The 62,628-nt window shown below is 40.0% G+C and overlaps 1 protein-coding gene across 2 annotated transcripts; it reads left to right on the forward strand.

Annotated features, from left to right (window-relative positions):
* Positions 1-46,458: 46,458 nt before the first annotated feature.
* On the forward strand, positions 46,459-59,210 carry Chi-h (chitinase). 2 transcript variants are annotated; one of them, XM_089728796.1, is made up of 2 exons: positions 46,459-46,617; positions 56,926-59,210. In XM_089728796.1, the coding sequence occupies exons 1-2, from the start codon at positions 46,512-46,514 to the stop codon at positions 58,599-58,601; spliced, it is 1,782 nt and encodes a 593-aa protein (XP_089584922.1). In that variant the 5' UTR covers positions 46,459-46,511; the 3' UTR covers positions 58,602-59,210. The 2 variants fall into 2 exon arrangements, with proteins under 2 accessions (XP_089584922.1, XP_089584923.1); XM_089728797.1 differs by lacking the exon at positions 46,459-46,617 and adding an exon at positions 55,233-55,337.
* Positions 59,211-62,628: the final 3,418 nt, after the last annotated feature.

Here is a 62,628-nt window from a genome sequence, read left to right on the forward strand (position 1 = left end):
CCGAAGGAGAGCGTTTGTCCAGCTCCGGCCCCTATGAGGAGGCAGTCTCTTCCCGGTGATGGTTACGGGGCGACCTAAGGGGGTTGAGGCTGCGCTGCATATTACCGTCACTCTAGCGCGCTGGCACCAGGAGAACGGGATGGCGCGTCGCCGGCTGCGGACTGCGATGCGGTCCGTATTTTCGTCGTCGCTGTTGTCGCCGAACATACTGTGGAAGAGCAACCCGGACGGCGGCCTGGTGGGGCCGCCGTACCGCGGAGACCGACGTCGTTGGTCGTCGACTATCGCCTCGACGACCCGTCGGTCGGGCGACCTCGGGGTGGCGCCGCGTGTCTGGTTGTAGTGTTGACCGCGGGAACCCCCCAACTCTGACCGGGTTCTAACCCCGGACGGAGATCGGACGTCGGGTGTAAGAGTGCAGGGGAGTAGTTTAGTGGGTGGGCCCTAAAATCCTTGGGTCCGCGATCTGCTCTCAACACCTTGCAGATCGTTGAGTCTCACATACTCCGCGTGCCCCTTATGCGCGGGGACATCGCAGGAGGTTCGGCCACCAGCCCGAAAAAAAAAAAAAAAAAACAAAAAAAAAGCTCTTTAGTCTACCAACGATTAGGTCGGAAAAACATATTGACTACCCCAAAGTTAACGGTCTTCTCTATAATTAAAAAAAATCGACGGTAGTCAGCACAATATTGAAGTCTCGACGAATAACACCTCAACTGGCCGTGACCACGAAACAATATGAACTGGAAATAAGGTATTGTCAATAAAAACGTGAGATTATGCTCACGTTCCCGTTCACGTTCTGTTCACGTTCCGGGAAATCCGAAAAAATATAATTCTCTCTCCTCTATTATAACCGGGTTACGAATTCACGTTAAATCTACATGTAAACACTTCTGGGAACATTCACACATGTTCGTACACACTGGGAACAAAATCACAGTATTCACTTAAATTCTTTACAGGGGTCTGACAGCGTCATTGCCATAGCCCATTATCAAACGCAGTACCGTTCGTCAAATATTATTCTACTTATTTTTATCTGTCTCATTCGAAAAGGTTCCGAACCAAATCAAATTCAAACATTTGAAAAGGCAAAAAAAAAAAAATTGAATAGAGCTCTCTCTAGAAAGCCCCGACGAAGTAGGACACCGTGCTTTAATTGCCGTTTGAGAAATTTACAGAATAAATGGGTTAATGGATGCGCTTGTTTGAGTTAGTCCGAAAGGGTTTCGGGCGCATTGCATTTTCAATTCCAGCGGTTTTACTACCTCAGATAAACTAATAATACAGTACTAATTTGGACCGAGACTCCTCCCCCTTCAGTCGATCGCTTATTGCTGAGCATCGTGAAGCGCCCGCCTGTGACCTTTTTTTTTGTAATTTGTAGCTACTTATGTCCTTATATTACAAGAACTCCAGATATAGACGAGGCTTTCTACCATCTGCCTACGTAGAGTTCTGGAATACTTTGGCCACATTGCAAGAAGGGATCACGGCAACTTGAAGAAGCTAATGGTGACTGGCAAGGTGAATGGAAGAAGACTACGAGGTAGAGGCCCGACACGTTGGACTGACCAGATCCGCACTACCCTCGACACCACAGTTCACGATGCTCTACACTCGGCGGCAGATAGAGGCAAATGGCGTGGAATGGTCCGTAATAAACTCTTGTTGCGAGGAGGTGGTCACGACCCTCAGTATTGAGGAAGCCGAAGCAAGGAGAAGAATGTCCTTATGTCGGTCAGTGGCACAGTGAAGTGCGTGGCTCAGTCTCATATCCAGATGCTCGGACACTTGGTCACTCCACCTTTTTCGGCTCCGACCTCTGGATCGTCTTCCATCCACTTTACCCGTCACTATGAGTCTCTCCAGGTTGTCAGAGGGTTTTCTTGCTATATGACCAAAGTATTGGAGCACTCTATAGGCATTTGGTGGATAGCCTCTGGACCGAGACACTTAAAGGATAAAAATTGCCATGCCGTGATAGTGAGCTGTCGCTGAACATCAGTGACGCCTGGGCACAGCTAAGCGGCTGTCGGCCTAGGATTTTCAAACGTTCGATGGATGCCAGGTCATAGCGACCGAAGAAAGAAGTTTATTCCCGAGCCGGATATTGCAAAAAACTTCCCTTGCAACCAAACCCGGTGGACGAAGTTGGACCAACTGGTATCCCCAGAGTTCAAGAGTTCTGTTCTTCTGTAAAAGGAGATAAGGGGATTATTTGAAAAAATCATAGAGTCTCACCTTTTTTTGGTCAACAATAGAGCATACTCTCCTCTCTCTCTCTCTCTCATATAAACATATAGACCAAAAAAAGTATAAACCATTAAATACAACATGTATGGCGGTCTTTTCGTTAAGAAGTTTCGTTAAGAGAGAGTGGACAAGAATCACTAGAAAATATATATACACACACACACACACACACACACAACATATATAATATGTATATTAAACTATATAAATATGATTAGTATAATAATAATGTTGCTTCTTTACACATAAAAAATGATAAGTAATTTACATACATAACTACATATAGTTAAAAATATAGAGAAAATCAAATTTCCCCGTGCAACCATAGATAAAGACAGAGTTTTCCCAGTTTCTCCGGTGTGACAGATTATATCGATGGTGTCTTCAAATAGAATTTATATGTACTTAACTTTTGGTAAGAGTAGTTAATTAATAATGTTACCACAAAAAAACATTTGAAAACGCAAATGTCATGCTCGATAAATGGTACAATGAATATATTACTTGAAAATACAATTGTAGTAAATTTGTCCAAAAGAACATCAAAGTGGTCCGAAAAGATAAGAGGTCAATTAACGATCCCAATCGACTTTCAATTATGATCCTCGGTTGAAAAGTTTTGGTCTGTTCTTTATCTCGAAGCTACTATCTCGGTAGTACGAATTGGCCCCTCGTAGTTGTAGGTCTGCAACGCACCGTATTACTAGGTATTTCTTTATACTCGATATTTGATTTCAGATTACCTATTATTTATTATGCTATTGATACAAAACTAGTATTTATACAGGAAAAACTGCTGCGCGGATGGACTATAATAATATGATGGATCTATATGAAAAAAGTGATGTTAGGAGCATCACTTGAGAACGGGAATACTCCCAATGGGACTATTGTGGATTTAAGCAAAGAAAAATTGCATAAATTTCCCCTTAATATTCGGTTCTTTTTTATTGCCCTTGTATGTAGACGAGCATATGGCCCAACTGATGGTGAGTGGTTACCGTCGCCCATGGACTTCAGTAATGCCAGGGGCAGAGCCAAGCCACTGCCTACCGAAAATACCGGTTATTTTATAAAAATTGCTATCTCCTTCTTGCGTCGTATTCCTCATTGCTGAGGGTCGTCACCACCCTTTTGTATCACCTTCGCACGCACGATCTTTCTCCCTCTATTCTTGTCTCTGGTGGTGTGGAGGGCGTTGTGAAACGTGAAATCAAGAGCGGTGCGGATCTGGTCGGACCAACGTATTGGGCTGCGCCCCCGAGGTCTTTTCCCATCTACCGTACCAGTCACGATGAGCCTCTCGAGATTGCTATAGGATAATATTATCCAGGTTAGCCGCTTATCCTGCTGGTAGGCTGTCATGTAAGCCCGCACGGGTGGGTACCATTATGAAGCAGTAATGCGTTTCGGTTTGAAGGGTGGGGCAGCCATTGTACTTTGAAAACAGAGACTTAAAAGTCATGTCTCAAGATGGGCGGTGGCATTGACGTGGTTGATGTCTATGGGCTTCGACAGCCACTTAAAACCGGCCACTTATCAAAAAATATGAAGCATCCGATCGAAATCAGACTTAGGTAATTTGTTACTTTGCGTAACTGGTGGAATGCCAGGAATAACAAAAGCGATTTAAATCTACGTCAAATAGTCTTAACGGATTTAAAATCGTTCGAAGATTAGAATAGTATTTCAGGCAAAACCAATTTCAGTAATAGGTATTCGCCACAGATATTTGGACTTAGTACCGAGGCTGTTATTCGAATATACTGCGATATTTCGACGGAGAGCGTTGTGTAAGCTGCGTCGTTGTGTAGAAGTTGGAACAGATAAAATTAAACTCTAGTCAAAGGCGAAGTTTCTAAGATAGAGCCCAACTCCGTATCAGGTTGAAGTTGGCCCCTATTGCAGGGTCGACTGGGAGCCAAATCGAGAAATATGCTCTGATCTTAGCTCTCGATTTATGTAGCGCCGCTATAGCATGTCTAACGTCTCTTGACACACTTTGATTGTCTTAATTTTCAGTGGACTTTTTGGCGGAAACGCGAGGATTGAAGTTGTGTGATTTAATTTGTCTCTTTGGTGTTTCTTCAGGTTTAAATTTGTAATAGCGGTGGCTTAATAACTGTTTAGTATCTGTGAAAGTGCACAAATGTGGGAAAACGAAACAAAGCCGCTGAACGTTACTTCTCGGGATCCTCCAAAAAGTTCACTGAAAAAGCTCAATAAATGACCACCATTTTACTGAGATTATATTTCACCCCATATCGTCTCATTTTATTTCATTTAATTTCATCCTAGTTGATTAATGTCTCAAATTAATCATCTTCATTTCATTTCACTCCATATTGTAATTTTTCATAAAAATAAGAATATAATAAATTAAATAATAAATTATAATAAATTAAATTAAAATAAAACATGACCTAAAGGTCTTAGTTACCGAGTCATAAAATTTAAATCTAACTTCTAAAGTTTCAGTGAGTCGCAGACGTAATCAACTATTAATTAATATTTCTACGGTTTTCTTGGTCACCACGTCCGTACGTCATTTGTTTTTGTTTACGACAGCTAATATATAATTAGAAACGCCGGAAATAATGTAAAGACAATAAAGAAAAAACGAGATTAACCCGTAAAAGTACCTTTAGTTGGCTTAACTTGTATTTAAGAATCTTAATAAGTTTCTCCATTTCCAGGACGTAACTTAAAAATTCACACACATATCAATGAACGATGACAAAATGATAATTTTATATCTCTGGCCTGATACATCCTAATTAGGATAAATATTAATTATTATAGTAATGTTTGCTCTTCGACTGTCTTCTTCTTTTCTTCACCTTATCCCACTAGGAGTGTTCGGCACAGCAAATTTTTCTCTTCCATTCTCTTCTATCAGCCGTCATTTCAACACTCACTCCTCTCTCTCTCCCATATCGTCATTCGCACACTCCATCCATGCTTTCTTCGGTCGACCTCTTTCCCCTCTGCTCTTCGAGTTTGGTTGTTTCTTGTGTTTTGGTTTAATTGGCTTGTTGTCACGCAATGGAAAGCATCATTTAATTAAGCGCGTTGCATTAGCCACATAAGAAGCGGGTATATTTGCCATCTGACTTCGATTAAGATTTGCTTCACTTACAATGAACTTACCAAATGGAGTTATTTATATACTTATGAGACATATTCATTGATATTGATGGTGGATTACTGGGGGTAGGACCACTTGTGAGTCCGCGCGGGTAGGTACCACCGCCCTGCCTATTTCTGCCGTGAAGCAGTAATGCGTTTCGGTTTGAAAGGTGGGGCAGCCGTTGTAACTATACTGAGACCTTAGAACTTGTATCTCAAGGTGGGTGGCGCGTCTATGTTATAGATGTCTATGGGCTTCAGTAACCACTTAACACCAGGTGGGCTGTGAGCTCGTCCACCCACCTAAGCAATAAAAAAAATTAAAAAAATTGAGGCTGGTTCTGTCAAGTAGAAAGACCGCTTGTGTCATCGAAATCCGCTCTGTCTCATTTATTATAATATTTATAACTAACTAACCAGAGGTGTAATGAAAAAGCGAAATATTTAGAATAAAATTTTCAAAGGGGCTGAATTTTCAAGGGGGCTAAATTTTCAACACTGGGGCTGTGTCACGCACGTACAAACAAGCTATTTTCAAACATAATTAAAGTCGGAGAAATTAGATAAATAAATAAAGAAGATGTTTTCTGATCGATAACTATAACGCTATTTGTACGACATGGTGTTTTGGGCAAGCTCCCTATCAATCTGATATTAAATAGTTCAAGAGTCAACAGATGGTGGTATGCGTTGCAAAGGGATGCGCGATATATCAGCCATCAGAGTCTTTCTCGAAGCGTGGCGGTAGGACCTCTTGTTAGTCCGCACGGGTCGGTACCACCACGTCGCCTATTTCTGCCGTGAAGCAGCGATGCGTTTCGGTTTGAAGAGTGGGGCGGCCGCTGTAACTATACTGAGACCTTAGAACTTGTATCTCATGGTGGGTGGCGCATTTACGTTGTAGATGTCTGTGGGCTTCAGTAACCACTTAACGCCAGGTGGGCTGTGAGCTCGTCCACCCATGTAAGCAATAAAAAATAAAAAAAGTGGTACGAGAGAAGCAATCAAAACTTGTGTATGAAGTGAAGGACTCTCCTCCACGGTGTATCCCGAGCGCTATGACGTGTCCTTCTTCAAACGAGGCTAGAGGAGAGTACTGAATTGTACGCAGTGACTTGACTGTGCCTCTGGCGTTGCTGACGTCCATGAGCGACGGTGACCACTTACCATCAGGTGGGTCGTACGCTCGACTGCCACAGAATAAAAAAATAAGCGATATACACCCGCTTTGAGATAGGAAACATAGAACTCAATTAACTATATATATTCCTTCGAAGGAGTAATCCTTCGAAGTCCTCACCGAACGCCTGTTGAACTGACATTAAACTTCCCGTATATTCGCCCGCGGCTCGACTTCACTTATCACACAGTTTGTTAGAAAGATTAATTCGCAAATGGAACGGATGCGGGCTGCCTCATTAGGGATACCATTGTTCAATCCATGAGTTTTCTTATCAAATACCGGATAGATAATAGTGTTCGTACTATTGTATAATTGGGGCAATCTATCTATACTAATATATAAATCTACAGTGGTTTTTACGGATGTTCCGTGCATCCGATTGACTTGAAACTCGGTATCCATGTAGAAAATACAATATGTACTGCTGTAACAGCTGCCCGAGTGTCTCCAAGGGTGACCTAACAATTTATTTTTTAATTTTTATTGCTTAGGCGGTTGGACGAGCTCACAGTCCACCTAGTATTAAGTGGTTACCAGAGTCCATACTTCCAGTTAATGTCGCCGCCCAACTTCAGATTTGAGGTTCCAAGTCTCAATGGTCTCAACTGTTTTCCAGAAGCTTCGGCAGTATAGTTTAACGAGAATCCCGACCCTTAAGGCGAAACGTATTACTGCTTCGTCCGAAAATAGGCAGGCCTTATGGTATCTAGCCGTGCGGACTGACAAGAGGTCCTACCACCAAAATTATCATTTTGCAGGTTTTGATTTTTATTACACGATGTTATTCCTTCACCGTAGAAGTCAATCGTGAACAAAATCGTGTCTTTTTTGTAATCAAAATCAAATCAACATTCTATTGATATTGTAAATGAAAAGCCTTTTTGGCGAGAACGCGAGGAGTGAATTTGTTTGATTTGTTTTGTTTTGTCTATTTAGTGTTTCTTCAAGTTTAAATGTGTAATAATGGTGGTTTATTAACTGTTCAGTATCTGTAAAAGTGCACAAATGTGGGCAAATCAAACAAATCCGCTTAAAAACGTCTCCTGTGTGTGTACGGAATGAGACAAGAGTGGAGAACTGCATCAAATACACGTCCAATATAATGCTTACCACGTCAGGGAATCAAGTTCGTTGTTGGTAAGGATTCCCCAGAGGCTGTGTTGCGACCAATGAAGTTTACTTCGAACAAAAGTAAACTACTGAAAAATTGTAAAATATCTTTGAGTTTTTCCGAGAAAGCCTACGCAGCTCCGTCTACTAAAAAAAATGTGTACATTACAATAATTCGTAATAAGCTTTCTGAGAACTTTTTCATGTTAACAAAAATTAATGTATAATTTAATTATTAAACTTTGTTATACAAACAATCTGGGAACTATTATGAGTTTTAATTTCGTTTCATTTTATGGAAGCACCTAGTCCGTTTCGGTTTGAAGGGCGGGGCAGCCGTTGTAACTATACTTGAGACCTTAGAACTTAGTCAAGGTGGGTGGCGCATTTACGTCGTAGATGTCTATGGGCTCCAGTAACTACTTAACACCACGTGGACTGTGAGCTCGTCCCCACAACTAAGCAATAGAAAAAAAATGATTTTATTTGAATAACAAAAATACTTTTAAAATAATCCGCCTTTTAAATACTAACTCACTTATCGTTCGCGTGGATTTCAGGACTGTATAAACTAATTTTCTGATAAGCTAGAGACTTTTGAAGTTGCCTCTACTACTTGAGAATTTATAATTCAATTAATAGTTAAATATACCTCAAGGTTTGCGGTGGCATTCACGTTCTGATGTCTATGGTCCGGTAGTCACTCAATGTCAAAAGCACTTTGAGGTGGTTCACGCAAATTAGCTAGTTTTTTTAATTTACACGAAACAGGTAACAGTTGAAGAAAAATAAGTTGTTTTGATACTTGAGACACTGAACAAGCTTACCGACGTTTTTCTTGGCTTTGGATTTCTTCCACAGAATTTGAAGTGGTAAATGGAGGATGGAATGGAGGAATAAATGGAGGGCAAGGGTAGCGCTCTTTTTTGTGTAAATTACGTCATCCGTATCTCGTAGAATGTTAGGTTGAAGATCGATGACGTCATGACAGTCTGTTCTCTAGGTCGGCGGGAACGCATCTAGCATGCGCTCTGAGAAATTGAACTCAGGAATGCTCAGCTTCAAGGAATTTAAAATAGCGCGAAGTTTAAGAAACGGTATGCAGCGGCTTAGCTCTGCCCCTGTCGTTGCTGAAGTCCATGGGCGACAGTAACCACTCACCATCAGGTGGGTCGTACGCTCGTCTGCCTACAAGGCAATAAAAAAGAAAAAAGAAATCGTTTTCTTCAAAAACCTTTTGGTGATGCCTTGCAAATTGCCACTGCGAAGCATTTAAAATTTAATTGACAATTTCAACCTTATTGCTCCAATAAACGCTTTATACCTCGAGGGGTTATTCTAGATTCGCCGAGCTAGTAGGTGAGCTCACGGGGCTCAAACCTGACGACGTTGCTAACACGAACCCTAGCAAGAGCCGTGCTTCGCAGAATCTATCACCGGATCGGAAACGCGACCCGCTGAGAAGATCCGGCGAGAAGCTCAGTGGGCTGTGTCTGAGGGTTAAATTACTCGTCGCATGCGACGGGTTCGACGAGAACGATGACCGGACAGAAAGCTACGAGTACCTCTGTGCGTCTCTTCCAAAAGCCTCAAAGAATGTCGTTTAAGTTACCAAAACTATGATTTAAAATTAGTGTTTTTTGTATTTTATTGCTAAGATCTCACGGCCCCCCTGGTGTTAAATGGTCACCGGAGCTTATAGACATCAACCACGTCAACGCCACCGCCATGAAGACATGAGTTCTAAGGCTTAGTTTTTACAGTACAACGGCGAGTCCAACTTTCAAACCGAAACGCATTGCTGCTTCACGGTGGTACCAACCCATGCAGGCTTATATGACGTTATGTAAGGCCTGTTAGCTACCACCAATTAGCTGAAGTTTACTTTCAAATGATTGTGTTTATCGCACCACAAGAATACTGGTGGTAGGACGTCTTGTGAGTCCGCACGGGTAGGTACCACCACCCTGCCTATTTCTGCCGTGAAGCAGTAACGCGTTTTGGTTTGAAGGGCGAGGCATCCGTTGTAACTATACTCAGACCTTAGATGTTATATCTCAAGATGGGTGGCGCATTAACATTGTAGATGTCTATGGGCTCTGATAACCAAACTACAACAAAATAATCTAACAATACCAGGTGGGCTGTGAGCTCGTCGACCTATCTACGCAATAAAAAGAAATCGATTCCCAGTTCGAGTAGCATTCCTGAATTTAGCATTCGACAGCTCTCGAACTTTTTGGTTTGTAGTCATTTCGTTCAATTGTCAATTACATCGATTGAATTTGTGATATGATCTCTCATTAGTTGATTTTGTAATGTTATTTCGTATCATCCGTGCCTTAGTGCGGGACCTATCACGATGGTCGCGATACAATTGTGTATTGAGAATACTGTAATAGTATTTTAAAAGGTCGGTATTTATTATGGGTTATTCATTTATAAATCTTCCATAGATTTTTTTCAAGGGAAAGAGACAAAGTTATTGTAAGAAGTCCATCGGTCAGCGGTTTTTTTAATTGTTTACATGGGTGGAAGACCTCCCGGCCCACCTGGTGTTAAGTGGTTACCGGACCCCATAGACATCTATAACGAAAATGCCACAACCCACCTTGAGATATGAATTCTAAAGTCTCAGTATAGTTACAACGGCTGCCCCGCCCTTCAAACCGAAACGCCTTACTGCTTCACGGCAGAAATTAACACAGCAATGGTACCTACCCGTGCGGACTCACAAGACGTCCCACCACCAGTTGTAGTTCAGTACTTGTATATATATGCGAAATATTAGCGCCAATTCGGTTTTTAATATGTGATAGTTAAAGCTACTTAAAGACATCGCCGACAAGAGGAGAGTAGGCTGAGATGGTATGGTCACGTGAAAGAGAAGCCGCCTGACTACGTCCCGGGTGGTCGACCCAAGACAGGGTGGAGGGCCGTAGTGCTGAATGACAAGAGAGAATGCAATGCTGCTGACGAGGATGTCGAAGATAGAGCGAAGTGGAGGAGTAAAGTCAGGAAAGCTGACCCCACCACCATGTGGGATAAATAAGTGGGAAGAGAGAGTTAAAGCCACTTTTGTTTATTGCAAGCTACACTTTTATCTCCTCTGACCAAAACGTACATTGACTGTGATTTTGTTTTTCATTTATTCTCCGGTAACCTGAGGGTCTACTCCAGCGACCAGCGGACGAGTGTCTGTGCAAAATCCTTCAAAAGACTTTAACTATTTTATTCTATCAATAAGAAAAGGTATGCCTAACATAAATAAAAATTACGACACTGTTTATGTAAAAAAAAAAACGGGTAATTGAATACCTGGATAATTGGATAAGCCGAAAATATCCGGGCTCCTGTGCACATCCCTACAGCGAAACGTCGTTATGACATCTTCAGTGAAAGAAAACATGTCCTTTTTATTAGGGTTCAGTGAAATAGTCGTTAAACCCGTAACAATAGAATTGATACATTAAACAACATTGTTGTTTGGGTTTAAATGCGTTTTCATTGAATTGTTTTAACGAACAAAATGTTTAACAGCTTGAAGGAAAACGAAATAAGTACGTATTTAGGATAATATCAAAATATAAAGATAGAGAGAGAGAGAGAGAGAGAGGGAGAGAAAGAATACACGTTATTGCATACCAAAACACAATTTACATTAAAAAAACAGTCAAAAAGCAGATACATTTGTACAATAGGCGGTCTTATCGCTAAAAATAAACAGATAGTTATATATTTCATATTATATGTAAACGGTTTAAATATGATTTGAAATATATAACTAACTGAATTATATACCAATATACTTACATACAACACATACCAATATACTTACATACACATAATAAATCTTTTCTAAAAAAATTTATTGCCCTTGTAGGCAGACGAGCATACGGCCCACCTGATGGTGAGTGGTTACCGTCGCCCATGGACTTCAGCAATGACAGGGGCAGAGCCAAGCCGCTGCGTACCGTGGTGGGCCGTATGCTCGTCTACCTAAAAGGGCAATAGAAAAAAAAAAAGTAGTTTGTAAATTATTTGTTACCATTACGTATATATCCGACTGGGATCAGAGGGGATCGTTCAGTCCATATCCACTCTCTGTGTTTTTAAGTTCTTAAATCTCCGGTCACCGTCATCGTCAAACTCTTCGATTACAACGAAGACGAAAATTGTAATAAAGTCGATTTACGACAGTATTATCTTCATCACCCGTGAGCCGTAGACAGCATTTCAAATATTTTTCTTTTCATTTATTTATTGCGTAGAAGGGTGGACGAGCCCACATCCCACCTGGTGTTAAGTGGTTACCGGAGTCCATAGACATTTACAACGTAAATGCCGCCACCCACCTTGAGATATAAGTTCTAAGGTCTCAGTATAGTTACAACGGCTGCCCCACCCTTAAAACCGAAACGCGTTACTGGTTCACGGCAGAAACAGGCGGGGTGGTGGTACCTACCCGCGCGGACTCACAAGAGGTCCTACCACCAGTAAAAAATATAGACGAATAAAACCTTAGTTTTCAGTGACCAGGGAAACCGTAAAGTACTCATCATCATCATCATCATCATTATCATCATCATCATCATCATTATCATCATCATCATCATTATCATCATCATCAGCCTATAGCATTCCACTGCTGGACATGGGCCTCTCCAATGGTACAACAAGATCCTTAGTTTCTCTAAAGGTATTCGAAAGATCGGAATTAATAAAAAGCAAGTCCTCCTCCTTGCATTGTTCTCCTTATTACCGAGGGTCGTGACTTCCCCACTGCACCAATCTCTCATGTATAATTGTTCTTCATCTGCTGCGAACCTTGGCCTCGTGGAGGGCATCGCGGAGCTTCACGTCCAGACAAGATCGAATTAGGTTCGACAACCTTGGGGGGGCTGCGTCCTCTGGAACGTTTGCCGTCTGTCTTGGCCATGAAAATGCAAGTAATAAACCGTAAATATATTTTTAATTATTGATGTGACGTAATAACCGGAACCCCAACGAAACATCCGGGTGCCAAATTTACCGGTTCTTTTGTTCTCCTTCGTTTATTTAATAATGTTTTTTTTTAGTTCAGACCCGTGTTATTTTTATGATAAATTTAATAAAATGTTGGGTCCATTAAGTCTTGGGACGTCCGTTCTGAAAATACGTTTTTTTTTCTTTCTCTAGAAATTCTAACGCGATTTATAAGTGCCTTCCGGTGTTAGTGAGAATACATTAATATATTCAAACTCGTATTTTTTGTTTGATAATTATCGTATAAGGGCAGGTTGTATTTTTGTTTAAGTTTCAATAATATGTATATATATGTTAACGGAAATGTATGTAATCCGTCATTGTATACAATTCCTAGGAAATGTATGTAATTCCTAAAATCGCACGGAAATGTGTGAAATAAATTATATTATACTTACACATTACACATTTCCTAGGAAATCTATACATTTCCTAAATAGCAATCGGAAATGTAAAACATTTAAGATATTGGTGGGTACGCGGGGACAGCGGGACGAGTCTTGCACTACGGTCAGTTGCCAACTTGCAATTCATTGGAACCGGCCAGGGATTTAAGAAGTGCCTTTGCAAGAAAAACTGTGCTACATCAAGATGTCTGTGTTTTAAAAATAAAGTATTATGAACTTCCAAATGCCATTAGAGCTTCATCATCATCATCATCATTTCAGCCTATCGCCGTCCACTGCTGAACATAGGCCTCTCCAATAGATTTCCAGTGCGACCGGTCCATTGCCACCTGCATCCAATTCGAGCTTACCCTGCAAAAATAAATAGCTATACGGACTGACTAAGTGTTATAATATAAAGATTTACTTCTATACTTTGACATTTATAATTACTTAATTATCAGACTGATTACCTGCCAAATGAAAATTTGATTTTATAAGAATAAATATAAGTTGATTTTGTGATACGTTAAAAGTTAATAGATAGTTGATTTTAGAAGTTTTAATTAGTAAGATAATATGAACATATTATTATTTTACGGTATGACTGTTACCCGATTGTCTCAATAAGTGTTATAATAAAAATATATTATTAACAACGTGTTTTATTACAGAAAGCATTTACTTTATACATTTCCTAATACGATATTGGAATTATATACAATTCCGAGGAACTTTATACATTTACTAGGATATCTATGCATTAAATAGTTTTTCAAACAATATTTTATACATTTCCTAAATAGTATCGGAATTGTACACATTTCCTAGGATTTGTATACAATTCCTTGATTTCATACATTTCCGGTAACATATATACCTATATTATATTACAAGTTTAAATAAATTTCCTTGTATTTGTAATCGAAGCAGTAAATATTTTTTAATAATTTATAATCAACAGTGTGCGTTAGATTACTCAGTGTAATCTATTTATAAAATAATCACTTTATTAATTATATTTTTACAACTTAGTGTGTGTAATGTGTTAATATTTTGTGGGTAATTAGTTGTTAAAAAGTAACTTTACCTGTCACGTATGCAGAGAATGTAATTATTTTCTTATACTGGGTGTTAGGACACCGCTTCCGATAACGAAGACAGACGATAGTACTAATGACACCTTTGATGATGGAGCTATTTAGACAAATGGCTATCGCACAAGTCTGCGTCGCGCCGCGCCCTTGGGTTCGTTGATCCGAGCATCAGCTGTTTTTGATTTTGTGTTTAATTGCTGGTTTTTTTTTAGTAAATTAATGTATTTGTTTTATGAAACTATCGTTTCATTTAGCTGTACAACACGATGGAGCGTAAATAATGCTAATAAAGCGTTTTAAAAATATGTTTTTTTTTTAAATCAGGATCGATTTTTTTTCCGTACCATCATCAAAGGTGTTATTAGTAGTATCGTTTGTCTTCGTTTTTGGAAGCGGTCTCATAACACCCAGTAAACTGTCATCTAAACGATTGCATAAACAAGTTTGACTGGTCACCGTCCTCGTCAAACTCGTCGATTACGACGAAGAGTTCGACGAGCGAACTAACTCATAGGCACGGCTCACTGAGTTTCTCGCCGGATCTTCTACAAAGCCCTGCTTTTGCTAGGGATAGTGTTATCAAATTCTCTCTCTCTTTAGCTCGTGAGCTGGCCCGTCTGGACGTAGCTAAAATAGTCCTTTAGGCTACCAGTGAATAGGTAGAGAAAAAACTAGTTTAATTAATAACAGATCAACATTGATGACTGAATGGTCGATTAGTTCTTTAGTCGTCTATTTTATGTACATATGAGAACGGTTAATTCGTTCCTTGTCGTCTGGTTCGTGTCCGTCTTCTAGGAAGGCATTGAAAGTACTGCCTGCCGCTAGTCACCTCCGCCCTCGTTCCATTTCTCTTTATTTTTGAATTCTTGTCAAGTCTCTGTCTTAGTCTATGTCTAGTCGTTGTAGTTCTTATGTCCTGTCAAAGAGGTTGCACGCCACGACAATGACATACAAAACACTTTGTATAATTAATTTGTCAGCAGCAAAGTTAAAATCACAGTATCAATAAAATTGAGGTAACGATTTTTAAATGTCTATAGATGAACTACAAGAAGGTGATTGCCAAGGCAAAGTCGGAGCACGTCGCTAGAGTTGGCGAGCGATTGAAGAGCTATCCCTCCGGGAGCCGTGCTTTTTGGTCGCTCGCCAAAGCTGCAGAAGGAAACTTTTGCAGGTCAAGTCTCCCACCACTGCGCAAGTCCGATGACAATCTGGCCCACAGCGCGAAAGAAAAGGCTGACCTTCTGGTCAAACTCTTCGCCTCGAACTCGACTGTGGACGACGGGGGTGCCACACCACCGAACATCCCCCGGTGTGATAGCTCCCTGCCGGATATCTGCTTCACACAGTGTGCAGTCAGGCGGGAGCTCCGACTCCTGGACGTCCATAAGTCGAGTGGGCCAGACGGCATCCCCGCAGTGGTTTTGAAAACGTGCGCCCCTGAGCTGACACCTGCGCTAACGCGTTTGTATCGCCTCTCTTATTGCACTAACAGGGTTCCGTCTTCATGGAAGACCGCCCACGTCCACCCTATCCCCAAGAAGGGTGACCGGTCGGACCCATCGAGCTACAGGCCTATCGCGATAACTTCCTTGCTTTCCAAGGTGATGGAGCGAATAATAAATACACAACTCCTGAAGTATCTTGAGGATCGCCAGCTGATCAGTGACCGACAGTACGGTTTCCGTCACGGTCGCTCAGCTGGTGATCTTCTTGTATACCTTACTCACAGGTGGGCTGAAGCCTTGGAGAGCAAGGGTGAGGCTCTTGCTGTGAGCCTTGATATCGCGAAGGCCTTCGACAGGGTCTGGCATAGGGCACTTCTATCGAAGCTACCATCTTACGGAATCCCAGAGGGTCTCTGCAAGTGGATCGCTAGCTTTTTGGATGGGCGGAGCATCACGGTCGTTGTAGACGGTGACTGTTCTGATACCATGACCATTAACGCTGGCGTTCCACAGGGTTCGGTGCTCTCCCCCACTCTTTTCATCCTGTATATCAATGACATGCTGTCTATTGATGGCATGCATTGCTATGCGGATGACAGCACGGGGGATGCGCGATATATCGGCCATCAGAGTCTTTCTCGGAGCGCGGTGCAAGAGAGACGATCAAAACTTGTGTCTGAAGTGGAGAACTCTCTGGGGCGAGTCTCCGAATGGGGTGAATTGAACTTGGTTCAATTCAACCCGATAAAGACACAAGTTTGCGCGTTCACTGCGAAGAAGGACCCCTTTGTCATGGCGCCGCAATTCCAAGGAGTATCCCTGCAACCTTCCGAGAGTATCGGGATACTTGGGGTCGACATTTCGAGCGATGTCCAGTTTCGGAGTCATTTGGAAGGCAAAGCCAAGTTGGCGTCCAAAATGCTGGGAGTCCTCAACAGAGCGAAGCGGTACTTCACGCCTGGACAAAGACTTTTGCTTTATAAAGCACAAGTCCGGCCTCGCATGGAGTACTGCTCCCATCTCTGGGCCGGGGCTCCCAAATACCAGCTTCTTCCATTTGACTCCATACAGAGGAGGGCCGTTCGGATTGTCGATAATCCCATTCTCTCGGATCGTTTGGAGCCTCTGGGTCTGCGGAGGGACTTCGGTTCCCTCTGTATTTTATACCGTATGTTCCATGGGGAGTGCTCTGAGGAATTGTTCGAGATGATACCAGCATCTCGTTTTTACCATCGCACCGCCCGCCACCGGAGTAGAGTTCATCCATACTACCTGGAGCCGCTGCGGTCATCCACAGTGCGTTTCCAGAGATCTTTTTTGCCACGTACCATCCGGCTATGGAATGAGCTCCCCTCCACGGTGTTTCCCGAGCGCTATGACATGTCCTTCTTCAAACGAGGCTTGTGGAGAGTATTAAGCGGTAGGCAGCGGCTTGGCTCTGCCCCTGGCATTGCTGAAGTCCATGGGCGACGGTAACCACTCACCATCAGGTGGGCCGTATGCCCGTCTGCCTACAAAGGCAATAAAAAAAAAAAAAAAAAAAGATGATTTTATAGGAGGGCGATTCGACTGAGCCGTCCTGAGTGGGTTTAATCCTTATTACCTTTTAGCGAGCGCGAAATTGCTAATGAGCGGAACGCCTATTCTATTAAGGAGTGGACTAAAATGCTGCTGAATTTTTTTTTGAGACTTTAAAGCACTTACTGAGCTTTCCATAAGCCAGATACATACTTTTGAAATAAACTTACTTGAAACATACTTTTGAGTTTAATTACAGTGGTTATGGGTGATATCGACCGCGGTATGTCAAGGCTGACTATGATAAGTGTAAGTATCACCAAAATGGATTAACTGGATAGAATAACTGGAATATTGTACGCTTTTACAGGGTTGAGTGGTCAGGATGTGCACAAATTGATGTAACAAAGTCTTGCAAAGCTTTTGTCGTCTTCACTGTCTATTTGTGCAATGACGTTCTGCTGTATCGCCTATATGCTTGTTCGAGCCCATTTGTTGTTAACTAGATAGATAGAGAGATGAATTTTGATCTCAATTCTATAGTGTAGCGACTACTCCACCTGCGGCGTTAGAAATGGGCAATAGTTGGTACCAATGTGTGCGGGCTCACAAGACGTCCTACCCCTATTATTTAAAAAAGTATCAGTTCAGCGAGACGGCTCGTTTGCAAAATACAGAACTACAGATAGCTTATCTTTTTTGCCTTTTTTATTACTTAGTACCTAGTAACTCGCCTATCACTAAGGAGTAGCCTATCACTTCGCTAACATCTGCACCAGCAAGAGCAGTGCTTCGTTGAATCTACCACTGGAGTCCGGATCGATTGAAATTGTAACCCACTGATACACATATTTACCAATATACATTTTCCAACCTGTAGCTAAATCTGCAGCATTTTAGCTTTCCACCAAGAGGCATTTCTACGGACAAAGCTTCATTGTACTGTGGTACATAGCGAGATCTTATTATAGATTGTCGTCATCGATCTCGCGGCTTAATATCTGAATGGACTCGACTCTCTTAGCTGTACGAGCGAGATAACGCGAAAAAAAGGCGGCACGAACAATGGCCTCTATTTGAATGGCTGCTGTAATTGCCAGTAATCTGTTTATAATCGACTTCGCAAAGGGAAATAAATCCGTATTATTCAAAAGTCTTTGGTATATTTCGTTATGATTTCGAACACTTATGTGGGTTTTTTTTTTCAATAATTAACTCATCGTATTCAGAATTTGGGAGATAATCGTATTACGATTTAAACTTGAATGTTTAACGTTAGAACATGATGGTTAAGATGAAACTGGACGTTGATATTTGGAAGCTCTCAAGCCCGAATACAATAAAAAGGCCCGAAACGAAGGAACCTTTACAGCTTTGCAAGCTTTTCCACTTAAACAAAAAGACATCAACTTCCCAAAACCGTGTACAGGCAGTCTGGGAGTGAGACGCGGAATTCGAAGTACTGATGCCCTTTTAACAACCCTTGAAATCTGGTATTTGTTTAGGACCCCTTTTTGGGTATTCTTTGACCGGAAATCCCGTTTAGTGGTTAGTCAATGGTTTTTTTTTGGTTCGATGTAGGGTTTAGGATGTAACAAGTTTGTCTTGTTCGGAAATCGTTCATTTGGATATCGGTCTTGACGTTTGTAAGATTTTCTCTAATTGATAACGTAAATACCTAGTCAGGTCATAAATTCTGTCACATGTTTAATGTAAAATAATTGAAACAAGTTTATTCATTATGTAACCATTCATATACCAAAATGAACTTAACAAAACATAGATTCTTATGACACTAAAGTTTATTCAAAATGACCTCCGTGATTTTGAATACAGGCCTTCAACCTGTGCGGCCAGTCGTCGATCGCATCACGAACGAGGTCCATGTCAATATCGGCGGCTGCCTTAATCAAGGAGGTCTTGAGTGACTCCAAATTGGGATGAGGCTTTGAGCACGCCTTTTCCTCCAAGTGTTGCCATATCTTGTAATCTAACGGATTCAAATCTGGACTGGAGGAGGGCCAGTCTTCGTGCCGGATGAAGTCGATTTCACACGCCGCCAGCCAGTCTTGTGTGCTCTTCGCTCTATGAGCTGGCGCCGAATCTTGTTGGAATACCCAGTGCCTGTTATTGAACATGGTATGAGAAACAGGTTCCACAAGGTTCGTCAGGACTGTATTTTGATACACAACTGCATTCGTTTTTACACCTTTCTCACAAAAATGTACCTCTGTTAAGCCCCAATAAGAAACTCCCAACCATACCATGAGCGAGGATGGAAAATGACTTCGTTGGACACGCGGAATACGGTTGCTCGCTTCTTCACTACTGTGTGCGTACACCTTATCATTTTGTTTGTTGTAGCTCTCTTCTACGGTAAAAATTTTTTCATCCGAAAAAAGAATTTCCCGATATTTTTTTCCCGCGTACCGCTTCAACAAAGCGCGGCATCTCTTCAGTCTCAGGTCCATTAGACGAGGATTCAAACAATGCCCTGTTTTTCTTCGATATGCCCGAAGCCCTAAGTCTTCATTTAACACCCTTTTCACCGTGGTTCTGTTTAACCCCATCTGAAGGGCCAACAGTTTCTGCTTACGTTTGGGATTTCTTTGAATTCGCGCCTTCACAGCTTTTATCACTGCTGGAGTCGTAACAGACCGAGGGCGACCACTTCTTGACCTATCATCTACACTAGAGTCTTCATTGTATCGTTTGATGGTACGATAAACGAATCTTTTGGTTATATTCAAATTTTTCAGTATGTTAAAAATTTGAATTGGCGCGTAACCGCAACGATGCAACGCAATAACTGCAACACGGTCTTCTTTAAGCGTCCACTCCATATTTAAAAATGAGTAAAATTCTAAAAGTATACATTTTTATTTTCATGAACAATTCGAAATTCGAATTCAATAAACTTTTTTGTGGCCAGCATTCTAAAAGAAAAGTTTTTACTGTGTGACAATACTTATGACCTGACTAGTTATATACGCAATAAGTTTTATTTTTGTGAAGCTGTCCAGTTTGAAATTTAGGATGCACTTTGTTTCAAAACAATTGATAACTCTATGTGCATGTTCTGACCATAATTTGAAGTATTAAACCGAATTAACAAATTATCTAAGTTTCCGTCTGTTGTTTTTCCTTATGATTTAAAAATCGCGATATTACAACTGTTTGTTAATAGTCTTGTTGGTCTTGACCACTTACTACCTTTTTATTGACCTTGTAGGTAGACGGCACGCGGCCCACCTGATGGTGAGTGGTTACCGTCACTCTGCCAGGCAGAGCCAAGTCGCTGCCTACCATTTAATACTCTCCAAAAAGCTCGTTTGAAGAAGGACATGTCATAGCACTCGGGAAACACCGTGGAGGGTAGCTCATTCCAAAATCGGAATTAGCCTCCTCTACTTAATTATTTATTATACCTAATTACATCTAATTAATTACCTTAGCGACTTAAGGACATTGCGAAGGCCTATGAAACAGCCAGCCACTATGTGAGCGGCGGAAAGACATGGGCTTGAATTTAAACTCCAAACAACAACAGAACGAGCAGATCATTGGCCAATATTCGCTAATGGAAACCTCTTTCTTTTAATTAAGCCATGAGCTAATATTTGATATAATAAAATTTAGTAAATTATGAGTGTTGTGTGCTGTATGTACATATATAAATATTCGAAAAAAATAAGGACAGCAATTTCTTGTTGGATCTTCTCAGTGGAGAAACTGCACTTCGATTAATAATAAAAGTAATAGCAGACCCGACAGACATTGTGCTGTACAAGTCATAAATCAGTAAATTTCGTGATATAAACCTAATAACTTTTTCTTCACTCGTATGTGTGAGGAAATCGAACCTTGAGGTCATTCGATATGGTACATTTATTTTTATTCTTTGAAGCGTACATTAAGTGGCAAACAAACAAAAGAGCAATTAGTTAATCGACAAACCTCCTGTTTCAAAGTCCATTATGATGGAAACGAAACGGGAAAATTAAATTTGTGGAATATAATTAGTAAAACGGTATAAGGCTAGTCCGTCCGTAATTCGGTTACGTCGGAGAACTGTTAGATATATGAGCTTAGCGGGAATTATTTTTGGGAATTTTTTCCATTCGGGCAAATGAGCTTTTCTGGTTTATAACGCAATGGTCACGGTGATAAGGGTTATAGATACAAGACTGGACGTATATGTACACGTTTTTATCAAAAGATAATACGTCCAGTGCGAAGTTTGTACTTTTTTTTTTATTGCTTCGATGGGTGGACGAGCCCACAGTCCACCTGGTGTTAAGTGATTACTGGAGCCCATAGACATCCACAACGTAAATGCGCCACCCACCTTGAGATATAAGTTCTAAGGTCTCAAGTATAGTTATAACGGCTGCCCCACCCTTCAAACCGAAACGCATTACTGCTTCACGGCAGAAATAGGCTGAGTGATAGTACCCACCCGTGCGGACTCACAAGAGGTCCTACCACCAGTAATTACGCAAATTATAATTTTGTGGGTTTCATTTTTATTACACGATCTTATTCCTTCACCGTGGAAGTCAATCGTGAGCATTTGTCGAGTACGTATTTCATTAGGAAAATTGGTGCCCGCCTGTGGGATTCGAACACTGGTGCATCGCTCAACACGAATGCACCGGACGTCATATCCGTTAAGCCACGACGACATGACTAAACAGACTTAAAGTCTGTCGTCAAATTGTTGGGAACGTTTGAGAGGATCACTTGTGTTTGTCCCTTATCGCAGAAAGCACTTTCTCAATAAAACTGATATTTTTTTATGTCGAAAGATATGACTGGGCAAAAGTTCAAATTCAATAGGTCGGTACGGAGCTTTCCTCTGCCCTTACCTTGCCGGGATTTTGTCTTGATCGGATATAGGGTTACAGGCATGAATGCATGGGAGTGGCTTAGTGGGTGGGCCTTTGACGTCATCGATCACCGAATCAAATATATCACACGTGGCAGCTCGGTATGGGTACCTCGTAGGAGTTTTGGCACTGGTCCAAAAAATAAAGGTATAAAATTTCCTTAACACATTTTTTTTTTAGGTGAGGGCTTACAGGACCTTCCATCGAGAGATCATGAAGACTATATGAGACTGACGAGATGGGAGCGACTATCAATGGCATTTCAGTCGCGAAAGGCATTCCGGGGACAGCTATTGTCTCATTACGAGTGAGACTTCGACACGTATCAAAGGTACCTTCACGATGTGATGTTTCTGACTTCAAGTTATGTCTTTTATTTTTTTATTGCCCATATTGGCCATATGACCCACGTGAAGGTGTATGGTTACAGTCGCCCATGGACTTCAGCTACGCCAGGACCAGATCCAAGTCACCTAGCATGTGGGCATGAAGTAACCACGACGGGGCTTATCATTTATCTACAAAGGCAACAAAATATCAATTAAAACGAGCTTGTATCTTTCCATCACAGCTTAAAAAACTGCATCCGACATGTCCGAATTATATTTTTTAAGTTTTTACTACACCGATCTTCTTTAAGCGACTAAAGTTAATGCGGCCAGTAAAAAAGCCTTGAAATCGTAAAGCACCGGCGTGCTGCAGCCACATAAAAACTTATTATCCCACTCCCCAGAATTTCGGGACGTCCAATTCACCTTCAGGGGGTGCCTTTGTTCTATCTTTATTGTAGTCGTCTTGCTAACGAGTGTCATCGTGACACTTTTTGCTGGTCGTAGGACGCCTTGTGAGTCCGCACGGGTAAGCACCACCAACCTGCCTATTTCTGTGGTGAAGCAGTAATGCATTTCGGTTTGAAGGGTGGGACAGCCGTTGTAACTATACTGAGACCTTAAAACTCATGTCTCACGATGGGTGGCGGTATTTACGTTGTAGATGTCTATAGGCTCCGTTAGCCACTGAACATCAGGTAGGCCGTGAGTTCGTCCACCCATCAATGCAATAAATAAATAAACAAAAACACTAAGTTATCGACCACGCATTCAAATCAGATAAGAACGATAGGGGAAATGAAATTAATATAAGCTTCAAATTCGAATTCGACCTCATGCCTCAAAGCGGGTGACGGCGTTCACGTTGTGAAAATTGATGGGCTCATTCGTTAAACTACACAATAAAAATCTCTCAAATGGGATACAGTTTTGTCTGTTTCGCTGTCTAAGACTTTATTGGGTCGTAAACAGAAACTTTAGTATGATGAATGAAAAGGAAAGATCAGTTTTGAATCTTTACGGTTCTCCTTCGTGACGGTTCAGTTTAAAAAGCATTCGGTCTAGTACAATATTTCCTAATAATCAATGGTTTTCTGCAATTGGTTAGTTAAAAAAAATAAAGAAACAAAAAGGAAATAAAAAATAGCAAACTGTACTAACTATTAATTTAATTTTTACTCCGCCTTCACATGGGTCAGGATATTAGAGCGAACTTATAAAAAAACTAAATTACTGAAGTAGTTGAAAATTACGTTCAAAGAACTGGTTACGTACAAAACAAATCCTACCCGATCCTGTGGACCGAATGGTAAACAGTTGACGTCGCCCTAAGCGCGTCATCTCAGGACACAGTTAATGGATCGGGAGGATCCTCGATCCACTAACGGTGCTTTTAGGTACCTCAAGCACCGGTCACTGTCCTCGCCAAACCCGTTTACGACGAAGGGCTCGACGAGTAAATTAACCCATAGACGCAGCCCACTGAGTTTCTCGCTGGACCTTCTCTGTGGATCGCGTTTCCGATTCGGCGGTAGATTCTGCAAAGCACTGCTTTTGCTGGGGCCAGTATTAGCAACACTCCCGGTTTGAGCCCTGTAAGCTCATCTAAACGTTAAGGCGAAGGTGAAATAGCCTCTCAAAGCTATCAGGACGGGTAGGAAAAAAAAAACAAATATTTACTGGACTCGGCTGATTCCTTGGTGCAGTAGTTGACAGAACTGACCGTTGCGCCGAGGGTTTTGCTTTCGATTCTTACATCGGGCAAGCATTGTGTGATGCACAGGTTTGTTTGATCTTTGTCTGGGCGTTTATTATCTCTATGTGTATATATATTTTTTGCTTTCATAGGATTTATTGGGAGGGGTAGTGCAGTGGTTTCCCCTTGCCTTTTTTCCCTGAGTGAAGCCGAAAACTGAAGAAAATGGAAGCTAGCACAAAGAGCCACGAAGGGCTTTCAAGGATACGACCTTCAGCAATGAAGTATGCGACTAAGAATAAGAAGAAGTCTATATATTTAAACGTATATGAGTATGTATGCCAGTCTCTGGTATCCATAGCACAGGGAATCCTCAATTGGGGCCTGATGACCTTGCGTGATTTGTTCTCAGTTATTATTATTATTATTAGCACTACAAGCGCGATTCTCTGAGTTATCGATAGAGGCCGCAGTCAAATGTTATTCATGAAAACGATTTGCAATTTCGACGTGATGTGTGAGATTTTTCATAGTGTCTTACATAATATGTACACGGACTATAAAAATGCTTGATACGGTATTGCTATTTTACAGTGATGGAAACAGTATTCTGTTGTTGGGTGGTTATTGGCGTCCATGGGTACTGTAATAATTTCATCAGCATCATCATTCTCCTGCCCTTTTCCCAGTCACCTGGGGTCGGCGCAACATATTTTCTCCTTCCATACTCATTTATCATATTCACCCAATCCATCAATTTCTTCTTAGGTCTACCTCTTCCTCTAAGGCCTTCCACATTCATAATTTAAACTCTCTTAATAATCTCATTGTTATTTCGTCTCATCACATGTCCATACCATCCCCAACGCACACTTCTCAACTTCTCTGTCACAGGTGCCACTTTCGAACTTTCAATGTGATGTCAATTATCTATAAAAATAAAGTCGAAGTCTAGATTTTATTTTAATACCCTATTGGGTTCATCATTATATATGTATGTCGCATCCGGGTCAATAGTTCGGAATATCAACGATACACAAACGTCAAAGTGACAGAATGGCCGTGTCGTGGTTGACGACTTTTAGTAATATTAAGACGGTGGTTTTGATTATTATTTTAAATGATGAAATGTTGTTTTGATAAATATCACAAAATGAAGGGTAGACTCCGTAACGCCACAGTTATAAAATGGCGGTACGTGGACAGAGTCGTGGCATTCGTGTCAGACAGTGATTCCGTCCGTTTCAGTCAGTCAGTCAGTCAGTCGGTCTGTCGGTATGTGCAACGAAACTGTCGGTTTATCCTGTCATTGTGAAAGTTGTGTGTGTTGAGTTTCACTAACTATTATTGAAAAGTTTTATTTACTAAACTGAGTTCAATCGAATACGAGTGATGACGAAACTACCGCTTAGCCATCCCTGGCGCCCCGCCTACGACATGTATATATTTCTTCTGTGCGTGTGTTTGTCACTGAACTCCTAAACGGCTGGACCGATTTTAATGAAATTTTCTGTGTACCTACCTTCAGGTGGATTCGAGAATGGTTTAGATTTTCAAATCGGCCCGGCAGATGGCGCTGCAGTCGGTCTAGGTTATTTATCTTTCCTAGAAATAATTTATATGGCAAAACAACCTTTACCGGGCTAGTATTGCTATAATTCTTCGAGCTTTTATCGAACATGTGCTTATCGAAAGTGGCTGTACCTAGAGAATGCGTAATTTGTTTTAAAGATGATAACTAGGTAATAGGAGTTTTGGTGGTATAAGCAGGGGCGTGGCCTTGGTAAGTTTTTACTAGTGGTAGGACCTCTTGTGAGTCCGCGCGGGTAGGTACCACCACCCTGCCTATTTCTGCCGTGAAGCAGTAATGTGTTTCGCTCTGAAGAGTGGGGCAGCCGTTCTAACTATACTTGAGACCTTAGAACTTATATCTCAAGGAGGGTGACGCATTTCCGTTGTAGTTCTCTATGGGCTCCAGTAACCACTTAACATCAGGTGGGTTGTGAGCTCGTCCACCCATCTAAGCAATAAAAAAAAAGTTTTGTGCTTTATCGCTTTTTTGGGATAGTGCGAATTGTCTCTTCAATATTACGTTTTAAAATCGCGTAGCATGCTGTCCACCTACCCTTTCCTCGGCGCTTAACCCATGTAAGCCACTAACTCAAACTACCACATCCAATTTAACTTACTAATTTACTTCAATAGTCTAGTGATTTACTTTTGCTGGTTATTGCGTGTGTCTAGACTGAGCATCTAGTATCGATTTAAGTTTTTTTATTTTTTTTATTGCTTCGATGGGTGGACGAGCATATTATGGTCACCTAAGGCTATAAGACAAGTAAGAATAGCCTGTATGTACTATGCGACCGAAAGCTGATATAATATGTAAAATATATGAAAACTGATCTTACTGGTGGTAGGATTTCTTGCGAGACCGCGCAGGTAGGTACCACCACCCTGCCTATTTCTGCCGTGAAGCAGTAATGCGTTTCGGTTTGAAGAGTGGGGCAGCCGTTGTAACTATACTGAGACATTAGAACTCATATCTCAAGGTGGGTGGCGGTATTTACGTGGTAGATGTCTATGGGCTCCACTTAACACCAGCTGGTCTGAGAGCTCGTCCATCCATTTACCGCGCAATTTTCGTAAAAAGGGGTGCAAAGTCTTTGCTTCGCGTATTAATATATAGATACAGTGGTGCAATTGAAACGAAGCATCGGCGGCTACCGAAACGTTTGGTTAACACAAACTGCGCGGTAGTTAGCGCAAATTCTCGTTAATGCCGTCGTTACGTGGAACGGCGTGCGCGTTGCGTCCGTTAACAGACTACCGGCGGTATCTAGTATTAACGTTTGTGTACATACGGACTGTTAGTTGGATTTATAACGCAGCGTTTTTTTTTCTTAGTTACTAATTTAACCACAATAACCTAGCAGACCTATGGCGGTGTCTAGCATTAACGTTTGTGTATATACGGACTGTTAGTGTGAGTTATAATGCAGCGTTTTTTTCTTAATTGCTAATTTAAGTCGTCGTGGCCTAAGGGATAAGACGTCCGGTGCATTCGTGTTGAGCGATGCACCCGGTGTTCGAATCTCAGGCGGGTACCAATTATTTCTAATGAAATACGTACTCAACAAATGTTCACGATTGATTTCCACGGTGAAGGAATAACATCGTGTAATAAAAACCAAACCCGCAAAATTATAATTTGCGTAATCACTGGTGGTAGGACCTCTTGGGAGTCCGCACGGGTAGGTACCACCATCCCACCTATTTCCGCTGTGAAGCAGTAATGCGTTTCGGTTCGAAGGGTGGGGTAGCCGTTGTAACTATAGTGAGACCTTAGAACTTATATCTCGAGGTGGGTGGCGCATTTACGTTGTAGATGTCTATGGGCTCCAGTAACCACTTAACATCAGGTGGGCTGTGAGCTCGTCCATCCATCTAAGCAATAAAAAAAAAAAAAAAATTTCACCACAATAACCTAACAGACCTACTGCGGTGTCTAGCGTTAACGTTTGTATACATACGGACTGTTAGTTGGATTTATAACGCAGCGTTTTTTTCTTAGCTAATTTAACCACAATAAATTTTCGATGCTCACTTGAGAAGAATAGGAAAAGGACGATAACCAACGGTTTTTGGAGTGAAACTTCTTTAGGCGCTTTGAGAGTAAAATTTAACTCGTAACAGATTCGTTAGGGCTAGAGAGAAAAGGTACGATTTAGGAAGAGCGAGAGTGAGAAAATAGACGGAGCATCTCGCGAACCACTCGACCATGGAGAGAGGGAAAGGACAAAGCGAGCTAGGCTGTTTCTTTTATACACAGCATTCCCTATTACAAGAGAAAGGACAAACCCGAAATCCATACAAACTTGGGCCTGGCGTTACAGTGCTAGAATTTGGGCATAAGTTACAATACCTAAGAAGGTTTCATGAGCCCAATTTTCAGGTCTCCCAGCAATGGCCAAATTGGTAAAATCAGACAATGTTTACATTTTAGGTTATGTTTATTGTTCGAGATATTTTAATAAAAACTATATTTTTGAGGCTATTTCCTACTAAAGATGAGTAATTTTTTACGAAACCTGTTGCAGCAACAGGTTGCTTTAAAATAAAAATTAAACCTGTTACGAGAAATCGCGCGTTAGGTTGTTTACGAAAACGAACGAAAGCCAAAAATTAAAAACAACGTAATGCGAAACGCGCTGCGCACGAAATGATTTTTTTAAGGGATTTTATGACCTGGTAACTAAGACCTTTAGGTCAGTCTTATTTTAATTTCAATGAAAACTTTTTTATATGAAAAACTATATTTATATGATAGCTTTTGTAAAAATATATAAATCATTACGTGCTCCCATATTATCTCATCACATTTCATTTCATTTTAGTTCATGCCTTTTTTTATTTATTTTTTATTGCTTAGATACCCATCGACCTGATGTTAAGTGGTTACTGGAGCTCATAGACATCTACAACGTAAATGCGCCACCCACCTTGAGATATAAGTTCTAAGGTCTCAAGTATAGTTACAACGGCTGCCCCGCCCTTCAAACTGAAACGCATTACTGCTTCACGGCAAAATCCAAAATTTTTTTTTTTTTTTTTTTTTTTTTTTATTGCTTAGATGTGTGGACGAGCTCACAGCCCACCTGGTGTTAAGTGGTTACTGGAGCCCATATACATCTACAACGTAAATGCGCCACACACCTTGAGATATAGTTCTAAGGTCTCAGTATAGTCACAACGGCTGCCCCACCCTTCAAACCGAAACGCATTACTGCTTCACGGCAGAAATAGGCGGGGCGGTGGTACCTACCCGTGCGGACTCACAAGAGGTCCTACCACCAGTAATTACGCAAATTATAATTTTGCGGGTTTGATTTTTACTGCACGATGTTATTCCTTCACCGTGGAAGTCAATCGTGAACATTTGTTGAGTACGTATTTCATTAGAAAAATTGGTACCCGCCAGCGAGATTCGAACACCGGTGCATCGCTCGATACGAATGCACCGGACGTCTTATCCTTTAGGCCACGACGACTTCTATCTTCAGTTGGCAACATTAAAGATAACATAACACGATTTGATACATTTGTGTTTTTCTATGGCATAGTCACATTAATATAAAAATGCAAAACTACTCTTTCATGCTATATTTAATGTTGTCAGTTGTAGATATTTTGAATTGCCGCCATTGTAAGTAGTTGTGTCACGATTCGATGGCCATACTCTATTTACATTATTATTACATTTACATTACCTATAAAAACAGTCATTTATCCTAAAGCAAAAGAGTATTAATTATTTTTTACACTTGATTTCCACTAAATCGATCCTATTTTATGGATGTTCTAATTCTAATCCGCACGTTTGTGGAGCTAGTTACGTATATTGAAATAAGTGTTGCAGATGTTTACAAAGATTGTTTAAAACAAAAAATTGAATTCAACTTATTTTCTACACTTGGCCATTGTCAATGAAGCTAAGATTTTAATAGGTTAATCAAGCAAAATAGACGAATTTTTTGGTACATATCCCATTCGTGTAACGCTTAGGCCCAAAATGGGGTTTCTCCTTTGATTTAAGAATGAAAAATGAAGAAAACCACAATACTACACTCCGCTAAAGAATTTTCACTTCTTTCACGTGCACCAAGTTGAACGCGCACTATTTTTTTTATTGTCCGTGTAGGCAGACGATCACACAGCCCACCTGATGGTGGGTGGGTGGGATGGTGGGTGGGTGGGCAAGGCTTGGTGCAGAACCAAACCCTTGTCGTACCGTTGTATCTATCGTGTTGAATTTTAGTTGAAAATTAATGTTCAATCAGGAGTGAAGCCCACTGCAAGCATTCTACATTACTTCCATATTGGTAGTAGAGTGTCTTATGAGTCTACCACCCTACAAGTTTCTGCTGCGAATCAGTAATAAGCTTCGGTTTGAATGGCTTTACATTATGATTGGTATAAGCTTTATCTCTACCTATTCGCTGGCAGCCTAAGGGCTATTACAGCTCTGCTCAGTCAGGATACATTATACAATTAAAGCATATATCTCACATGCCAAGTGGAAGCGGCACTCATGTAGTTTTGTAGGGCTCCGGTAAGCACTTAAAAACGAACACCGCACAAAGCACAAACACCATATAGGCTCATAGTTCGTTCACCCATCTAATTAGTGCAAAAAATCTTGAAGTCCCAACAAAAATCATGCACATCTAATAATTTTGTTAGAGATTCAAAGCGTAAGCGCATATTTAAACAGACTTGCTTTGGGTGTTAACAACAAAGGGAAGGTCTTCGACCGAAAAGGGGAATCAGTAGACCGATAGTCCGATTTTTTTGTTTTAGGAAGGAAGAATTACTGGTGGCCCGTAGGCCTTTCCATTTTCACTAGGACAGGTGGACGAGCAAATACTCAACAAGGAGGGTTGGGATTTGCTAACAGCTACCCGAGCGCCTCTGAAAGAGACCTAACAGCTTAAGGGAAGCTGCTTCGCCAATGCATCTGGTCCGAAAGTTGTTGTTCGGAACTTGTATATATGCAAGCTTATCTTGAAAATGCCGTAAGCGAGATTCAGGCGTTTGTCAAATATATTGTGCTCTACAATGGCTACCCGCCACACTGCGAATCATTATTTACTTCATCAAATGAAACCACAAGAAGCCTTCAACAAACTTTAGTTTATAGTTACCTATAGTATAGGTAACTATAAACTTATAGTACGTACGGCTTATAGTACGTACTGACCATACTGTTTGTACGGATGCAGTGCAAGAGATAAATTGGTTATCTTTCATTGGAGAAATCAAAGTAATGAAGAAAAATTAAGGACTTATTAATGTATTTTTTTAGTATTAAATTTCAAATCTATTGTGAGTTATTGGTTGGCGTCTTTTTAAGGTTAGCAGTCATTTATTTTGCAACAATCGCAGCACCCTAAAACACATTACAAATCCGTGTATCCCCACAGTAATGGCTCCGAAGATTTCGAACCATCCAAAGTGCTGAGTGTTTATGAACAATGCAGTCGTTGCTTCAATAGAATTCGAGATAACAATTAATGCAATGCATAAAATAATTAAATTGAACACTGTTGATAGGCTTTGGTAACTAATTAGTCAAATATTGGAGTCGTTTCTGGTCGATGTTTGATTCGTATTTGTTTTAATCAGTACCAAGCTTCAAACCTGTATGCGTGTGACTAAGAGATGTATGGAAATGGTAGTGCAAGGTAGAGCGGAAAGAGGTCGACCGAAGAAGACATGGATGGAGCACACAATGACGATATGAGAGAGAGAGAGGAGTGACTGTTGAGATGACGGCTGATAGGAAAGAAGGGAATAAAAAACTCGCTGCGTCGACCCCACCTAGTGGGATAAGGTGGAGAAAAAGAAAGTGACCAAGCTTCAAAGGGTCCACTGCTAGACCGATCTGAAGCTTTCTGAATATAGTTTTAATTTTGCAAATTTACAATAAATATAAATGCAAAAGTTAGCTACTATCTTTTGTTTTCTCGTCTTAACAACTCAGCGCTACGTGGAATTTTGTATAGATCTTGTTATTGGTACCGAAAAGGACACAGGTCGTACACTTCAGTCGGAAAAATGGACTACTCCTGATAGTTATTTTTTTTCACTAAAGCGAGACTTTTAGTGTTGTAGGGGAATGATACCCCGCCTCCCTTACCTTACTCTATGCAGTTCGCTATCCAATGTCCAATGTCACTATCCACTGCGCAAAGGGCAGGAATTAATGGAGGAGCATAGTCCGAACAAAAATCCTCCGTAATGGCCATAACCCTCAGCATTGAGGAACATGATACAAGAAGGACGAGGAGGATTATCATATAAGATGAATAGAGTAGCCAGGGATGTCAGTTTTGGTTCCGTTTGGTCTCTCACAATCGGTTGTGGTCGAAAATATAATTGAGATCTAACAAATGTCCTCGAGGTGGCTGCTTCCGGATAATTTTCTCGAAGTTACTCCGAAGCGCACTCGCGAAATGAGCGACGCGACCCATAACGAGAAAAGTTTTCTGATCAACCGTTACATAGATTTAGGGAATATAGAATGGTCATTTCTGTAGCTGACCAGTAAAATTGGCCAGTAAAAGCATCCGGAGAGTTAGATAGAACCGCGTAAGTTGTTTGAACCAAAATACATCGGGCGTAATATCCTTTAGGGCACGATGACTTTAGAACAGTTTTGACAACGGACAGACATGATCGGTACAATATCCTCCAGTGTCTGCCTTTAAGTGACGATATCTATCTCATCTCATCCCAGTGAATGCACTATGATTGGACTGTGCGACTGGATTGTTGTGAAATTGATAGGTTAATAAATTTTCAGGCAAGATCCTCTGGGATTATGAGTACCACCACACTTATAGCACTTGGACAGATCGCAAGCCTTCGAGCAAGAGCTGTTTATTGGATTCTTTAGACAGCACAACACAACAGCCAATTGTATAAAAACTGTCACATTTCTCAAACCGAAGCGCATAATAGGAAATAGGCTTGGTCTCTCTGGTAAGGCATACCACCAGCACAAGGCATCAAAATACCACGATTTCTTCCCCATGATCCACAAATCCCTAGCCAGTACCAGTTTTGTAAGTCGTCGTGGCCTAAAAGATAAGACGTCCGGTGCATTCGTATCTAGCGGTGCACCGATGTTCGAATCCCGCAGGCGGGTACCGATATTTCTAATGAAATACGTACTCAACAAATGTTCACGATTGACTTCCACGGTGAAGGAATAACATCGTATAATAAAAATCAAACCCGCAAAATTATAATTTGCGTAATTACTGGTGGTAGGACCTCTTGTAAGTCCGGACGGGTAGGTACCACCGCCTTGCCTATTTCTGGCGTGAAGCAGTAATGCGTTTCTGTTTGAAGGGTGGGGCAGCCGTTGTAACTATACTGAGACCTTAGAACTTATATCTCAAAGTGGGTGGCGCATTTACGTTATAGATGTCTATGGGCTCCAGTAACCACTTAACATCAGGTGGGCTGTGAGCTCGTCTACCCATCTAAGCAATAAAAAAATAAAAAAAAACAGTACCACTGTCCACTATTCTGTTTCTATCCATACTTATTCTTTGGTCAGTCCTCATTCGCCCCCGCTCAATGGTAATCATAAGTTGAACGCAATCGACTTGTATGTAGTTAAGATGTTTCCGAATTAGCGAAGCGAACGTGACACATCGCTAAGGCTCTAAGAAAAGAAGGCAACTCTTATTGAATAAGAAAGAGATTGATAGAGTCTAACGGCGTTTAAGATATTGAAATATCTATACTAATATATAAATCTACAGTGGTTTTTACGGATGTTCCATTATAACTACTGAACCGTGCATCCGATTATCTGGTAGGCAGCGGCTTGGCTCTGCCCCTGGCATTGCTGAAGTCCATGGGCGACGGTAACCACTCACCAACAGGTGGGCCCTAAGCTCGTCTGCCTACAAGGGCAATAAAAAAAAAAAAGATTGACTTCAAACTTGGTATCCATGTAGAAAATACATGTACTTAATGGATAGGCTAATATTTATATGAGTGTTGGACTCCCTACACCAGTTGCGGGGGCGTTAATGATGAGAATCTTTGTGGGGGTGAGAAATAATAATGTTAATTTTAAATGCCCAGCGAAGCGGACGGGTACAGCTAGTCTTTTATAAGTATAGTGCAAAGGTTTTTTTGTTTTATAAATGTAGAAGAACCCAGCCAATGTCACAAATAAGTGAGTGTCAAATCGTATGGTCGAATGATAAGTTTTTTAGTCTGGGATCAGTAAAATTTCTTTGGACTAGAGCTAAGCAGGTATAGCCTAGCTAGGCATGTTCGTCTAACACTCTACGTAGAGCAGAATTACCTAAGTTCACGGAAACAGATCTCATATGGGTATATGACCAAATTTTTTTTTTTTTTTTTTATTGCTTAGATGAGTGGACGAGCTCACAGCCCACCTGGTGTTAAGTGGTTACTGGAGCCCATAGACATCTACAACGTAAATGCGCCACCCACCTTGAGATATAAGTTCTAAGGTCTCAATTATAGTTACAACGGCTGCCCCGCCCTTCAAACCGAAACGCATTACTGCTTCACGACAGAAATAGGCAGGGCGGTGGTACCTACCCGTGCGGACTCACAAGAGGTCCTACCAGTAATGACGCAAATTATAATTTTGCGGGTTTGATTTTTATTACACGACGTTAATCCTTCACCGTGGAAGTCAACAGAGAACATTTGTCAAGTTAGAAAAATTGGTACCCGCCTCCGGGATTGGAACACCGTCATCAATATTGCCAAACTCAATTGAATATATTATTATGCATTATTAAGGATAACTCAAAACTATCACCCAGATCCTTATAAAATTGAAATTGAACCACACGAGTAGCATCAAACTTCAAACAAAAAAAAGAAAAGTTCTGAAGAGACACACATAAAATTTAGTCGAGTCGATAACCCCCTCCCTATTTGAAGTCAGCTAAAAATATATGTAGCGTGTGTATAATCTATATTGTAATTGGTTTAACTTCTTCCCGTATATCTTGTCAACGACATAGCTATTTCTTAAATTGACTAGAGTATAATGTGACAGCTTTGGATTCACCACTTTTTAAGTTTGTGCGGTGTCGCTACATAACTAGCACTTCCCCATTTCATCTCACAAGTGTTCTAAAGGACGACTTTTGGATTCACCTGAAAACGGATTGCAGCTTTCTCTGAACTTTAGACTAGCCAACTGCAGTCGAGCGATAAGGCAGGTAGGCAGCGGCTTGGCTCTGCCCCTGGTATTGCTGAAGTCCATGGGCGACGGTAACCGTATGCTCGTCTGCCTACAAAGGGCAATAAAAAAAATATGAATGTTTTTAATCTATACGGTTTTTTAAGGTGATGTAGTATTCTGCACTTCTTCTCTATATTCTCAATAAGTGTGAGAAATTTCATACTCTTCCGTCCGCGCAATTTTCGTCAAAAGGGTACACAGTTTTTGCTTCACGTATTAATATATAGGTATTAAGTCAAAGCGATCTAATTAGACTAGTGTACATATAGAGATCGCGTTGTCGCTAGCTAGTTTCAGGCAGATTATCTCGTTGATTTACCGCTCCACGTACCGCTGCCTATTAGCATTGCCCGTTTAAATAACGGCCTATTTAACCTTTGTCTTGATTTAAAGTTAGTAGGAAACATTGATTTTCCGTCGCATAATAGGAAAGGAGAGAGAGAGAGAAAGAGAGAGTAGAATCTAAAAAAAAACAGTTTGTCAAAAACCAAAATTCTTTATTTTTGCTTCAATTTGGCTTAACGATTGCCGGTCAATGCAAGAAGATGGCAATGAAGGAGAAGAAAGTAATTTCGTTTTAAGACATATACATTAAATTTGACAAAAGACTAAATCGCGTAAACTTTTGCAAAATATTTCATTTTGGGTTAAGAGAACATTTTAGTTTTATATATGTCGGCGGCAGCGGCAGGGATGGCTGAGCGGTAGTTTCCGTTATCACTCGTATTTGGTTGAACTCAGTTTATAAAAAGTCAATAAAACCTTTTGAATATTAATTATTGAAACTCAACACACACAACTTTCACAATGACAGGATAAACCGACAGTTTCGTTGCACATACCGACAGACCGACTGACTGACTGACTGAGACGGACGGAATCACTGTCTGACACGAATGCCACGACTCTGTCCACGTACCGCCATTTTATACTGTGGCGTTACGGAGTCTACCCTTCATTTTGTGATATTTATCAAAACAACATTTCATCATTTAAAATAATAATCAAAACCACCGTCTTAATATTACTAAAAGTCGTCAACCACGACACGGCCATTCTGTCACTTTGACGTTTGTGTATCGTTGATATTCCGAACTATTGACCCGGATGCGACATATATATTTTTTTATTTTTTTTATTGCTAGATGGTTGGACGAGCTCACAGCCCACCTGGTGTTAAATGTTTACTGGAGCCCATAGACATCTACGACGTAAATGCGCCACCCACCTTGAGATATAGGTTCTAAGGTCTCAAGTATAGTTACAACGGCTGCCCCACCTTTCAAACCGAAACGCATAACTGCTTCACGGCAGAAATAGGCAGGGCGGTGGTACCTACCCGCGCGGAGTCACAAGAGGTCCTACCACCAGTAACATATTTAAGTAGTAACGCTCAGTTGTGATCATCGTTGGTTGAAAAATGCGCGTCACCTCTCGTCAGTTCATGGTACTATAGCAAAATTCCGAAGTTCCAAGAATATCTGTGCCAAGGTTCAACAGAACCGGTACAGGAACGCTTCGAGGGCAAAGGTACAATAAACCAAAATAATTTGTGTTTGAAGTTAAACTTCTTTAGGCGCGTTGACAATAAAATTTAACTCGCGACATATTCGTTACGGTTAGGGAGAAAATATAAAATTTAAGAAGAGCGAGAGTGAGAAAATAGATAGAGCGTCTCGCGAATCAATCGACCGTGGTGAGAGGGAAAGGATAAAGCGAACTAGGTCGTTTCTCTTATAAAAAGCATTATCAATTACAAGAGAAATTTGATTTAAGGATGAAAAATGAAGAAAACCACAATACTGCAAACCGCAAAAGAAGTTTCACTTCTTTCGCGTGTACCAAGTGGCTGGCGCATTTTTTTTAAATGTAGTTAATATATAATTTAATTGCGTGGTCTGTATTGTATTGTATCTGAATGCTACACGGGGTGTCAGGTACGACGTAATTACCTCATAATTCGATGGCGACGATCTAATAGCCGAAATGTTGACGCATCGCTACGCGTTTCCAATAACCGACGTCATATCTCGATCTTAGCTTTTATATCAAAGTCGTCGTGGCCTAAAGCATAAGACGTCCGGTGCATTCGTATGTAGCGATGCACCGGTGTTCGAATCCCACAGGTGGGTACCAATTTTTCTAATGAAATACGTTGTCGACAAATGTTCACGATTGATTTTCACGGTGAAGGAATAACATCGTGTAATAAAAACCAAACCCGCAAAATTATAATTTGCGTAATCACTGGTGGTAGGACCTCTTGGGAGTCCGCACGGGTAGGTACCACCACCCAAGCCTATTTCCGCCGTGAAGCAGTAATGCGTTTCGGTTTGAAGGGCGGGGTAGCCGTTGTAACTATACTGAGACCTTAGAACTTATATCTCGAGGTGGGTGGCGCATTTACGTTGTAGATGTCTATGGGCTCCAGTAACCACTTAACATCAGGTGGGCTGTGAGCTCGTCCATGCAACTAAGCAATAAAAAAAAAATCAAACATCAATTCTGTGTGGGACAGCGGTATTCAACTTATGGACTGCAGTGGCAGTATTAGTTTGTCTGTTTGTTTATTGAATGAGAATATGTGCTTATCGTCACAATAGCTGAACGAATTTCGGAGTGTTTTTAGTCAATTAAAAACGGACGCAGATTCACTGGCTACTGGTGGCTACTGGCTACTGATTTCCTTAAGCGATCCATCTAAAGTAATAGATAGAAGATAATGTCAACTAACGCTATTCACCTCTAACCGCTTACCCAGTGCATGAGATCCTAGTCTCACTTCACACGCGATAGAAGTGAAACCTTCAGAATTATACCTCATTCTCTTTCTTCTTAGTATTTTCTAGTGTCTCTTCAAACTTCAATTTCGTCAATCACGACGGTGCTAAAGAAATTATCACTTCAAAGACCTATTCTTGAAATTATCCATCAACCCTATTAACGTTATCTCTTAAGTTTTAACTATGAATATCGTTATACAAATCGTGTTTCATTGGAAACGCGCTCTGCCTTCAAGAATCTCGTAAAGCGCTTCCTACAGACGTGACAGCGTCTTCCGGTGCCAGATAAACTGTCAATAAACAAATATACACATAATAAATACAGTATCATATGTATTTGTATTTTTTTTCGTTAAAAATACCTCTTAGTTCCGCCATGTGGGATGTTTGGAATCATACCTCTATATTTTGTAACAAAATCTCTCTTTTTGTAGTTATTATTACTCTAGGTATGGGATGTTTGCAATTTATGATCGAAAAAACTTCAAGAATGTGCAAATTTGGGTGGTATGATCACGTTACGATACCATATAGATGCTGATTGAAAGCAGTGATTAAAACCAATACCAAATCCTAAACATGGACCAGACCACTAGCCTCCTGGTAGGTAGTAGTCGAGTTGGACCTGAAAGAGTAGAATATGCCATCATTGATAGCTCCGAAGCATACAGTAGGAGAAAAGAGAAAATCGAAAAATAACTGTCCTTTTATAACATTCATATAACATTCATGGATAACATTCTATATGACGAATATGATGAAGAAGTATCAGATAAGATAGAAACAGTCAAAAAAAAAGCCATGCATTTCACGAAATTTTCAAGATCTTCTTCTTTGTCTCCACCTTATCCCACTAGGTGGGGTCGGCACAGCAAATTTTTCTAATCCATTCTTTTCTATCAGCCGTCATCTCAATACTCCCTTCTCTTTCTTTCTCATTTCGCAATACACACACTACATTCATGTCTTCTTCGGTCGACCTCTTTCCCCTCTACCTTGCACTACCATTTCTATACATCTCCTATTCACATGCAACTTCTCTCTACGCATCACATTTCCATACCACGCTAACAGTCCGCTCTTTAATATAAACGACATTTCCAAGATAAGATTGCATATAACTAGTCAGGTCATAAGTATTGTCACACAGTAAAAACTTTTCTTTTAGAATGCTGGCCACAAAAAAGTTTATTGAATTCGAATTTCGAATTGTTCATGAAAATAAAAATGTATACTTTTAGAATTTTACTCATTTTTAAATATGGAGTGGACGCTTAAAGAAGACCGTGTTGCAGTTATTGCGTTGCATCGTTGCGGTTACGCGCCAATTCAAATTTTTAACATACTGAAAAATTTGAATATAACCAAAAGATTCGTTTATCGTACCATCAAACGATACAATGAAGACTCTAGTGTAGATGACAGGTCAAGAAGTGGTCGCCCTCGGTCTGTTAGGACTCCATCAGTGATAAAAGCTGTTAAGGCGCGAATTCAAAGAAATCCCAAACGTAAGCAGAAACTGTTGGCCCTTCAGATGGGGTTAAGCAGAACCACGGTGAAAAGGGTGTTAAATGAAGACTTAGGGCTTCGGGCATATCGGAGAAAAACAGGACATCGTTTGAATGTTCGTTTAATGGACCTGAGACTGAAGAGATGCCGCGCTTTTTTGAAGCGGTACGCGGGAAAAAAATATCGGGAAATTCTTTTTTCCGATGAGAAAATTTTTACCTTAGAAGAGAGCTACAACAAACAAAATGATAAGGTGTACGCACACAGTAGTGAAGAAGCGAGCAACCGTATTCCGCGTGTCCAACGAGGTCATTTTCCATCCTCGCTCATGGTATGGTTGGGAGTTTCTTATTGGGGCTTAACAGAGGTACATTTTTGTGAGAAAGGTGTAAAAACGAATGCAGTTGTGTATCAAAATACAGTCCTGACGAACCTTGTGGAACCTGTTTCTCATACCATGTTCAATAACAGGCACTGGGTATTCCAACAAGATTCGGCGCCAGCTCATAGAGCGAAGAGCACACAAGACTGGCTGGCGGCGCGTGAAAACGACTTCATCCGGCACGAAGACTGGCCCTCCTCCAGTCCAGATTTGAATCCGTTAGATTACAAGATATGGCAACACTTGGAGAAAAAGGCGTGCTCAAAGCTACATCCCAATTTGGAGTCACTCAAGACATCCTTGATTAAGGCAGCCGCAGATATTGACATGGACCTCGTTCGTGCTGCGATAGACGACTGGCCGCGCAGATTGAAGGCCTGTATTCAAAATCACGGAGGTCATTTTGAATAAACTTTAGTGTCATAAGAATCTATGTTTTGTAAAGTTCATTTTGGTATATGAATGGTTACATAATGAATAAACTTGTTTCAATTATTTTACATTAAACATGTGACAGAATTTATGACCTGACTAGGTATACAAGCTGTGAACAACAACATCTTCCCTCCAATCGTAATTCCCACAAAGCAAAAACAGTGTTATGCAATACAAAAAATTAAGACTACTGTTCCTAAGCAATAAAACACTTACTCCACATGATACCGACGTTCTAATGACATAATAACAATCATTACTTAGCTAATTAAGTGACAATCAAAGTATTTATCGCCACAAACAGAGTGCGAAGGAAGAATTCGCAAGAATATAATTCTTTTTACGTAATTCAGAGCGGGAATTGTCACATGCGAAAGAATTTCACTGGTGGTAGGTAGGACCTCTTGTGAGTCCGTACGAGTAGGTACCACTACCTTGCCTATTTCTGCCGTGAAGCAGTAATGCGTTTTGGTTTGAAGGGTGGGGCAGCCGTTGTAACTATACTGAAAGCTTATCTCAGGGTGGGTGGCGCATTTACGTTGTACATGTCTATGGGCTCCAGTAGCCACTTAACACCTGGTGGGCTGTGAGCTCGTCCACCTATCTAAGCAATAAAAAATGGTATTTTTTTTACCACCAATGAATAATATATTGTCTTAAACCATTGAATCTAACAATTAAACTAACCAAATAAAACTCCTTTCCCGTGGCTTGAAATAATAAAATTAAAATAGTGAGCTCGTGATTAAACCGTAAAACTGGTTTTAATTATTACGCCAAGGGCCCAATAGTGGAGTGATACAGTGTATTTATTTATTTATCCAATGTGTTTATTATTTAGCCTGACAGTACAATAACAAGGAACAAGCGATGATTGTTTCCTACTGCGAAATCGGACAAATGGATTCTATGTAGTGCAAGCATAATCGGTGAGACAATTTTTAAAAAAAACATTGAATAATCTATTTTATTTCTAAGGCTTAGATAATAGTTTTGGGTCGTATTACCTGTTCAGTAATGATTACCGTTTTTTTATGACTTAGATGGGTGGACGGGCTCACAGCCCACCTGATGTTAAATGGTTACCAGTGGTCCACTATCAAAATCAGAAAAAAAGAGAAATTTATAAATTTAAGATTAAGCATAAAAAAAAAAGAATTAATAATTTAATTTTGACGTTGACTTACTGTCTTTGAACACACTGTGTCACAACAATGTACATTGGCCTTGTTCAAGCTCGTGTCCAGAATGCTTAGTGGACGTGTGGACAGACAAAGGGTTACCATCGCGGCATTAAAACGCGATGAGGAATAAGGATAAATACCAATAATGAATAATCTAACTTAAAATGGTGGCTGTATCTTGGCATTGCTGATGTCCTTGAACAACGATGGATACTTGCTGTTAGCGCGTACGTCTGTTTGCAATGGTGATTATAAAAAACTAAATCAGTATATCGGGGAATGACGATTTATCCTCTCACTTCTGGATAGGCAGCTGAGTTGGCCTATTCCAGCCTTCATCAAAGTGGGCGATGACGCCCCCTTGTGGACGCTGTAGATCTAAAGAGTGGCGGTTGTGTAGAGGCTTGGGAGGCGATTTATAATAACATCTAGGAGGACCCTTAGACACCGACTGAGCTCTCGCTCTAGTGATTTTTAAGTAAGTGACTGGTGCACTGGTGGTAGGACCTCTTGTACTGGTGGTAGGACCTCTTGCACTGGTGGTAGGACCTCTTGTACTGGTGGTAAGACCTCTTGTACTGGTGGTAGGACCTCTTGTGAGTCCGCACGGGTAGGTACCACCGCCCCGCCTATTACTGCTGTGAAGCAGTAATGCGTTTCGGTTTGAAGGGTGGGGCAGCCGTTGTAACTATACTTGAGACCTTAGAACTTATATCTCAAGGTGGGTGGCGCATTTACGTTGTGGATGTCTATGGGCTCCAGTAACCACTTAACACCAGGTGGGCTGTGAGCTCGTCCACACAACTAGGTAATAAAAAATAAAAAAGGTTAACAAATGGGGACGCAGGAAAATAATTGTTTCTCAAAGTGAGCAGTAGACAAGATAATTGTGGGAACCCCTGGCCTGTTCCATGGAAGACTGTCACAGTCGGATGTCGGTAACGTTAGAACCGTTCCAGCCTATTGTAAAATACTCAAAGATTTATTTCCTTACTTATTCGTTGGTAGCCTAAAGTGTTATTCCACTCACGAAGAGAGAGAATTTGCTAGCACTAGCCCTAGCAAGAGCAGTATTACGCTGAATTTACCACCCGATTGGAGTTGTTACCCACTGAGCAGATTCGGATCAAAGACATCTATCTCGGAAGACTGAACTGCTTCTAAGTTCTGACTTTTTACATTCTTCCTTCACTGTTCAATCTATTCTTCTTCTATGGAATGCGCTCCCACTCAAAATAAGGTCGGCCACTACACGTGAAGCGTTTAAGACGAGGGTTCGAGAACTGTTTCTGAGAGAGTTAGCAGAGTCATCTAATTGATAATATTTATTTATATATTTTTTTTGTATATATTTATGTACATGAATATATTTATGTATATGTGTTTATTTAAGTACAAGTATTTGTATCTATACCTAATATCACTATAACACTACACCTATCAAGCTTCATCTCTGTGCCCCCCTAAGGTAGACTGTCAGAAAATGCCTATGGCATTTAGTCCACCTTTATACTGTCTAGTATATAGAGTTATAAATAAAAAACATGTGTGGTGTCGTGGGACACTGGATAAAAATATTAATTTTAAGTTCTGTTCGAGGTATAAAGAAACTAATTATTCGGATGTACATTTTTTATTATGATTTTTTTTTGGATAAAAATAAAAATAATCGCAAGGGTCAACCACTCTGCAATATAATACACGGTATCCCCTACACCAGGCAAGTATGATTTAGCAAGAGAAATACGAGAACAACTATCAACTGTGTAACATCTCGTCATCGCGATTCAGGAATTGTTGAATTTACGTGCAGCGACATCTGTTGATAACGAACTAAATAGAAAAAATCTTACGTTACGGACGTTTTTCCCGGTTCGCCTACCCCTTCGCATGGTCCCATAAGGAACTTCGTTCCCAAAAAAAATATAGGGAGATAGGCTAAAACTGTGAAGGTATTACGTTCGTACGCACACTAAATAGTTATCTTCTTTATCGAAACTTCGGGTAATTTACACATACGGGGGGAGGGGGGGGGGGGGGGGGATCAAGCTTCGTGGTCAATGCTCTTGCTCGGGATATGCAAAAAAATAATAACAAATATACTTCGAGCCAACACTCGCAGAGGTTATTGTAGTTACATAATATCTATATATATAAATAAAATTAGAGTGTCTGTTTGTAATATTGAAATAACCGCATTTTACTACTGGCATATGATAATATATACTTTTACAATTTTTTTTTTGTCTGTTTGTTTGTCTGTCTTTCTGTCTGTCTATATGTCTCTGGAACGGCTGGACCGATTTTGATGAGACTTTCACTAATAGGTAGCTGATGATATAAGGAGTAACTAAAGCTACTTTTTTTAGACTAGCTTCGCCCCGCGGCGTCACCCGCAGTTATTGTCGTACCGCGCGCAACATGGCGGGATTCGCATATCAATAATAAAATTTAATGTTTCCGAAGCGAAGCGAGGGCGGGTCGCTAGTAGTTAATAAATGTCGCACGGTACCACCGATCAGGCGTACAAGTAACTACTAAAAGCGTAATTTGATTAATTACTAACTTTTCAATTTAAAAACTAATCAATCTTCTCTCCTGCGCCTAGTTTTGTACATGTCTACGAACGCAATCCAGTTCCTTGCGTCCTTTGAATCTATATATTAATACGTGAAGCAAAAACTTTGTATCCCTTTTTACGAAAGTTGCGCGGACGGAGGAGTATGAAATGTTCCACACTTATAAAGAATATAGAGAAGAAGTGCACAATGCTAATATTTTTTTAAAATAATGCGTAAAAGATACATTAAATCAATAAAGACACATTAAATCATAAATCATTACACACACTACATACTGTGTATTTGACGCACACACGCATGCATACTATTTATTGTCAAACTTTTGTTCTTGACGTCTGTTGTCAAATTGAGATTAAATATTGTTTGCCTTTGTTAATATTTTTTATAGTGTAGTCTTGGCGAAATTTGTGATTATAGAAGTATAAAATACAATCATAATAGTGTACAGACTCACAATTCCAATTAATTATAGTTGAATTTCGACTACTGCGGAACCTCTAGTTCTTATAAAATTTCTAATTTAAACAAATAATTAAATGCAGCTTCTCGTTCTCATAGTAATAAGATCGAATGTTTAGTGTTGTGTGAATGGGAAAATCGCTCTTATTTCACGAGAACAAAAGTATTTATTTCTCGTGTATTTAAAAATCTCGGGATTCTACGCTAAAACTTTAAATAGTACATGTCTTATGCTCTTTGATTATTGGAAAATCGATTTTGTTTTCATTTAGCATAGAGTAATTATTTCTGTATTAATTTATAAGATGATTTTCATCTATTTCTCGTGAGGTTCGTGCATGTTTAGTACAAACATAGACTTTATTGTCAAATGTCAAGAGGCTCATATTCGTTTGATTTGTTATATAACTTCTTGTAATTACGAAGAACGCTACCACCGATGTTCGATATTTAAAATTCAAACAATCGAATGCATTTGTTTATTGGCGGTCGATGTTTTTTTTTTTGCTTAAAAACAGTTTTATGAAAATGAAGATTGAAGTGTTTACTGTGGAATTGTTTGTTAGTTTGTTACACGTTGGAAAGATTGTAAACAAACAATTTTATTTCGTTCTAATAAACAAAACACGTGGTATAAAATTATAATGCTCGATAATGACCGATCGCGTGCTAAGGAACTGGACCGTGTGTTATTGTGTTAGGTGTTTTATAACTCAAACGATTTATACGTAACGATACGATATCGGGATGGAATATATTTTTTTAATTATTTTATTAATTTTAATTTATTTATTAATTAATTTTTTTTTTCGTAATGTATTCAGATTATGGCTAACATGACATTTTTATTTTTTATTTTGTACTATATTGCGCGTTGAGAATATCGCGGGGTGGATTTTTTGTACGGTTCAAATCATTGATGACTCAAGTTCTAAACAGCTTGAGGTGAACCGTCCATACCACTGCGTTGGTAAGGGTGTGGCGGTAGAAGAGAAGCTTAATACTAATTTACAACACATTGAGCGCTTATCGTAGTTCAATGACATCGACGATATAAGTCGTAGAATAGAAGTCTCATTTGAAAGAGTGCGTGAAAATAATAGAATCTGAGTTATGTTAGCAGAAGTCCATTTTGGAGTTAAGAATCGGCTTGGAGTTGAATACGAAAGTATGATGTGTAGTAAAATGAAGAATTAACAAAAAGCATTGTGCTTTTCATTCAAATAGCTTGCTATACTTAATTAAGTAGCACTTAAGCATTTAAGTGTATTTTCTACAATTTTCACGGGCCAATTACTGTCTTTTTTATTGCTCGGAAGGATCGAGCTCACGACCCACGTGGTACTTAGTTGTTACCGGAGCTCATAGACGTCTACAACGTAAATGCCGCCACCCACCTCGAGACATGAGTTCGAAGGGATTTTACAACACAACTGCTGCCCTGCCCTTCAAACCAAAAGGTTTCATCGCAGAAATAGGTAGAGTTGTGATACCTACCCGCGCGGACTCACAAGACGTTCTACCACAAGTTTAGTAATTATTTACATGACATATTTACTTTATTTGTACCAAAATTTGACATATTACATTACATATCACATTTATTATATTAAATTGTATGAATAATTAGCACAGGTTCAGTGAGATCAAATTATGTCAGCGGTTTTTTTAGGTGAAATGAAAAAAAATGTTCATAAAGTCGTCGCTAATGGACGCCGGTAATGCCAGGGGTATAGCCAAGTCGCTATGTATTAAATACTCAATTAATTGTTTACTCACTTTATTAAATTAATTACCCACGTTATACTATACGTTCATAATATTTGAGCCCGCTGAGTTTCTCAGTGGATCTTCTGAGTGGATCGCGATTCCGATCCAGTGGTAGATTCTGCGAAGCATTGTCCGTGCCAGAGCTTGTGTTAGAAAAGTTCCTAGGTTGAGCCCCGTGAGCTCGCCTACACGTCCGATTAAGGAGAGGTAACCTTGATGTTATTAGCATAGGTAGGCAAAAAAATCGATGTAATGTAAATAAAAATAAATGAAATTATGATTTTTTTTTTTTTTTAATTGATGTATTTCTTTACCCTATTTTCCCTATTCCTATTTACGGAGAGTGACGGAACGAAAGATAAATTCCGTCGGATATTGTAAAACACTATAAAACATATTTGTTGCGGAAAGTGTTTTTCGAACGCGGCAAACAAACAAATTATTTAAATTTTATTATATTATGTTGAATAAAAGTCATCGACATTCGTCGGTTTTGTCGAAGGTTCGTACGCGGGTGCAATACTAATGGACCCTTCGCATTGTGCAGTGACGTTTTCCTCGGGGGGCTATTCTCGGCTAGTGTTAGTGTCGGCCCGCGAACGCGATTGTGCGCAAGGAACTTCTGTGAGACGTGGGTTTTTTTTTAAATTCGTATTTCAAATACAGTGTTCGCGTTCCAATTTTGAGTTTCGATTGTTTTAACATGGTTGTTTTTTTTTGTTTTTAAATAAACAGAACGCTATTTGTTCGAATAGCAAAGTGAAAGTGAAAACAAATCGAAGAGAACAGACGTTCTTTATTCGAAAAGATGTTCTTTAAAATAAAAAATAAATAAAATTGAGAGAATAATAAAAATTCCGTTGCAATTTCTCCGAAGTCGGTCCGAGCAAGATCGTAATACGGACGAGACCGATACGAAAATTCAAAATTGGAACGCTCGAGTCAATGTAACAACTTTTAATGTCGGCTATCGCTTGAACCCTCTTGAACCTTCGCAATAACTTTCCTTCTATTAGTTTTAAACTAGTCTAACCTGTGACTCTTTGTTTTTATAATTAAGATAAACACCAAAAATCATTTTCGCACTGTAGAAGTGTAGCTATGTATTCAAAGGAATAAACTGCCTTCAGCGTCAATTTCGACTATGGCTTACACAGCAAGGTCACATAGTTCGCCATTGCACATCCGCTGATATTAACATAAGTCAAAACTCATGATTTTTGTATTGGAGTCAGTGAACTAAACATAAATATCAGCTGTATTTTTCATTTACATAAAAACATTGAACGTAAATATCAAAGTACCAACTTCAAATAATCTTACAAAGGATAATCGTATATTATTTCACCGTTATTATTACCGTTACTTGTCCCTTGGCAAATCGAGAGCAAGAAGCAACGACATTCAAGCAATATTAAACTTTAGCGTTCACAAAATAATGTATAGAATGCCATGCTAACACCGTTAACAAATTTAATTAATCGTCGAAAAACGGTTAAGCAATTTTAGACTTTATCGCATATAAAATAAGATATGTTTAGTACACTTGGTACATTGTTATTGTGATTCAAAATCCGAAAATGTTACACAAAACTATTTAGTAACGTTCGAAAATAAAATTAATACAATTTTAGCTCTTATCTCATTCACATACGTTTTATTGCGATTCTTGTTAGTGAGAATAATAAATTTGTAAAAAGTGCATCGAATTTATTGAAAATGTATCCTTTCTCGATAATGTGCGATATTTGATTGTTGAAAGGAAAATATTGTGTAAGTCTTGAGCTTAAAGTTTATTTTCATTTGCAGAAACCACTTCTTAGGTGCTTCATTACGGTTTCGATTTTGTGAATGTTTTTAAATCACCTTTATCGGAATAACCATTATTTATTTTTGTTTCTTTTATGTTCCTATAAACACGTATTTTTTTCAATGTTTATTTTCAAAAAAAAAAGAACGTATATCGGTGAATTTAAATTTTTAAATCAGGGCAATTTAAGTGCGTACGTACACAAATTCCTTAATGAAGGCAAAATTATTTTTAGAATTCGACTTTAAAGGAATTATGATGTATACTTTTAAATTTTCAAACGTCATTGAATATTCCAATGATCGAATATCATTGAATATTTCAATGACGTGATTCATAATACAGTAATAAGGAAAAAAAGCGTATTCAATGCTACAAAGCACCTAGCTCATACATGAGTTTTCATTAGCAGACTAAAATAAGTTCACTGAATTCGCAAAGAGCGACCACAATATTTTTATTGTTAGGATTTGTGAGCGTGCTCACGGCTCACCTGGTCCTATATGGTTACAAGAGTCCTTAGATATCACATCACATGAAGTCCAAATCCCTATTTCTATAACAGCTGTCCCACCCATCAGGTGCGTAGGGATGAGAGCTTGGCGGCACCTACCCGTGGATGTTTTCAATACGCCCTAATCAGATATTCATAGAACACTTCTGCCAATTCCCGGGTGACTTCTCTAGTGTCTTTTTACGACAATCACAGGAAGACTTTGGCACAAAGCCATCATATCTAACCACGTTGTCTCTTGTGCCTACTTACAAAAAAATGGTCTAATGATTAGCCAATGTCTGACAATAACCAGGAGGGTTGACGTGACGAAGGTCAATCGATGAGGCCTTTCGAGAAATATTTTTGTTTGTCTCTGCTCACATTCTTACACAATTCGCGTCGTAACCTTTGTCAGCTGTCATGAATACTCCTTCCAGCCGGTTTGTAGTTGAATGACCTCTGCGTGGCTCGCGTGCGTAATGCCCTCTGAGATTGCATTTAGCCGGCTCGGTGCAGTCCAAGAAAGTTTGTAGATTACTCTTGGGTTCACGGACAATGTCAGGGATTTTTTTACTATAGGTTTTTTTATGACAAGTGCAAAGGTCAACTTGCTCATCTGCGTGCTTATAAACAGAGAAAGCATACCTTAATGCGCACTAAAACACAATGAACAATGATTATCGGTCATTTGACAAGCTTAATTTGTACAATAGACGGTCTAACCGCTAAAAGCGATCTCTTCCAGACAAGAGTTTTCAATTAGGGAATTTTTGAAATGCGTCGTTACGTTGCGATTTATTAATTAAACAATATTCGTAGTTATCAATCGAAATAGTTAATATTATAATTTTTTTATTATTTTTATTGCTTAGATAGGTGGACGAGCTCACAGCCCACTTGGTGTTAAGTGGTTATTGGAGCCCATAGACATCCACAACGTAAATGCGCCACCCACCTTGAGATACAAGTTCTAAGGTCTCAAGTAAGTTACAACGGCTGCCCCACCTTTCAAACCGAAACGCATTACTGCTTTACGGCAGAAGTAGGCGGGGTGGTGGTACCCACCCGCGCGGACTCACAAGAGGTCCTAGCACCAGTCTATTATATTAATTAATTAAATACCGTTGGCATATTATAAGTTTGTTTTCGTGTCTATTAGTTATGTTAAATAGGTTTTCTAGTATACCGTGCAAAGATAATATTTTTTGTTTATCCAATATAAAGAAGTAACAAAAAAAAATTTTTATTGCTTAGGTGGGTGGACGAGCTCACAGCCCACCTGGTGTTAAGTGGTAACTGGAGCCCATAGACATCTACGACGTAAATGCGCCACCCACCTTGAGATATAAGATCTAAGGTCTCAAGTATAGTTACAACAGTTGTCTTGGCGGTGCTGAAGTTAGCGACTGTTGTGCCGAGGGTCGTGGGTTTGATTCCCACATCGGGAAATTATTCGTGTGACGAACAGGTTTGTTTGCTCTTTGTCTGAGTGTTAATTGTCTGTATATATATATATATACATTTAATCAGTCTATGGTACACAGAACACAGGGAATTCTAAATTGGGCTCGGATGACCGTGAGTGATTTGTTCCCAATTATTAATTTAAATAAAAATTTAATTAACATTTTAAAATAATAAAGAATTATATTGTAACCACATAAGGTCATCAAACAGAGACTGATAAACATGCTTTATATATATGGGTGTTGTATGGTTGTTATGTACATACATAAATATATAATACCCAGATATAGATTAAACAAACAAGTTCATCATACGATTATTTGTTATTGCTTTAGATTGGTGGACGAGCTCACAGCCCACCTGGTGTTAAGTGGTTACTGGAGCCCATAGACGTTTACATAAATGAGCCACCAACCTTGACATGTAAGTTCTAAGGTCTCAGTATAGTTACAACGGCTGTCCCACCATTCAAGCCGTAACGCATTACTGCTTCACGGCAGAAGTAGACAGGGCGGTGGTACCTACCCGTGCGGACTCACAAGAAGTCCTACCATCAGTAATTACGCAAATTATAATATTGCGGGTTTGATTTTTATTACACGATGTGATTCCTTCACCGTGGAAGTCAATCGTGAACATTTGTTAAGTACGTATTTCATTAGAAAAAATGGTACCCACCTGTGGGATTCTAACATCGTTGCATCGCTAGATACGAATGCACCCGACGTCTTATCATTGAGGCCACGACGACTTCCCAACTATTTGCCCGATGTGGAAATCGAACCCATGACTCTGGGGGCCGGCAGTCAAGGGCTGCTAAATACTGTGTCACTTGGTGCGTGTAATCGATGCCATAATCATCAATACTAGTTTTTTCGGTAAGATAGCTGTAACACACAAGTGTGGTCCATGGACATCGGTAGATGGTACGTGTAATCGTTGCCATAATCATCAATACCAATTTTTTCTGTAAGATAGCTGTAACACACAAGTGTAGTCCATGGACATCGGTAAATGGTACGTGTAATTGTTGCCATAATCATCAATACCAGTTTTTTCTGTAAGATAGCTGTAACACACAAGTGTGGTCCATGGACATCAACCGATGGTACGTGTAATCGTTGCTATAATCATAAATACAGGATTTTTCGATAAGATAGCTGTAACACACAAGTGTGGTCCATGGGCATTGGCAGAAAATTTATCATATCTTAAAGCGTTATGCGACTCTGTCCGCCTCGTATAGTCGTAAAGTAGCCTCAGCCTTGCATTGTTGCGGTCGGTTGTCGTGGAGGTCGATAACCTCTGTATTAGCATTGTATGCTAATTCCGGCCCAGTTCGACGATTTTGATTTTTAGGGTACCGTCTTGAAATAATTAGAACAACAAAAAAAAAGTGTAAGAAATTTTAATAAAATTATGTGTTAGGTTTTTCAGTTACTAACATAGGTTATAAGTAATTGGGACTTTTTGGCGGGAACGCGAGGAGTGAAGTTGTGTGTTGTTTTTATTTTTTTCTATTTAGTGTTTCATCAGATTTAACTGTGTAATAACGGTGGTTTATTAACTGCTTAGTATCGGTGATAGTGCACAAATGTGAGAAAATGAAACAAAGCCGCTGAAGGTAACTTCTCGGGATCCTCCAAAAAGTCCACTTAAAAAGTCTCAGTAAAATGACCACCATGTTACTGAGATTATATTTCATCCTATATTATCTCATGAAATTTCATTTCATTTGGTTTTCGTCTTCATTTCATTTTCCATATAAAAAAGTTTTCATTAAAATTAAAATAAGACTTGACCTAAAGGTCTTAGTTACCAGGTCATAAAATCTATTAAAAAATATAAGTACTTAATTGTTACTAATAAAATGTTATGGTTTATTTACTGAAATAAAGATACACAATAATAATACTGTATTTTTTGCGGTTCTAATTAGGTAAGCCAGTCGAGGCTTCCGAAAGGAATTTCAAGGCTACATAATAGAACACTATTGTGTTTATTGCACCTTGAAGGCAGACGGGCATACGGCCCATCTGATGGTGAGTGGTTACCGTCGCCCATGGACATCAGCGATGCCAGGGGCAGAACCAAGCCGCTAAAAGCCTACCGTTAAAAATTAATTTGTATAATAATTTAATTGTCCGGAACCCGATTGAAAATTACTTAATGGCGTCTTTAAAGAGACAAACCCGGTATTGTTCTGATTCGAACGCTTTATTTCACTTCAGAAAGTACTGTATCGTTCCAATTAACGTGATCATTACGGAGAACTGTATTAGCTGACATTTCGAAATGTGACCCGCATCAGTCGTGTTTGTGGTAACGGTATTAGCCGTATGATGGTAAGTGTTGAGGGCTTGATGCCCACCGAGTTTCTCGCCGGATCTTCTCAGTGGGTCGCGTTTCCGATCCGGTGGTTGATTCTGCGAAGCACTGCTCTTGCTAGGGCCAGTGTTAGCAACACTCCGGTTTGAGCCCCGTGAGCTCACCTACAAGTCAAGGAGAAGCTGAAATAGCCTCTCAAGGCTATCAGCATAGGTAGGAAAAAAACGGCTTGATTGGGCATATGCCATAGAATAACTCGACTTAAAGGGAACGAGGATACTGTTGCTTTTAGACCACCTCGCGTTTTGAAGTGCGTCTCAATTATTTATAATGATGTCCATGCATTCCACTTACCATTTCGCTTAGGTGGACCTCTATATTCGACGGTAAAAGACCTTTATGTGGACAGATTCCATAATTTCAAACAGCCAAGTCTTCCTTCATGAATGGCCAACTTTTGTCTGAGGACCTGCTCAGCTATTACGAGTCCATGGTCTCACCTGATATAGACGATATAGACTAGTTAACGTAAAACCGAGAACCAAAAAGACCCGCTGTTCTAAAAAGTTTAATGCGAGATTTTAGAGATCATAGGCAATCTCGAGATGTCGTTTTGCGAAGCTTATACCGATGTCTTCTCAGGCAGAAATGTTGAAGAATACGCGACAAAGCTCAAGCTAAACTAACGTCCATGTTCAAAAAAATACGCTAAAAACTAAGTTCTAGCTAAGCTTATTCTAAACTAAAATATAAATTATGACAAAGACAGATCTTAAGCTAGGCAATAGGAATGTCACATAATTTGTTAAAATACATTATGGTATTTACGAATACGGACTGCTTCGTAGAACCCACATTTAAGTTACTAAACTCGTGTTTGGACGCAAAGATGGAACTTCACTTGTTCGTTAAGAGAAGGGTGTTGAATCTTTTTGCCGTGTTGCGGTAAAATGTGGTCAATCCTCAAACCGACGACCACTGAATCGAGAGGCACCCACGCACTGCTGTGCCATAAATGTACAACACAATTTCTTATCAAGAAATCCTCATTACATAATATCAATGACTTTTGTTTGACAGTTTTTGAAATGCGGGTGCTTATAGTAAACAACTAAGTGTCTTAATGTTTTGTTTGTTAGTGTGTTTTTCACACAATTGTTTTGTTTTTTGATGGATGAAGAAGAGAAGGAAGAAAGTCTTCTTTAGGAAGGTAGTCGAACGGGATAGTCCTCCGACTACTTCTTTAGTTCAGTTTTTTATGATTCCATAAGGCAACAGCAATCGTTTGGTGTCTTTGTTAAGGATTTTCGGTAAACCGGCGCTGAATGCAAACATATGTATGCGCTTTTGTTACCCGTAAACACAGGAGAAGAATCTAATGGCATCCGAATTTGAAACGTCTAATATTGTCAATGTAACTAAGACTTCGTTATTGCTTCCCAAGACTGGACCCACTTTGCGCTTACCCTCTCCGATTCTGATTTTAAATCGAATGAGCTTTATATTCGTCTAACCTTTGACATTGTATTAGGGCGTATTACAAGTCCACGCGAGTGGGTAATAAACCAACTAGCTGCGGTTTCAAAGGAGCGATGATAGCTATACATATGGCGATGTTCAATTTATGATATCTATGGATTACTTACCGTGTAATAATAATAAATAATAATTATTTAGAACAGCAGTGCGATTATTTAGAACAGCTGTCAAGGCTATTTCTGCCGTGAAGCAGTAATGCGTTTCGGTTTGAAGGGTGGGGCAGCCATTATAACTATACTGAGACCTTAGCACTCATATTTCAAGGTGGGTGGCAGCATTTACGTTGTAAATATCTATGGGCTCCAGTAACTACTTAACACCGGGTGAGCTGTGATTTCGTCCACCCATCTATGCAATAAAAAAAATAAAAAAAGGTTATAATGGACAGGGATTTCACATTATCCCTACTGCTCTGCCAAGAGTAACGGACTATGATTTTGATGGATTACGGTAGCCACTTAAGGCCGAGTCACGGCAGGGAAGATGTTGATTCATCTGAAGAGTCAGATGGATACAGCTTCTTAGAACGCTAATTGATTTCTAGATAACCTTAAAGGACATTTGAAGAGTAATGGTAACCGAAAGTTTCTTTCATTAATATCTACCCACACGATGACACGATAAGACCGAGTGTAGAATCCAATTGAACGAGCAATTTGCCATTTACGCAATAAATAAAAATAGTGATTAGAGTGCAGACCCGATGTTTAACTAGTATTATAATTAATAGAGATGCGACACGAAAATTATAATATTTAATATTCCATAATCAGTAGCTGGGCTGGACTAGTAATGTACTTAATCATTGAACAATAAAATCTATATATAATGAGAATGATTTGTTTTCGCGATCTGGCGTGTCGTTTTACTGATGGTAATGGGCGTCTTTGGAGCCAGCACGGGTAGGCACCACGATCCTGTTTATTTCTGCCGTGAAGCAGTAATGCGTTTCAATTTGACTGGCTGGCTGTAGTACAAAAACCGGTATTTACGTTGTGGACGTCAACGGGCTTTTTTTTATTTATTGCTAAGATGGGTGGACGAGCTCACAGCCCACCCGGTGTTAAGTGGTTACTGGAGTCCATAGACATTCAACACGCAAATGCGCCACCCACCTTGAGATATAAGTTCTAAGGTCTCAGTATAGTTACAACGGCTGCCCCACCCTTCAAACCGAAACGCATCACTGCTTCACGGCAGAAATAGGCAGGGCGGTGGTGGCCACCCGCGCGGACTCACAAGAGGTCCTACCACCAGTAAAACTGGTCCAGTAACCACTTAAAACCAGGTGGGTCGTGAGCTCGTCCACCCATCTAAAGCAACAACAAAAAAACGTGACATTTGTGAACTTACAAATGAGCGATACAAACATGATTTTGAAAATGTGAATCATTTCTTTAAGTAAATGTTTATCTACTGATAAAATACAAGGCAATTAGATAATTCGGTTTGGTCATCATTAGTGGTTCGAGGAAAATGTATGTACATACGTTTGATTTTGCTTGAGTTGCTTTAGTGATATGATTTCGTCGGGTTCCAGAGGTACGAATCTTCTATACACGTCTTAAGTATAGTCTTTTTTCCCTAATCTATGTTGTTAGGTCTTCTTCGGAGGCGCTCGGGCAGCTGTTAACAAATCCCACCCCTCCTGGCTGAGCCTTTGCTCGCCCACCTGTCCTGGTCAAACTGTAAACGGTCGTCTGGTGTAGTGGTAAGTGACATGGTCACTACACAAGGCGGTCGCGGGTTCGAATCCCGCCAAGGGAAGATATTTGTATGATATATATAAATGTCTTTTCCAGGGTTATGGGTGTATATTAAATATATGTATGTGTATAATAAAAAATTTACATTTATATCCGTTATCTAGTACCTGTAACACAAGTTCTTTACGAACTTATCACGGGAACAGTTAACGTGGAGTGATAAAAAAGAAAAAAATATATAAACCTCCGGGTCACCAGTAATACTTCAATCATAAAAAAAATAGTTTTCATGACTATAATAAACGCAAGTTTAAGCCGTAAAATGAGTTTTGTTTAGGCCATCGTCAGCATCATCAGCTATGCGACGTGTAACGAAATCTTTGAACGCTATTTTCATCCACCCATTAATTTGAAAATTTTTACTCGTTATCAAAAAACCGACGACACTAAAATAATTTTGTAATTTGATATCTTATATCCTGACTGGAATTAAAATCGGATAAAAAAATGATTTACTCTTTGGTTCGGCCTGCTATAAGCGTGTTTCTTTATGCAGATATATTTAATTGGTTTTGTTAAATAACGGCCTTTGTTTGTGCTTAGCCGACTTCAAAAAATATGAGGTTTTCAATTCGCATGTGTTAGTAAGTGCAGAACATTTTCTGAGTGAACCGATTTTAATGATTCTTGATTTTTACTCAACTTCTATTTCTTCTCGTGTGGTTCCATTAAAAGTTTTACCAAGACTAGCCCAATACTTTTTGAGGTATCCTTAATAATAGGTATTTCATTGATTTCGACTACATTTTATTTTGTCGAAGTCAATTCTTTTGTAAGAAAAATAAATGTATTATCATGTCATGCTACTCACATCGGAAACAAAAAAAAAACTCAACCAAAATCTGAATGTAAATTGCATTCATGTGAGCACGGACACTGCAAACTGATTTCGTGATGCAGTAGTCAAAGTAACTAGACCATTATTAGTCTCATTCTTGCTGAAGCGGCTTAGGATGTGCAACTTGTAGGTTACGTGAAATGGGTTACGGGTGCTCACGATTGGGCTGCTAGCATTTTAGCTACCATCGATAGCAATAAAAAAACAATAGTGAACTTGAAGAGACAGCATCTTCATAAGCGTTATTTGTACACAACGATGATAAAATATGTTCAACTTAAAAAAGCATCAGCGTAGCTTATTAATGATTTCAAGCAAAATCAATACGATAAAAAAACATTACAATGCAATGAATCATTGCTTCGTAACGGACTCGCATTGCTCATCCCTACGCCGCGCGTTCTGTCAAAACAACAAACAAACATCGCACAATTAAAAAAGAAAGAAAAAATAAAATAAACCCGTCACCTTGACCGGCCCACTAACGTGACCGTAATCCTTAAACTGTGCTAACGATTATTATTATTTAGCTCAGCATCCGAAGACGCTGCGTCCACAATGCGGGCCCCCCGTGCTAGCGGTTGGCCTACAATACCGAATGATATATAAAAGATACCACGAGAATACGACTCCAGTTTCCATTTGGCAGTTGGATGTGAGGCGCGTCTCACGTTTACTTGTTTGCTTTTTTGTAGAACCAGTTATGGGGCATCGGATGATAGCGCTCGTTTTCGCGGCGGCCGCGTTCGCCGTCGGCTCCTGCGGCCCGCCAGGGAAACCGAACCTCGGCTGGGGCGAGCGCACGTTCGCGATCGTTGAAGTCAACCAAGCGGCCACAGCTTACAACCAGCTCGTGACCAAGAAGGACGCCGCCGACGTCTCCGTCAACTGGAACGTGTGGACCGGCGACGCGGCCGACAAGTCCAGAGTCCTGCTCGATGGGAAGGAAGTCTGGAGCGGTGTCGGCAGTGCCACATCGGCCGCTTTCAAAGTGAAGAAGGGCGGAAGATACCAGATGCAGGTCGAGCTCTGCAACTCAGACGGATGCAGCTCTAGCGAGGGCGTCGAAATCGTAGTAGCTGACACTGATGGTAGCCATTTGAGGCCTCTCGATTATTCTATTGGTGAGAAAAATAAGCCCTTCAAGCAGACTTCGGGAAAAGTGGTGGGCGCTTACTTCGTCGAATGGGGTGTGTATCCTAGAAAGTTCCCTGTGGACCGCGTCCCGGTACCGAACCTGACTCATTTACTCTACGGCTTCATTCCGATTTGTGGTGGTGATGGCATCAATGACAGTTTGAAAGAAATTGAGGGCAGTTTTCAAGCACTACAACGTTCATGCAGCGGCCGTGAAGACTTCAAAGTTTCTATCCACGATCCCTGGGCGGCCCTGCAGAAACCTCAAAAGGGATTGTCGTCCTGGAACGAGCCCTACAAAGGTAACTTCGGGCAGCTGATGCAGTTGAAACAAGCGAATACTGGCTTAAAGGTCTTACCTTCAATTGGTGGCTGGACATTGGCCGATCCTTTCTTCTTCTTTACCGACAAAACCAAGCGTGATCGTTTCGTTGCCTCCGTGAAAGACTTCCTTCAAACTTGGAAGTTCTTCGATGGTGTCGACATTGATTGGGAGTTCCCAGGTGGCAAAGGCGCTAACCCTGATCTCGGTAGTCCTAAAGACGGAGATGTATACGTTCAGCTCATGAAGGAATTACGTCAAATGTTGGATGAGCTGGCGGCTGAGACTGGTAGAACTTACGAGTTGACCTCTGCCATCAGCGCCGGTTGGGACAAGATCCAAGTCGTGAACTACAAGGAAGCCCAGAAATACATGGACCATATCTTCGTTATGAGCTACGACTTCAAGGGTGCCTGGTCTAACGACACTCTGGGACACCAGACTGCTCTATATGCTCCATCTTGGAGTCCTAAGGAAACTTACACCACCGACTTCGGTATCAGGTACCTGCTGACCCAAGGTGTCCAGCCCAAAAAGCTGGTTGTCGGTGTTGCTATGTACGGACGTGGTTGGACTGGAGTTCACGACTACAACGACGACATACCCTTCACTGGAGTTGCCAATGGTCCAGTTAAGGGAACTTGGCAGGACGGTGTGGTGGACTATAGGGAGATCGTGAATGGCATCACTTCAGGAACATGGCAGTACTTTTACGATAAAGTTGCTCAAGCTCCATACGTGTGGAATCCTACAACCGGCGATCTGGTGACTTATGATGACGCAAGATCAGTTATTGAGAAGGGGAAATACGTGAGGAACAATAAGCTTGGTGGACTGTTCGCTTGGGAAATAGACGCTGACAATGGCGATATCCTGAACGCTATGAATATGGGCTTAGGAAATTCCGCTTAGGGTTAGCTTGGCTGATTTGGATTCGAATAACTGATCGGAATCAAAAAACTTTGTGATTTTCATCATTTCACAGTCTAAGCGTTTTTTTTATTATATTTACATGATTTATTTAGTGAACGTTTTGTAATTGTGATTATGATTAAAATTGTATTTCTTTGTTTCGTATGAGGCGGTATGAGGCTTAGCGTTGTGATTAGTGTCATCATCATTATCATCATCATCATCAGCCTATAGCAGTCCACTGATACACATAGGCCTCTCCAATTGTTCGCCACTGAGCAGGATTTTCGGCTTCTCTCATCCAGTTCCTGCCAGCCACCCTGCACCCCCATCATCACTCCACCGAGCCTAAGGGCGTCCCGCACTGCGTTTTCCAATTCGCGGTCTCCACTCAAGAACGCGTTTATCGCAACGGTTATCGGTTGTCCGGCTAAAATGACCAGCCCATTCATTTAATATATACAGCGCGCGAATTGTATTTTTTGGTTCTGATCATATTATTATTGTATGGTAAATGAAAAATGTGATTGTAATATTTAAGCTAGTGTTATAAGTTCGGTCTCAAATTTGTATGGACGGATGATTGTTCAATAAACAAATTACGTTAAAGTTACGTTGTTTTATTGTATCGACTAAGCTAAGCTAGTCAATGGATGCAACTCTGAAATATCGACTAAACTATGTCAGTCAAAGGATGGTATTCTGAAAATTACGTTTTGCATAGTAAATATTGAGAGATGAGAGAGAAGCCGAGGCTGGATGGGAAAAGCCGAGGATCGTGCTTAATGGCTTGCAATTGGAGAGGCTGATAATGATGATTTTTACTGGTGGTAGGACCTCTTGTGAGTCCGCACGGGTAGGTACCACCACCCCGCCTATTTCTGCCATAAGGCAGTAATGCGTTTCGGTTTGAAGGGTGGCGCAGCCGTTGTAGCTATACTGAGACTTTAGAACTAATACCTCAAGGTGGGTGGCGCATTTACGTTGTAGATGGGCTCCAGTAGCTATTTAGCATCAGGTGGGCTTTGAGCTCGTCCACCCAGAAAGCAATAAAAAAAAGTACATTGTGTGATCAAAAACGTATTGACATATAAAAAAAACATTTATAATTAAAGCTACGTTTTATTTAATTATTTCGAGCATTTGAAATAATAAACATATTAACTGTAATTGGTAATTTTAACTAATCAATGATTATCGAAAATGCGTCTCTTTTTTTGCTTAGTTGGGTGGACGAGCTCACAGCCTACCTGGTGTTAAGTGGTTACTGGAGCCCATAGACATCTACAACGTAAATGCGCCACCCACCTTGAGATATAAGTTCTAAGGTCTCAAGTATAGTTACAACGGCTGCCCCACCCTTCAAATCGAAACGCATTACCGCTTCACGGCAGAAATAGGCAGGCGTGCTTCTGCTGGGATCAAACACGCGTCTCGGTTTGAAGAGCAGGACTATCTAGCAATGCCAGTAAGAGTTGAAACGTATTTGTTAAGTAGGGCGACAGCTGTGTGGTGTTCACGTGGTCTGATAACAGTTTGACATCAGCTTCTTATACGATTGCAAAAATTGAATTCAATATTTAAAGCCATTTTGCTTAGATTTGGCTATCTATCTATGTATGTCACGCAATTTTTTAACGCATTTTCAATTACTTTTATTAAAAATTAAAAAAATGTTAAAAGAATAAAATAACATAAAAACTTCAATTTGCTATTAAGCGTGCTTATTCAGAGCTTAAGCTATACTTTTTTATATGAGACCAATAAGGCAGTTTTACGTAAATAAAATTCTAAAATGCTACATTAGATGTTCCTTAAGGCGCTTTCCTTGGAACTCATCTTATAAAAATCAAACCTGCAAAATTATAATTTGCGTAATTACTGGTAGTAGGATCTCTTGTGAGTCCGAGCGGGTAAGTACCACCACCCTGCCTATTTCTGCCGTGAAGCAGTAATGCGTTTCGGTTTGAAGGGCGAGACAGCCGTTGTAACTATACTGAGACTTTAGAACTTATATCTCAAGGTGGGTGGCGCATTTACGTTGTAGATGTCTATGGGCTCCAGTAATCACTTAACATCAGGTGGGCTGTTCGTCCACCCATATAAGCAATAAAAAAATAAAAAAGACCCAGAGCAGGTGGGCGAGCAAAGGCTCAGCCAAAAGGGGCAGGATTTGTTAACAGCTGCCTAAGCGCCTCTGAAGGAGTCAAGGGCTTCGCGAATGCGCAATGCAGTCTTCGACTACAAAAGGTTCAGTCTTGGCTACTGAGTCTTTGGGACCGATTCGATTCCAGAAGGGCCTCGTATGCAATAAGTAGAATCAGTGATTAAACATTAATGAAAATCTGGCTCGTTTTTTAAATGGACCTCTTTATTTCTGGTTTTTCTTTAAAATAATTACAATATTTTTTATGTAAGACTAGCTGACCCGGCAGACTTCGTAGTGCCTCAATCGATAAATAAAAGACCTATACCTTTGTATAAAATAAACTTAAAACCAACAAAAGAAATCCGTCCGACGGGGGACACGTCAAAGGGAAAACAAAATTGTTACTTTTATTTACTTCCGAGCATTTTCATATTTATTTAATTTTTAAACCTTCTCTGGATTTCCAGAAATAATTTAAGACCAAAATTATTCAAATCGGTCCAGCCGTTCTCGAGTTTTAGCGAGACTAACGAACAGCAATTAATTTTTATATATAAAGAAGATATAGATTATTTTTTTTATCTTAATGTTCAATCCGCGTTTAACAAAAAAGCGTCTGGAAAAAGGAAGTACATACAGTCTATAAAATTTCACTCAGAGCGTTCACTCATGAAATATGACAATGACATTTGCCACAACATTGACAGTGACATCTCATGTGATGTTCGATTGTGATTTCTTATCATATATTATTATATTTAATTTAACATAGATATTTCCGAACGCACTCTCAGCTTATTTAGTTGTACAATGAACTACACACAAGTATGCTAATGAACATAAAAATTTAATATGCACAATTTAAAATTATCTTATACCTTTAAGCGAGCAATTCTTGTATATATATATTATATAATCTGAATCTCGGAAACGGCTCCAAACGATTTTCATAAAATTTAGTATACAGGGATTTCGGGGGCGATAAATCGATCTAGCTACGATTTATTTTCAGAAAATGTTGTTTTATTCGTGTTTTCAATAATCAACTCTTCCCGACATCTATTGGCGAATAATAATACTATTTTTCTTAATTGAGGACAACTAACCGCTTTAAAGACACAACAAGATGGCGTTATCAAAAAAAAAAAAAAAACGAGCAAAGCTCGGTCATAATCTAGTCATTTCTTGATAAAGATTGTACAATTGAATTCCGACATGTCCTAAGACATATAAGTCACCGGAAACATAACGAAACGAAAGCGGAAACTATGTTAACACCCAGAAAAAAGAAAGTTGTCACTTTGAATCAGTTATGGCTATAGCAATATCATCGATCGATAAACATCATTTTTAGGTTTAATAAAATCTATGTGTATTGTAATTTGTATCCGAAATAAAATCCTACAGAAAAAATTAGATTGGACGAGTAAATCAGTTCACTGTCCACCTGATTTTAAGTGGTTACTCTAGTAACATTAAATGATAACAATGAATTCCACCACCCATCTTGAGGTCAACGTCTTAGTTGTATATTCAATAAGCTTCAACGGTAGGCAGCGGCTTGGCTCTGTCCCTGGCATTGCTAAAGTCCATGGGCGACGGTAACCACTCACCATCAGGTGGGCCGTATGCTCGTCTGCCTTTAAGGGCAATAAAAAAGCCTCGATTAACAAACAATTCATGCGATAATTTATATGTACGTGAACGCCAACATAAGAGCGTCTTTATCCCAATTTAGTCGCTGATAAGTGATTAAGTGGTTACTGGAGCCCATAGACATCTACGATGTAAATGCGCCACCCACCTTGAGATATAAGTTCTAAGGTCTCAAGTATAGTTACAAGGGCTGCCCCACCCTTCAAACCGAAACGCATTACT

Source organism: Bombyx mandarina, chromosome 07, assembly GCF_030267445.1.
Source record: "Bombyx mandarina strain Sakado chromosome 07, ASM3026744v2".
In the NCBI taxonomy this organism is placed as follows: domain Eukaryota; kingdom Metazoa; phylum Arthropoda; class Insecta; order Lepidoptera; family Bombycidae; genus Bombyx; species Bombyx mandarina.

Coding starts and splice junctions, on each gene's coding strand:
- Chi-h (XM_089728796.1), top strand. CDS start 46,512: ATGGACCCTTCGCATTGTGCAGTGACGTTTTCCTCGGGGGGCTATTCT. Junction 46,618..56,925: donor GCAAGGAACTTCTGTGAGAC/GTGGGTTTTTTT, acceptor GCTTTTTTGTAG/AACCAGTTATGGGGCATCGG.